Raw genomic sequence first — 71,526 nt, 5'->3', positions numbered from 1 at the left:
GCGACTTCAGAGGGGATTTTTTTTTTACTGGTACTGAGATTTTTTTCACCCCTAACCCCCTCCCTGAACCTGGTTCAGCCTGAGGTTTATTCCTGTTAAAAAGGAGTTCTTTCTTCCCACTTTGGCCAAGCGGGTTGTTTGATTGCTGGATTTTTCTCCATTTTCTGTAGGGTCTACACTTTACAATATAAAGCACCTTGAGGTGACTGTTGTTGTGATTTGGCATTATATAAATTAAATTCATGTGAACTAAATTAAATTACATGCGTACATAAAAGTGGCAAGTGTCTAAGAAGCGTTAACAACAAAACATACTACATTATACATGATCTAAAAAATATGTAATATTTTTGTCAAATTTAAATGTTAAAAAAAAAAAAATTTATATAGCGCTTTACTAGTCCCTAAGGACCCCAAAGCGCTTTACATATCCAGTCATCCACCCATTCATTGGTGATGGCAAGCTACATTGTAGCCACAGCCACCCTGGGGCGCACTGACAGAGGCAAGGCTGCCGGACACTGGCGCCACCGGGCCCTCTGACCACCACCAGTAGGCAACGGGTGAAGTGTCTTGCCCAAGGACACAACGACCGAGACTGTCCAAGCCGGGGCTCGAACCGGCAACTTTCCGATTATAAGGCGAACTCCCAACTCTTGAGCCACGATCGCCCCAATCGATTACTAAATCACATAGATATAGTAAAAAAATTACAACTTCTATTTAAAACATAATTAAAAAACAAAAATAACTAAGAAGACACTAGCATCATCAAATCAGGACAGAATCATAAAAAGAAAAATCAAATTAGATATCAAACTCAAAAGGACAGAAGGACGACATTAAAAAGTTGCAAACATTTAGTCTTGAATGCTCTGCACAAAGTCATATATATATATATATATATATATATATATATATATATATATATATATATATATATATGTGTGTGTGTGTGTGTGTGTGTGTGTAATATCATAGATAGTTGAGTTTGTTGTCTCATTAAAAGCAAGAAAAAAAATTGGCCTTTTGTGTGCAAATTTTGATTTGAGAATGCGTAGAACGTGGCAAGAACCTGCACTACATGAATAATATAAAATGCATAATCAGCAACAACTAGAGAAGAATCAGAGAAAATGTTGTCAACTATATTAACCATTAACATGAAGACAAAAACAAATGAGAAGATGTGTCAGGAGGCTGTCCACAGATAGAGCATTTCACACCTGTCATTCTTTGATCCGTTTAAATGAACCTTCTTCAAGTCAACATCTCAGAAAATGTTGCAGCTCGAATAGTCAGAATTGTCTTTATTCCCTGAAAACATAATGAAGTAAACTTTTCATTTCTCTGTGTTTACTAGTTGTTCAAACTCTTCTCACCAATCACAAAGCCTAAAGAAACTGTTACGTAATGCGTCTTTGCTTTAGCAGCACCGCCCATTTCCTTTGGGAAAAAAGTGGTCAGCGATTTTTTTAGCTGACATCTTTATGTTTTTAGCCTTTTAGCCTTCGGTGCTAAGTACTTTTAGGATTACTTTTTTTGATCAAAGGTCTATACCCAAATCGCAGGAAGTCCACGCTGTGAGCGAGAGCAGCTTCTCTGCATTTGAAAAGGTAAATTTCAGCTGCCTGAGCGGCAATTTTGTGCTCGTGTGGCTGTCTGCTCGGCTGTGGCGGTAATGGCGGCTGCTACTTCGTCAACTCCTCGCCGTTTTACGAAAAGGGAAGGTGTAGTTAGCTTAATGGCTCCCCGTATCGCTGACGTCTGTTGACGCGGTAACTTGCGTGCCAGTGACAGAGTTGCACATACTTGCTCATTCAGACAAAAGCTTGTCCATCCTTTGAATCGGAGGAGAGAAACTTGCCTCGGATGTTGCTATGAAATCGATTTATAAGATTTAAACTGCTCAACATCCGTTTTACTGTACGTTAGCTACCGTTAACTAGCAAGTGTAACCTTAGTGATCTAGATCATTCTAGCAGTGAGGAGCTTTTATTTCACCCGAAAACGTTTGCTTGGGATGGAAGTTGCACATTGTAAAATTAGCAATAAATGAATAAAGAAAAAAAAGTTGAAACTGTTGACTGTCGGGCCTAGGCATGTTTCGTAACTCCTTTGCAACGTTAGTTGCATTTGGGCTAGCGCGACCTAACCAAAGAGGAAGTTGTTTTTTTTAGTTGGCTGTAATTCATGTTTTTTAAACTGCAGAATAATTAAATAAACTGTGATTTGACCGCTCATATATTCTTCACAGTGATTGTATTAATGGTGTTAAGTAGTAGAGGAAAAGAAGCAGAGAAGGCCACAGCGGATTGGTTACAACATGTCACAGGCGTACCACCCCGCCACAGAAAGTTGTTGTTAACACTAGCGCCACTATGAAACGGTAATGACTTATTTCTTCCCAGTTACTATGGAAGAAGTACAGCAGGTCAGCAATGGCATTGAGTCACAGACTGCAACCATTCCCACTACCATCACAACCTCTCAGTTCTCACAGATAGGCCACCAGGTAACTAATAGATTCAAAATGCATTAAGAAGTATCACTGCTATACTACAGCTGCTCTCGCACTGCTGATAATACAAGGCCACTTATGAATGCCAGGCTGAAAGCGCATATCTGACCTTTTGTTACAGCTTCATGTTTAGGTTCATTCATGAAGTTTTTTGTTTTCAACTCTTGCTGTCACACACCTTAAATTTGTTTACTTAAAATGGATTAAAGAAAAATTGAAACGAAAAAACCAAATACATTCTAGGTTGTAGTGTAGTAAGTCTGCTTGGCTTAATCTTGCTTCTTATTTCATAAAGCTGTTTCAATTCATATCTGTAGTACTATTAAGGTCACAATATCTATGAACTATCCACTTAAAGTACATGGTGTCCAAATGAGGATAAATGAAGACTTACATGTGACAAAAAGCAACTATGTGGAATCATATTGTTATCAGCTTGTCGGGTTTATAAATAATAATTTTAAAGATAATTTTTCTTAAGATATCCTTTTATAGTTTGTTATTTTTAGTCATACTAATTGGATATTGCCCTTGCTACTGAATGTCTTTTAAAAAAGGGAGGGGAAAAGCTTTTGTGAACAATTAAAGACGAATTTACCTCTACTAAAACTACACCGGCGTGCCACAGGAAGCTTCGTGGCTAAATATGGCAAAAATAAAAAGTATGTTGTGTGTAAATTTGAGTGAAAATTTCCTTATATCCTTATTAATATTTCTGTTGTTCTCAAAAGTTCGGAGCACACTTGTGTGTATGTATACACACACACACACACACTCACTGACACCAAGCTACTATGTCAAACATACAGTTTTTTGACATTTAGAACTTTTCTGTGTTTTTTTTCCAGATGTCACTGGGTGGTTCTCCTGTAGCTGTTGTGCAGCTGCCTGGTGGTCAGTTTCAGGTTCAGGGTGTGATCCAGTCTGCACAGTCATCAGTCATTCAGTCCCCTCAGGGGCAAAATACACATGTAAGACCGGCTGCTTTTCTCAGCTCTGTATTTATTTTATTTTCAAATGGACCTTTTGCTTAAATTGTTTTTATATCATAATTGACCACCTACTTTCAAGGCCCTGGGTACAGACAGTGAAGACTCACAGGATTCATCAGACAGTGGAGCAGCAACTCAAAAAACCAGAGAAATACTGGCGAGGCGGCCTTCATATCGGTAAGGAAAACAAACAAACAAAAAGAAACTGAAAACCCAGTTCTTGTTTAATAAACAACAATTCAGGAACTGTCATTTTTTCACATTATAGAAAAATCCTGAATGACCTTTCAGCAGAGGAAGTGGCACACATTGAGGGAAAGGACAGCAGTCCCACATCCACAGGAGTTACGGGTGTTACAGTACCAACCACACCAATCTACCAGACCAGCAGCGGCCAGTACAGTAAGAGCTTTTCCCTTCGGTTATACTTGAAAGGAGAACCTACAAAATCTTTCTCGCTGACTTGCGAAATTAAGAATTGCGAAATTAAGAATTGCCTTGAAATGTAAAATATATATATATGGAAAAGAGCTCTATATACATGGAGCGCTATACTGAAAGTTAGAATTTTTGTAGTACTTGAGCTACTCACAAAAAATGTAACTTTTACTTTTGCTTTACCAGCTTCTAATACTCTTTGTGTAATTTTTTTCTAGTTACCATAGCTGCAAATGGCACAATCCAGCTGGCATCTCCAGGGTCCGAAGGCATTCAGGGACTTCAGGCTGTCACCATGGCCAACTCTGGTGGAGCCCAGTCAAGCACCACCATCCTTCAGTATGCCCAGACACCCGATGGACAGCAGATACTGGTGCCTAGCAATCAGGTTGTTGTACAAGGTGAGTCAATAAAATTTGCCAGAGTTTTCAAGCAGTTTTTTCCTGATTACTTTTTTGTGAGCTTAAATGTGTTCAGCTAAATTATGCTCTCTCATAACATGTTCCGGTCAGATGACGGTGCCTTATCAAGGGGCTCTGACTACAAGAACAATGTAGGATTGGCAATCAAAAAAGTAAATCCAGTCACAAGTCTTCCTGGAGCTTACTCCAACATCCTGTAGTACATACCACGGACCAGTAGAATATGGAAAAACACACATACTACACTAAATACTTACCTACCATGCAGCATATTGTGTAGTGGCCTTGTGTCTGAAAATCTTTACATTCTTAGATTTTATCTGCTCAGTGGTATGTGTGTAGTAACTTGCCAAATACAGCTTGTAAGGTTCTTTATAAGAACCATCTTACTTCCAACAAGATGTCTTTTTATTTTTCAGTCTAATTATTGTTTATTTGAAAAACAAACCCAAACTGCTAGTTGAGTCACATAGGTTTGAAATCTTTTGAAATAAGAGGGGTAGAAAAAAGGCCAAAAAACCCGAGCAGTAATAATTCAAATTTCAGGTGAACACAAGAATTCCTCGTGTGTGCCAAGTGAAGTAACATATGTCTTGTTGGACTATACCACTGTACATAGTTCTGGTCAACTGAGAAGTAATTACTGATCAAGCATCTTAACTCATGCCTGCATGCAAAACTCTTGTTTTTCCAGTTGTAATTCTTTGACTATTGTTCCACACAGGTGCAGGAGGAGAAGTGCAGACGTACCAGATCCGCACAGCACCCACATCCACTTCCTTGCCTCAGACTGTAGTTATGACGTCTCCTGTGGGACTGTCCCAGACTAAAACTGATGATCCAACAATGAAAAGAGAAATTAGGCTTGCAAAAAACAGGTAAATCCACAGTGTATTTGTGAGTAAAACAAGGTCTCATATTCCGCCTGGATGGGGAAGCTTTAACAAGTTGTATGAAAAAGCTATAAGTTTACAAAATCATCAACTGATTTGGACCCGAAAAAACAATCTATAGGTGTGAAAATGCCCCAGGTGCTTTTACTTTGTGTACATTCATTTTATGGTTATAGTTATAGTTGGGGAGGTAGGGATTGGACAAAATCCTCTATCACCATATCAATAAGTTTATAGTGCACATTGTGAAACACTTTTTTTTTTCCTGTTTTCAGAGAGGCAGCCCGTGAATGTCGACGGAAGAAAAAGGAATATGTTAAATGCCTGGAAAACCGCGTAGCTGTTCTCGAGAACCAAAACAAGACTCTGATTGAAGAACTCAAAACATTAAAAGATCTTTATTGTGTTAAAACAGGTTAACCTGTGTGAATAATGTTCATGGATTGGGACGTAGTGTGACAGTGGTGCACCTCAGCCATTTGGACGTGATGGGGTTTCTGGGAACACTTCATTTCAGGCTGAGATTCTACAGGGTTTTGTTTTTTGTTTTGTTTTTTTACTCTGTTTGATATATATAAAAAAAAGTGACTTATAGCAGTGACATTTACTCGGGAAAAAAATACAAATTGGCCATTTTTCCACCTGCTGTTTTTAAAAAATGCTAATGCTATAACATTTATAGTTGTGTACATTTTTAATAATGGGAGATGTGAAATTGTGAGCTTTAATGTTGAGTCTCAGTTTCTAAATGTATCCCTTTCCTTTTTTTCTTGTTTTTTTTTTAACTTTGCTGTTGGATTTTTTTTTCTTAAACAACATCTGCAGAAATTTGACTATATAATTACTACACAGACATATTTTGTTTATTTTATGAACCAGCATTTCCCCTCATTTCCCTATACGGAGATGTTACAATTGTCATTCCTTATATTTGTGCAATGCAATATAAAAGGTAAGAGAGAAAGGAAACAAACAAAATTAAGTGTGGTTTGTTTGGGTGTTTTATGGCCGTTCCTTAGACAATCAGGGAAAAAAAGCACAGTGTCCAGGTAATATTTATTATATACATCATGGGAGGGAAGGGAAAGGAGAACAAAACAGTAAATGAAATGTTGCTGATTGTGTAAATAAATATATTTTCACTCAATTTATGTAGTGTGGCTAATGTATTGCAATAAAAATGTAAGCAGATCTGTTATAATTACAGGGATGAATGAAAATAATTTCAGGTTTTTTTCAGAATTTTAAACTTGTGTGCACTCAGATGGGCTGCCTTTCAAAATAAACCTCCAGCCTGAACTTGGACCTCAACTAGTAGTTTGAAATTCATATGTGAACTCTGGACAGGCCATTACAAGTGTTGCTTTAGGATGTATGTCACTGTATAACCTGAATGTTTTAATATAAACTCCACAGTCCACCATGCCGTCATTTAATACAATATCCCATGATGTGTGGCCTGATCATCAAACTGACATCTGGAGCATCAATGTGTCTCAAGTTAAGCTCGGAAAAACCAGCTACCTCTATATCTTTCCATGTTGCTCTGGTAATCATGCATCCATCCCCGAGAAAGCACCAGAGAGGCTCAAACACATACTGCAAAAAGTATGTCCAGGATGAAGAATCTGAGACAACATGTTCCAAAAAGTAGAAGGCGCCACCCTGAAACACAGTCAGCAAAAAAGATTACATTGTGTTCATGTGTGGTTGTGTAATGCTGGTTATACATACACTGGGGCTGACTTTCTGGCTGATACTGGTTCAAACTAGATGAAGTGTGACAAAGAAGGGGTGTGGCGATTCCAGTATAACCATTGGACTCCATTGGAGTCATACATCTATCAGATATTTTAGGATTTGCTAACAGTAAAAAATATTCTTGACAAGCATAAAGGGAAAAAGAAGTCTACTTTAAAAGTGCGGTCTTTTGCATATTTTAACTTAAAATATTTAACAGAGTTGTTCAAATGCCATGCAAGACGTGTGAGGTTCAGGTAAAATATCACCTTCAGTGGGTCAACCACAGATGATGCAAAATCTGCATAAGTAGATACTTCACAGAGAAACCAGTCTAATACTTTGTAGAATGGCTTCATTTCATTTCATCACTTGAGATGCCACTGACTATACTACATGTTGAGTACTTCTGGAAGAAGGGCTTCTAGAGCTACAGATATTTACCCAGTCTCTAGCCCTAGCTTTTCATATTGGCGGAAGTTGGGGCCAAATACTTTTTAAGCAGCCGGTGATATATTTTAACCAGATTCATTGCATAAGATGATTTCTGGGTTAAAATTACCCCAACCCGTTGTGGCAGATGGCTGTTCCTCCCTGAACCTGGTTTTGCCAGAGGTTTCCTCCTGTTAAAAGGGAGTTTTTCCTTCTCACTGTTGCCAAGTGCCTGGGGCTCATCTGATGTAAAGCATGTTGAGAGTAGGTTGTTGTTCTGATGTAACGCGATGTAAATAAGACTCAGTTAAATTGGATATGTTGTCCACTGCTCTACAAGAAGCCGGGAAATGGTGGTAATAACACACCGAGTGTGTTTAATGCCACATAATGAATTTACTAGCCGACCTCATGTAACCGACTACAATGCCATTCATGCGCGTTAGCAGCAAATAAAATAAATCCTACTGAGCCTGAAGGCAGCACCGAGACGTTACTTACTGTTCTGAGAACGCGCCGGGCCTCCTGCAGGACCTGCTGCACATTGCTGACAGAGCACAGGACTAAGGTGCAGACAACAACGTCCGCAGAGCCGTCCCGTACTCCCCGCATGTCCTCCCCGGAGACGCACATAAACTTGTCGTAAGTCAGATGCTGGTTTGCGTCCATGCTCATCCGCAGGTACTTCTCGAAGTGCGGGTTGGGGTCAGTGCAGATCACCGTGCAGCCGTGAGGGTAAAACTTGAAGTTAGCTCCGCTGCCGCACCCGATCTCCAGCAGGCGGAGGGTGCCATCGGTATCTGCAAATTTGGCCATGTTTCGGAAAAGCTCCCTCTTGACTCTGTGCATTTTGTCGTTGTATGAAAATGTCACATTGTAGGCGAGCAAGGGAAAAAGGCGTTTGTACATGCCACGCAGCCCTATGACCTGCATTGCGTGCAAGGGCAGACTCAAGGCTGAACAAAGCAGTCTGCATAATTTCATTAGACAAACCTTCATTTCTCACCGAGCTTACCTGAAACTTTGCTGTGGCACCTGAAGATGAACGATTTAAGAAGCTCAAAAGATTATAATCTTTAACACGTGACCAACGCCTCTCATTGACACCAGGAGGTGCTGGAAATGCAGTGCAGCCTACATGAGAGTGAAAGCAACACCAAGTTCCTCCCAATCTTTGAAAGAAAACAAACTCAGTGGGATAAAGACTTTTAATTGCTGCTGTTTTGACACAGTCACCTAAATAACAGCAAAAAATATAAATTTTATCTGATTTTAATCACAAAAGGTACAAATCAATCCCCATAGCTCACAAACACTAAGACAATTTTTTTCCCGGCAAGCAATTTGGGAATGAGGAATGGAGGATGAAACACCACAATGTATTTGTCACTTTAGCTGGATTCAAAATTAGAGTTGTGTGCTGTCTATGTAAGGTTGTCTTTTTAGTGTTCATCTTTTTTGTACAACACTAATGGCTCACTCTAATAAAAAAAATAGTATTAAGGTGACTGGTGGTTTCTATTACTGGTGGTCACATGATAGGAGAGGAAAAAGGCAGTTAATGCTCAGCGTATTCAGAAGCTGGTTGTGTGTGTCTGTGTGTTTTGGAAGGGGGTGGGGGGCTCCCTAAAAAGACAATCAGACTGAATTTATTTGACAGCATAGCCCGAGATGTGAGGTTTTATTATGAAGAAGAGTGGCGCTTCAATGTGTCTTAGTTTGAGATCAGAGAATCCGGCGTCCTCCACATATTTCCATGTTTCCCGGACGATCCAACATCCGTCACCGAAGTAGTACCACAAAGGCTGGAGAACGTGCTGAAAGAAGTACGTCCAAGTCGAGGTGTCACCAGCTACGTGCTCTAAGAAGAAGAAGGCTCCACCCTGCACGACAAAGATTTAACATGTAAACTATAAAGTGTGTCAATATTGGGTAATGAGTGGTAAATTAATAGTTTAACTGGCAAACACGTAGGCGCTCATTTCGTCTTAAGATCTACTACAGAACACACAAATTGATAAACAGAAAAAATACATCCCCAACAAAAAAACACAACCAACCAAAACAGTGGTGAGCTTTTGTATCTGTGGCCAGCCTACCAAAATCACTCGAAGAAAACATCAATGTCTCATCCAGGAGGACAGAAAAAAAACAAAAAACAGAACATCATCTAAAGACTGAGAAATTTGTTTACTGAAAAAGATCCCTAAGACTGTGCGGCCATCAATTCATGTCCTAAATCTCAAGGTTATTTGGATTATGCAGCAGGACGATAATCCGAAACACTAGCAAGTCCACCTCTGAATGGCTCAAAAAAAAGAAATGATGGTTTTGGCGTGGCCTAGCCAAAGTCTAGAGTGAAATAAGTTTGAGATCCTTTGACATAGCCATAAACAGCCATTCATGCTCAAAAACCCTTCAGTGTAGCTGAATTAAAACACAAGAGTTGCCTAGAATTCCTCCACAGACATGTGAAAGACTGATTCCAGTTATCACAAACACTTGATAACAGTTCTTGTTGTCAAGGGTGGAAAAACCAGTTACCAGGTTTAGGGAGTGATTACTTTTTCATATAGGGCCAGGTAGGTTTGGATAACTTTTTAACCCTTAATAAATGAAATCATCATTTAAAAACTGCATTTTGCATTTACTTGGATGACCTTTGCCCAGTATTACATTTTTGATGAATTGTTCAATGATTTCAAACATGTAAGTGTGAGAAATATGCAAAAACATAAGGATTCAGGCAGGGCAAATACTTTTTCACAGCACCGTACTTACAAGCATTAAACTTATTTTTCCTGTTCAAAAAATTATTAATACAAGCATGAAGTGAAATTTACAGCCTACATTGGACACACAATGCTTTGTAGTAATGTGAAAAATATGGCTGCCAGTATTACCCTTGTGAAATGTTTATGCAGGATTTTAACAATAAGGAGTTTTAGCCTACCATTCAAGAACTTCTAACCAGTGTTGTTTTATATGTTGTAGCATGTCTCAATGGGATGTGTACATTTTTAACCTCCTACAAGTGCCACAAGTGCCTAAATTAACAATACTAGCAACTACCAAAATCACTGGTTTAATCTTTCTGTAATGGTTAATCCACTAGTACAAACTCTTTAATCAAAATGTTATTTTCAATGCTAAATGCAATTATTGTTCTAATCCAGGAACTCTTCAAATTTAGAATCAGAATCAGAATACTTTATTCATCCCGAGGGAAATTAGGGGTTACAGCAGGCAGCACGCTAATGGCGCATGCACACTCACAAAGGAACCTTCTGACCAACTTTACACAAACATCACATTGGGGAGACATGTCAGAAAGGTAGGCTGATAGGAAAAACAACGAAAATACACTACATGAGGTAAGAGGAGGAGAAAAAAAACTGTGTTAAAATAAATAAATACATAGATAAAATGGTCAACAACATCAATTTGTTTTTTAATAAGATGCCAAAATACAGTTATTTACTGTTAAAGTAAAGAACTTTTGTAAAATACATGTAAAAGTCACTTTGCCAGTATTTAAACTGTGTGTAAATGACTTGTTGGCCTGTCAAACATATCTCTAATTAATTACTCCAAGTCATTCTCAGCCTGAAACAACATTCCTGTCATGAGATCAAAGGTGCAATCAGTTTTTGGCATTCGTTTCTTGCAAAATGCAGGAAATCGCTTTTTATGTTAAACAGAATACCTCACTGCATCTGACACATCCATGGAAATTGGGCGTCTTCCTCTTGATCAAGGAAAATTGCTTTTCACACATATCCAATAAATTAAAAATGTAATGTATAAAACAATATTCTTAAGAAATATATGCACTATAATGATCTAATAATTTAATTAATATTGCTTTAAATTAATATGGAATCCCATAAAACAGACCTAAATGCCTTAAACTGGAGACAGATTAAAAAGGTGCATGGTACAAAGTGCTATTACTGTCCATCTAGTGACTTAGTGCCTATTGGACTGATATTGGAAACTAAGAACTGATTTCAGTATTGCTGTTGGATATAACAGGTGGTCTCTAATAAATTTAAGTAATGTTTATGTTGTACAATCAAACAGAAAATGATGATAAACTTTTTAAAGCGTGAACACTGCAGTTGTTTTCTTGATGACTCTTCAACTTTTACTGATTGATGCAGAACCACAGCTGGAAGGCAGTAAAATCCACCAAGAGAAGGTGGCAGTACCCGCTTATCACGATCACGTGTCCTAAAGCTCACAATTGTTAAAGCGATAGAGAACACTTCGACAATTATAACTTTCATGAAAATATATTGACTCTAGACAACGACAGACTCTTAGGATACGAAGCGTCTTCTTCTCCCCCAAGAGAAGCAGCACAAATAATAACATAAACAGCATGGCTGCCAATCAGTGTTTAATATGGACTCGATTCAGTCTGAAGTAATTGCTGCAAAGCCCACTCACTGGTCGCAGTATGCGGTGTGCCTCTCGCAGGGTTTGGCTCACGTCGTCCACAGAGCAGAGCACCAGGGTACAGACTACAACATCTATCGAGTCGTCCTCCACTGCCCTCAGGTCCTCCCCCGACGCCACCACAAATCTCTCATATCTCAGGTGATCGTTCTTGGCCATAGTTTCTGTCAGATATTTCTCAAAGTGCGGGTTGGGGTCGGTACAGATCAATCTGCTACCAGGCGGATAAAACTCAAAATTTGCACCTGTGCCGCAGCCAATCTCCAAAATTGTGAGCTGCCCGCCAGCCTTCTTGAACTCTGGCAAAACGCAAAACAAATCCTTCTTTTTATCGTGCATCTTCTTATTGTACGATTTCGCCATTCGATTTATACAAATTGGGAAAATACGCTTGTATATTCCGGACAGGCCGACGGCGTGAATCAGGTGAAGCGGAATGCATAATATATTTACTATAGAGCTCAGAAATCTCATTACAGAAGTCATTTTTGTGGAGCACGACTGTCGTGCAGCTAAGCCGCGTAAACAGCAGCGAATGATCGCGAGATAGGAGGTCAGACGGGAAGTGTGTCACGCTTTTCTAAATAAAAGTCTACATAAAAAAAGCTATCAGGTTACAAACAGTAGCTGCAAGCATGCAGGAAACAGTCATCAGAACCCAACCCTAATACTGATATGAATCTAAGGCGGGCACTAATAAAATTATGATAAATATATATATCTGTAGGTGGCGGTAGTGCTGAAGTTAACCTGCTCATATTTCAATATTACTGCATATCAGTACAGTGTAATTCACTGGTAACAGGCCAGTCTCAGACAATATATCAGACTACTGATATATCAGTGAAACTTTAATGGACATGGGCATATCCATTATGGTGGAATCATGTTTTTGACCACCCATCCTTTATCACGTTTTTATAAGATCATTTTTTTCCTTCTCAAAAATTGTCGAGTCATGTCAAAAAAAAGAAAGAAAAAGAGTTTATCCCCTTTTCAATAGTCTGTAAAGGTTCTCGCTCATCCAGGTCATTGCAGTCTTTCACCCCTCATCTAAGATGCTTCTTCAGTTAAATTCTGATGTTTTACTATGAAAACTGACCAGGTTATAAAATACAATCTCAGATGAATGAACAGCACATGATGGACTACACTGGGTCATTATTTATTTTAGTAACTTCATAGGCAAGAGTCTCTGAAGATGAGGAACAGAATAACAAACACCAAAATACATTTGTCACTTTAGCTGGATACAAAATCAGTATTATACACCGTTTGTGTCTTTTTAGTGTTTATCTTTTCTTTTTACAACACTAAAGGATCACTCTAAGTTGACCGGCACTTTTTATCTCTGCTGGTCACATGACAAAGGAGAGGAAAGTGAGTTAAAGTTCAATGTATTCTGAGCGGCGCCTCAATGTGTCTTAGTTTGAGATCAGAGACATTGGCTTCCTTCACATAATTCTATGTTTCCCGGCTGATCTCACATCCATCACCAAAGTAGAACAACACAGACTTGAGAATGTGCTGAAAGAAGTATGTCCAAGTCGAGGTGTCACCAGCCACGTGCTCTAAGGAGAAGAGGGCTCCACCCTGCACGACAAAGATTTAACATGTAAATTACAAATTATAATAACTAACAAAGTTTTATGGACCCACATGCAGGAGCAAAATATTTACAGCCTCCAATGCTGATAAATAAAAAAAATAACAGTTCAAAAGCAAAGTGCAGCACCAGGAAACAAACAAACAAATACAGGAAATGCAAGAATACACAACTAAGAGAGACAACATGACAAACCAAAATTAGGTCCCTCTCTCTCTCTGAAAACAGGACAAAGGTATATAACCTAACATGAGACACAGAGTAACCATTACCAAAAGCTAACTAACAAATACAGAGTTAGACACACATATAAATGCAGAACCTTTATACTGAAAGAAACATAGGGGAAGGCTGCAAAACAAGCAAGAAAACAATTACTATAAAAGCTATTAATAATCACAATAAACACAAATTCTACTAGTTAGTAAAACCAGTTCCAAATCAATTATTTTTCTCTCTGGTAAAATCCATATTTTATAACAATCTTTTTTTTTTTAACCATTTAGTACTAAACTACATTTACTACGTAACTTGCAACACAATTACTATGAAGGTTGACATGAAATTGAACTGCATATATTAAATGAAAAACTTAATTTAAATGGCGAGCAGAACTGTATATTGTCTAATCCACTATGTTCACAAAGAGGGAAGATTCAATTGATGTCAAAAGTTAAAAGAAAAAAAAACTTCTGGTGGACTGCTCTAAGATTAAGCAGGAAGTTGATGTGGAAAATCAAGAACATTTTGGCTTAGCCGAAGACTGAAGGGTTAAAGAGCAGAGAGCAGGTCAGATAAGTGACTGCAAAAATGGCTACTGAAGCTGGCTTTGCAGGCTCTATCGCTCTTGTGCCCGGTGTGCCTTTTAGGTGAAACCAGCAGACACTGGAGATGTGGACAGAACTGCACATGTGCACCAGGAAAGCCTCCATGCTAATGTGAAAATTCTGACATATAATGTCAAGGCTGACTGGGAAGCCTTTTATTCGCAGTTTCAATTTTAAGTCCAGGCTAATGGTACTGAAGGAATGCACCTAAGCTCACATGGCCACTTCCAGTCAGAGTGGCTTAGCTTGTGGTCTCTTCATGACATTCTTGCGCACAGTGCATCTTTCAATGGTGCTTTTGAAGCCTTTGGATTTGTACTGGCCAGGATGAAGGCAGGAAGGCAAAAACATCTACATAAATGGTGCTTCATGTGACATAAGGCCATGTTAGTAGGCCACAGGCTAAGGCACTGATGCTGTAAGCTCCGTAGAATGTGGAAGGGATTGGCCCACCCTCAGATGTATTCAGGACTTAAAGAGGGGTTTCTGTACACAAAAACTGTGCTCCTTTCTATAGTAAGTAGATCAAAGAACAACAGTGGAAGAGAAACCCCTTACAAGCTTTCTATAGTTTGAAGGAAGCAAAAAAATCTCTTTAAGGTTTCACTTCACTACAGATGACTTAGTGGAGGTCCCAGTGCTTTACTCACTTGAGCCCTTCTTCCTTTTGGTCTCGATATGGATGTCAGCAGTGTTGGATCAGGAGCTCTTGAACATTGCAGGTTTTTTTTGAAGAGACATCAGCCAAAAGCTTACTGCTATGGATGCAGCAGAGTGGAGGCGGATACATGAAGATGATGTTCACGTCAAACTGGTATTTGTGTGAGATTACCATGGTGTCTCAAGCTCCAAAGGGACTCTGGTTGGTGTTTGATTGTTTATGTTAGTGTAATGCTGGTGAGAGCCACCCACAGGAGAAAAGAAATGGCAGTTGCTCATACCACCGACCTGTGGGAGATGGTGCTCCAGGTGATGTCCATCTTCAATGGTTTCCTGCAGGGTACCCCAATGGAGAGAGTGGTGAAAGACATCCATGGTCTTTTCCCCCAAACTATGAGGGGAAACCACCATGCCCTCCCAGCTATATAGAGTATTTCACCAATTACATCGGGGTCGGCCCTGAGCCCCTTGCGCTCGTAATAGACATGCTGAGAGATGAGGTCAGGCAGGCGTCTCCATAGAGTATGATGTTTGCAGATGATATTGATCTGTAGTGGAAGTAGGGAGTAGGTGGAAGAGAGCCTGGACAGGTTTGAATAACTGGGGTCAATCATCGAAAGAAATGGACAATTCAGGAGACAAGTGAAGAAGAAAGTGTAGGATGGTGTGGATGGAGACAAGTGTTAGGGGTGACTTGTGACAGAAAGACAGATAGTGGCAAGAGCAAAAAGGAAAGTTTGCAAGGTGAGACCTAATATATGGTTTGGAGGAGGAAAAGAGGAAGACCACAGACAAGTTTTATGGATGTAATGAAGGAGAACATGCAGAGGGGAGAGAGGGTGATATGGAGCAGATGATCTGCTATGGTGACCTCTAAATGGACAAGAAGACAAAGATGAAGAAGATTTGTCTGTATTTTCAGTGCTTAGAGTAAAACCATCTATGCATGGTTACAGATTTAATTTCACATTTGCAAATCTGGTTACACACACATTCCAAATTACACATGAACAAATCTCTGTAAAGATTTACAAATATATTTGCACATTTCTGATCACACATACATGAATCAGAATACACACACACACACAAATCCACACAGAGATCAAAATGCACACACACAAATAATTTTGCTAGAATAATAGCCCCATAGTAGAGTCCACCATGTGAAACTAGCAGATTAGCCTAAAATACAACCTCAGATGACCAAAAGCACATGACATATTACATTGTCTCATTATTTATTTAATAATAGCACCCTTTTTGTTTCCAATAAGAGGAATTAAGAAGGTAAATAGCAGCCAGGTGCTGCTAATCAAATGCATTCGATTAACATGTCATCAATAAGTGTGGACACCCATGGAAACAGTTTTGGCAGTTTGTTGGTCTGGAGCAAAGCCTCGACCTCAACCCTAATGAAAATTTGAAGCTTGAACTTAAAAGCCAGGTCTGTACCAGAAACCAACCAAATACTGAAATTGTCAATGGCTACTATAACTGTCAACTACTATATCACAACTGTAGAGCTATAAATGTCTTTATTTTTGTAATTCTTCTTTGTCAAAAAACACAATGGCATGATTTCAATACGCTTCTTTAACCCCTTTGCAAAGGTAAATAAAACTAATAAAGATAATTTGGTTGTGTGTACATCCTTTTTTTCAGATTTCATCAACCAGCTGTCAAGATGGTGGCCCAGGGATGATGATTTGGGCTTGTTTTGCACCTGGGCACCTTATAGTCACTGAAATGAGCATGAACTTCTGTGTGTATCAATGTATTCTAGAGTCAAATGTGAGGGCAAATCAGCTGAACAAGAAAGAACTCAAGGTGACATAATGTCCCAGTTAAATTCCAGACCTCAACCAGATTGAAATGCTGCAGGACATTAAAAGGGCTGTGCCTAAAAAACACCTACACACCTTATTGAACTAAAGCAATACTGTAAAGAGTAGAGGGCCAAAATTCCCCTACAACAATGTGAGAACCTGATAAAGTTATACAGGACAATGATTGTTTCAAGATATTTCCTCTAAAGGTGGTTTTACAAGCTACTGAGTCATGACATGTACCTAGTTTTTCCAAACACTGTTTCTAATAATGACACTGTAAAATAGTTCATGTATTGTTGTTCATCTATTCATTTGATGTGTTTAAACAATTTGAGAACCTGCCATGGACCTGATTCTTCTTCTTTTAAAAAAAAAAATGTCCTAATGTTTAAAACCTTACAGCTGCTTCAGTTTTTTAACAGGTGCATTTTATATGGCAAAATTTTGTCTCTAGGTTTTTCAATCACATAAACTCCCATGTTGTGTGGTTTACACTGAAAAGAGTCATGGTACTGAACCAAACAATACACTTACAGGTTCATAAATGAAAACATCAATCAAAAAGAGCCAGAAGTGAAGAATTTAGTCAATGTTTCATTTTTGGCCTGTTTGTCACTAAAAGCAAAATCTGTCATAGACTAAAATTATTAGGGCCCGAGCATTTATTTATTTATTTTTCATTGAAATGAATTGCCTTTTTGAGGGCTTTAACATGCTCAAAAACTCATGAAATTTTGCACACATGCCAGGTCTGGTGAAAAATTTCGTATTTTAATGGATTTACATATGAGCACTGGGAAATGGCTCTAGAGCGCCACCTGTGCCTTGTTAAATGCAGCCCTACGAACACATCGTTTGAGCTACATACATGAAATCTGGCACACATGTGTATCATACCAAGACGAACAAAAAAGTCAATTGGCCCACTGACGCAAACCCAACAGGAAGTCCGCAATTTAGAAGTGAAGGTGACATTTTGGCACTAATTTTGCTATTTCCATGCCTCGAACTTTTGCGAACTCCTCCTTGGGATTTGGTTGTATAAGCTTCATTTTTGGTCAGTGTCAACTACACACCTGGGCCATGTTAAATTGCGGAGCTTTGGAGTTTTCGGGATACGGTGAGGCCGTGGCGCCACGGCGAATTTCGATGACTCGACATGAAAATCTTATTGCCTCTCATTCTGTCATACATTGTCCGATTTGGACCAAAGAGCACACATATGATAAGGCTCCATATTTGACATCAGGGACAGCGCCACCTAGTGGGAACAGGAAATGTCATGTTTTACACTTTGGGGTACAGTATTGTGATGGGCGACATCTGCAGCCTCAAATTTCTCCAGGAAAGCCTTAAGGAGTTGGTCTTGGGTTACAGAGAAAACGGTGACTTTTCGCCAAAGGGTGTGACCCCGAAAGCATGGCGAACTTTGATGTCTCGCCATGAAGAAACAAATTAGTATAACTCACTGAAATCCAGTTTGATCAGTACCAGACTTCACAGGCATGATGTCAGACCCGCCCTGAACAGATTGATGTGCCCATTGTCAGGAATACGCAGAGCGCCACCTAGTGGCAACAGGAAATATCATGGCTTTCATTTTGTTGTACTGATTTTCACAGGTTCATCATGGCCACCTCAACAGTGGTGAATATCACCATCAGTCCTTCATGATGCTTCAGTGCGAAAATTGTGACTTTAAACTGAACGGCGCACCCTGGTGGTAACGCGGTTCACCATGAAAAATAAAGTTGCTTTTGAGGGGCTTGGAAAGTTTAAAAAGTCTTGAAATTTGGCACACACCTCCAATGTGATGAAGGCTTTCTTGTTATGTGATCATTTTTAAGGAAAATTGTAAAATGGCTCCACAGTTCCCCCTAAAAAATGTCAAAACATCAGCCTCTGCTCTGTGTTTTATCTATGAGTCTGAAACCTGGTAAGCTTATGGAAGATATCAAGATGTACCAAAAAATTCTCTTGGAGCAATATCCCAAATCCAACAGGAAGTCAGCCATTTTAAAATTAATGTGTAATTTTATCAACATTTTCCCCTCTTTTCAGGCCTCATACTTTGACGAACTCCTCCAAGGGATTTCATCAGATTGAACAATTCTCCTGTGTGTGGAATCTAAAGACCTTTTTGATGTTAAATTGCGAAGCTTTTTACGTTTAGGGAAACGGGGTGGTCATGGCGACATGTGGAGTTTCAATCACTCGCCAAAAAGCAGTAATCTGCTGTCACTCAAACAGTGTTGGGAAGGTTACTTTTAAAATGTATTCCATTACAGAATACAGAATACATGCCCCAAAATGTATTCTGTAACGTATTCCGTTACGTTACTCAATGACAGTAACGTATTCTGAATACTTTGGATTACTTAATATATTGTGGCGAGTTCAGACAAGGAGGAGACGGAGGTATCGTTTGGTCTTGCTTCCCGTGAGCTAGCCAGGGAGCACAGCCGTTTATTACATTTGCAGAAGAACACACTGCCACTAGCTAACTGCTCAGCGCGGCAACCACAACACACATAGGGCGCCCTCTGACCCCGGAAGGACACACCGTCGCAGCGAGAGGGCGTCACCCGTCACCATGGCAACATACACAAAACATAACTGTACAAGCAGAACCCCGAACAGCCCTGACCCGCTACAATATTATCATGCTTTTTACAACAACGTGAATGTACTATTGCTGTGTGATTTATTACTATTACTGAAGGTCCGCGACTCCGAACTGTAGTAAAGGGACCTCTGACTAATGCTGGGCTCACACTGTGCGATTTTTGGCCCATTTTGAGCCGATTTTTGAGTCGTGCGATCGTTTTGGCGATCGGCCCGATTTTGGCCTTCATCGTGCGTCGTGCATCGTGTAGTATACGTGGGGTAACGAGAAGCGATTGACACCTCACGACCAGCTCCCGATCATCAATCGCTTGGTCGTGAGGGTGTCACCGCAGTTTGCCACACTGCGCACGCGCAAACACAAATGTCAGCGAAAAAGACGGCGTAGCACGGCAGTGCAGCGTTTGATCTGGACACAAGCGATGGAGGCACAACCTGTAGAACCATCCGAGCCCTTTCGATGTGGCCTCACAAAATTATCACGACCACAACAACCTTGAAAATAGTTGGATCGACACTGCTGCTCAATCACAGCTGCCTGACCAATGTTTTTCATTAGCAATTTAGCAAAGTTGATGGTGGTGGTGTGTCTGTGTGAGTGAAAGACGGAGAGGGAGAGCGAGCGACAGAATTTCTGTTATAACCTTCATTTTTATGGACGCACAGTGTGAGCACTCAGGTCGCATCAGAGCATCGGGCCGTATAGTGTGAGACCCTGCATCGTGACCTATGAACTTCTAACCCCTGCGAGTCAATCGTACAGTTTGAGCAGGAGCTCAATCGCGCGACTGAAAAAATCGCACAGTGTAAGCCCAGCATAATACGGCGGGGTCCCTGTCGGCTGGTAGCCGAAAAATAGCTCTACTTTGTTGTGTGGGTCAACTTTTCTTGCGACAGACAGAGAGAGGCGTTGAAAGGCTGCTCCAACGGAACTTGTTGTTTTCGGAGGAAAACACGAACACAGTGTACAGTCGAGTCTTAATACCTTACTTACAACTGGGCTCGTCAGGAACTCTTCTTGGCTGCAGTGGTTATTATTATATTTACATGCTTCCAGCTCCCGTTTTTGCTCGATGACTGCTCGTACCTTTCCACTCCCCTTTTCTCCCTCCTAGCGCTCACAGACACATAACGTGTATGGCAGTCCATTCTCCCTGCAGCACGGACTACACTGAACATGATGCTACATTCTTTAGAGCTATGCTTGTAGCATTCTGCCTGTTAGCTTAGCATAACAACAACAACAACAAAGAAAAGGCGCTCTCTCACCCAGGAAACACACAGTCGCAGAGAGAGAGAGAGCGTCGCCCTGTAACCATGGCAACCGTAACGCTGCCGCCTGGAACAAAAGAACGTAGCTGTCAAACAAAACCCAAACAGTCCTGACCCGCGACAAAATGAAACAGGAAAGTACCCCAGTGTATTCCATTTATTTCAACAAAGTAACTGTATTCTGAATACCACCTTTTTAAACGGTAACTGTAACGGAATACAGTTACTCATATTTTGTATTCTAAATACGTAACGGCGGTACATGTATTCCGTTACTCCCCAACACTGCACTCAAAAACACAATGTCCAATCTCTCCCAAAGGTCGCAGGTGTGATGAGAGTCGAGCTCGGAAATGTTTGATATGCCATTTGTCAGTAATGGTTAGAGCACCACCTAGTGGGACAACTATAATCATGATTGAATGAGATGAAATGTTAGCTGATTGTTAAATGCATGAATTCCATCAATGTGACATCAGATCGGAGGTGCTGGTTTTAGGTGTTGGGCGTGGCCCGACGCGCCGGGGGTGCGAGGGCCCTCATAACGCTGCTTGCAGCTTTAATTTAATTTGTTATTAATAATGTGATTATTTTGGGGAACAGCACAGATGGTGTATTTGCGGATGTTTTTATTATTCATCCAGTTTTTCAGCAAGTGAAGACATGTATAAAACTCCATGTTTGGAGTTTTATACATTCTGGTAGCAGAATGTGTTGCTGTTCACATGTAACTTGAGAAGAGCTTCTAAGACAATCTGGTGGATGTCTCTGTCTCGTCTACAGTACACTATACAAATAATTTACTCGGGACATCTATATCCCATGCTTAGAGTTTTTTAAATGGCTCACTTATTTCCAATAGACATTAAACTGCAGTTCTTTAATGCTCCACTAGATAGAGACATTGTTAGCTCACGACACTTCCTTCATAAACTCCCCCCATTTGAAGGGTGAGGAATATAGACAACATATTGCAAAACATTTGTGGCTGAAAGCAAGTTAGAGGTAAGAATTTTGTAATCTACAGGGTTGTGTGTTTAAAAAAAAAAAAAAAAAGTCTCATAGGGGAATGACGGCACACTTAACCATGTGAGGTCCATGTGCAGTAAAGACAGTAAGTCTGTTTTCTATATTTAACATAAATTGCACAATTTCCAGTCATTTTTGACAATTTCATAAACAAAACAGTGTATTATTGTGTTTAAGTAAAACCTTAATCATCAAATTTATTTCACAGTGCTGGTGATTTTTGGTTAGCCTGCTATGGGGCTCCAAAAGCTCAAACCCAGTGTTTTAAATTAATCAAGTCTTGAAACAATTCTTAGAACTCTAAACAGCATGGTTTACAGTTAATTTTACTGCTTGTTACAAGGTTTGGGAGCTTCGTTGAGGTTCTCCATCAGATAACTGTGCACATAGAATTTTGAAATGATTACATCCAATAGAAAGTTGAGCTTTAAAGCTGTTAGCTCGGAGGTGGTTGTTCCAGTTTTGTACAGCTGTAACAAGATTGATGCTAGTCTGTTTATGTTGTACACATTACATGTGTGAGAATCACACACACACACACACACACACACACACACACACACACACACACACACACACACACACACACACACACACACATCTCTCTCTCTCTCTCTCTCTCTCTCTCTCTCTCTCTCCATATATATATATATATATATATATGGAGAGAGAGAGAGTTTAAGAATAAACTTGTTGTATAGTTATAACAAGTTGCAGACTTCTTGTTTATTCTCTGCCCAACTCTGCTTGGATCAACTGATCGTTGTGTTTGTGGCATTTCAAACACACATTGCCAACAGGCAAGCTGCCCTCTGGTCAAAGAACTATGCATTATCAGCACTCACTTTACAGAATGTTGTCCAATTCTTATCTGATAAAGGATTTCATCTGCTCAACAGTCCTGGTTCTTCTTTGTTGTATATTCAATTTCATGACACACCAGATGTTTTCAGTTGGTGAAAGGTCTGCGCTGCAGGCAGGCCAATTCATCACCCGGACTCTCCTATTACAAAGCCATGCTGTTGCAATGGCTGCATTATGTGATTTAGCATTGCCTTGCTGAAATATGCAAGATCTTGCATGTAAAACGCAACATCTGGGAGGGAGCATATGTTGCTCTAAAACCTGCATATACCTGTCTGCATTGATGGCACATTTCCACATTTGAAAGATGCCAATTCCAAAGGCACTAAAGCACTTTCATACTATCAGAGATTCAGGCTTTTCGAACTTAATGCTGACAACAAACTGGATAGTCCTCCTCTCTTCTCTCCTCTCTCGTCTTCAGTTTCTCCAAAGGAGATTTTCAAGTTTTGATTTGTCTTACCAAGGAACAGTTTTACACCTCACATCAGTCCTTTTTAAATTAGCTTTGGTCCAGAGAAAATTATGGCATTTCTGTGTCATGTTCACTTATGGTTTCTTCCTTACACGGTGAAGCTTTAGCCTGCATTTGTGGATGAGACAGCAAACTGTGGTCACAGTGATTTCTGGATGTGTTCTTGAGGCTGTGCAGTGATTTCAATGGCAGGATCATGCCTTCTTGTACTGTCTGAGGGCTTGGAGATTATGGGCATCCAATATTGATTTTTGGCCTTGTGTTTTTGTACAAGGAGATTTCTCCAGATTCTTGGAATCTTTTGTCAATATTATGTGTTATAGACGATAGGATATTCAAAATGTTCACAATGTTTGAAGAAGATTATTCTTAAATTGCTCCACAATTTGTAGACAGTTGTGCTCATCTTTAACATGCTAAGATGCTCTTTTATTTACCAAATCATGTTACTGAGCAGTTGCCAGCAGTTGCCACTGCACAGACAAACTTTTTTTTTCACGTGACTGTATTTACAGTGATGCTGTGCTTTTCCAGTTAGAATAATTAGATGCAAATGCTGCCATCAAATTCCAAGCTAATATTGAGCTGAGGTAATATTTCTCATGAAATGTTAAAATGTTTCAGTTTAAACACGTGGTGTATTTTCTCTGTTCTGATGTGAACAAAATGTGGATTTATGAGATTTTCAGAGCACTGCATTCTATCTTTACTTACATATTACAACATATTACAAAACAACCCAACATTTTGGAGCAGGGCTATTATATACCACTGCTGGTATATACCTTATATTTTGTCTTCTTTCAACTGTATTGCATGCTTCATCCTGTCACCCCAATGTTACAAGCTCCTTAATCATGGGATGTACTTAGTTCTTCACAGGACTGCACAGACTCAAACTTTCTTTCTCACATGACTGTATTTACAGTGATGCTGTGCTTTTCCAGAAAGGAACTTATAAAAAAAATAGCAATTCTGGTTTTGTATCTGCTTATTTATGACACAAGGTGTGACAAATTTCGTGTTAAACTTAATTCTACAAATCAGTTGTATTGAATGCAAATTCTATGCAATCTAAGCATTAAAGTAATATTAAACAAATTATTTGTTTTTTGGTTTGGTTTATTAATTTGCAAAAATTAAAGATTAAGGTATTTTGCTAACTGCTTACAAATCCCAACCAGAACACGAACGAGTTATCTTACACGAGTAGCGTACACTGTCCTTTTTTTTTTAAATAAAAAAAATAAATAAAAAATAAATAAAAAATACATTTCCTTACGACGCTGCGGTCTCTCGTCCGTTATTGAAACCAGAGGCATTTACCGACACTCCCCAACAATTTGCTGAGAGTCATCAATTATGCAGGGTAGCCGCACGCACTGGGAAGGAAGATAGCAGCAACAATATGGCGACAGCCGCATTTACTCCCGGCTCTTTCTCACATCTGCAGTTCGGTGACAGCTGTCTGGATTTCTGTTAATGCGAGAAAAAGTAAGTAGACCTTATTTTTTCTGCTTTGTCTTTTATTTCACGTCACGGGATGGATCTCGGTCTTACTTTGTCGACTGACTGCATCCCAGTGCCGCAGAGCGGTCCCTCTCTCAGCATCTTTTCCCAGCGTCTGTGGAGGGCTCCTTGCCAGTACATGGACTAATATGTAAGCGGGGCGGCAGGCAGAAGTAGCAGAGATGTGATTTATGGAATGAAAAACAGCCATCGAAATGCGACGTGGTAGAAAAAGGGGAGACGGGAGGTTGTTAAGGGAGTTGGCCCGCCGCTGGATAATAGGCTATGACATTTCAGTGTGTCGGGATGTAAAACACAGCCTACGCATATAAGTGAGATCATGTCAAACTTCTGTCAGTGGCTACAGCAACTATGGTGTGTGCTCTCAATGGCTACGCGAATAATGCGCCCCTGGCAAAAAATCATCCTCCCAGCATTTCCAGCTTTGTGCCATTATTTTCTAGGCTAACTGATAGTTTTACCCCCTCCTCTGCCACCCCCACACTCCACCTCTGTGCCCCCCTCCCTCTTTCAGTCTCTTTGGAGACTGTATTGCAGGAAGAGGTAGGTGCGTCTGTAGTTTGGCAGTCCTCAAAGGGGACCACGACACCCCTTTCTAGTCTTTTCGTGCAGTATTTCCCGCGGTGGTGGTACTCTGTAAACCTGCATCACAAGGAGTCTATAGATCTCCGAGGTCTATAGATACGGGTGCGGTGGCTAAGCTGTAACATTAAGGCCATTTTAGTTTCGTTTATTTTCTGCAAAAAGCCCAATTTCACTTTCTGTTGGGCGAACTGGGTTGTGCTGACTTCGTGTGTGTTTTTGTCGGTCCAGAAATGAGTATTCGGGATGTAGCTTGTGCATTTAACTGACCTACTAGAGTCAGAGCCCATATAGCAGCAGTAAACCACACTGCAGTATTTTAGGCTATGGCCCTATAGAACAACGGCGCGCCTCAGTAACAGTGGACTTTACCCTGGACTGCACAGGCTACATATCAGCATCACCAGGCCACTTTCATGGCAAGACGTAGAATATTAAAGAGGGAGTGGGTGGTCTTAATCCCACAAAGGGTAGAAGTTCTCTAAGAAATAGGAAGATGTGTGCTTGATTTGTGTTCAGTTTTACCGCACAGCTCCCTGAAGGGAAGAGCTCTGTAATAGTTGTTTCTCTTTCCTCGTCTGTTCTCTGAGGACAAACGGGTTCAGATGAATAATCAACTCATCAAATTCCCACTCAGGCCATCAAAACTTCGGGCCTACCTGAAATAGAGTCAGCTCTGTCATCCCCGTATATGATATGAGGGGGTTACTTGAGCCCCCTTTCATATTTGGCAAGCAGCTTATTTTCTCAGCAACGCTTTCGTTTTGATGGCATTTAGAGGCTGGCAACGTTTAGACTTCGCTGCAGGAAATGAAGGATGAAGTTCTGTCCGATCCATGTGACTCTGATGCAAGAGCCCCGTACGCCTCCTACTCTGGAGCACAGTTGTCTCCGCGGTGTCCTGATAGCTTCATCACATGTCAGGTCATCATCAGAGAGAGAGAGAGAGCCGAATCAAAAGCTTCTCTTTCCTTCACCGGGAGTGCGGCCGCTGTGCGCCTGGATGCCTTTCCTATGCGCAGAGGGCGCAGCGTCACGGCTCTTTTTCAATGGGAGGCAACTGAGGCTCTCGGAGTTTTGGGGCTTTTCTATCATCCATTCCTTATTTTCACTTTGAGCGGATTTTAATCAAACCGAGACCGGGTTGGCTCTGCGGAATTTAGCTCCGGCTGTGTGCGGTAGCATTCACTGCAAATTATGTAAGAGTGACCCGAGCGGCGCTTTTAATTCGAGAAAAAGTCCTATTTTTGCACTTTTTAAAAATGTTTTTCATGTTATCCTTTAAGTTTTGCTGGAAATCATAAAAACGACATCTGCAAAATTTCGAGCAGTTTTACTGCCTGTTTTGTTTTTGTTTTTTTTTGTTTTTTTTAGATTTGTCCCAGCTTTACCTGTGAGTGCACACGAACTGCTGGTCATGCTATTGCATCCTGGTTTGAATCACCTTGACGGATCAATTGATGTAGCGTTGGTGGAAGGAGACTTGGAGGTTGTGCCGTGGTTGGGTTACTTAAATCGGACTTCGTTCCCCTTCTTTTTTTTCCAACATATACTCAGATACCGGGTTGCCGGATCTCTCTCTGCCTGTGGATTGCTTTTGAGTTCGTTTTTGATTTATACCCAGGTCTGTAACCTTGCCATTGTTCCCCTAAATGTTTTGCACACACTCATGTTTGAATTTTTGACTTGACTGTTTAATACAGTGTATTATAGAGCATGCACAGCCATCTGGGGACTGAAATCTATCTATTCAGGGTGCATGAAGACAGTATTATAACCTTACTTTTAAGCAATGAGTCAGAGTATGAGAGGCTAAATAACAGTGACCAATTCATAAAATCATTTATGCATTACTGTGTGAAACGGTTCTGTGCCTAAGAATGTTAAACGATTATAAATCAGTAATTAATAAAGTTAATCAATCATTTAACTGTTGTTACAGGATGTCGGATACCAGGAATGTGGCATTTGTAAAGTGTATCACAGTAGGGGTCAGGTGGATGAATTTGTCACACTGAATCACAAAAACTGTGATTTATGGGCAAGCTAAATGTATTTTAAAGCCAGCTCATCATGCACAGTGAATATTTACATTATCATCATGGATGAAACCCCACCCTGACTCGCATTAAGTTTATTAAGTTCTTTTGGTGACAGTGTTCTCATGTCTGACTTTACTGAAATGAGAAATGTCTGGTGCTTTCTGGCTTGTGTGTTTGTTTTGCACTGAAGAGGGCTGAATTTGCCTGTGTGCACTTAACATTTCTACTAGCAGCAAGAGCTGTTTGAACTCCACCATAGCTTAGTTTTTCCATATCTGGGTATATCATTTCCATAGCTGAAAGCTGCACATACGCTGCTGCAGAGTTGGATATCTCTTCTAGTGAGAGCTACCACTTTCACATTATGGTTTTTCATTTTATTCTTCACTACTTTAGGCGCTGTGTAGCTGCAAATAAAATGTAAAGTAAATGCAGAATTTAATGTCAGATATATTTTGAAGGAGAGGCTATCAGACGTACAGTGCATAAACTCAAGAAGAGAAAACTTGACACGTCTCCTTGTTATGTAAAGTTGGGGTCACAGAGGTGAGAACAAAAGGGAATTCAATGCTGTCTGTGTGCCTCAGTCATTAAGGCTGATGGTTAGATGCTTGCACTTTTTATGTCTTTTAACCCTCTTTTTCTCTTTGTTGAGTATCTGTTCTCACTCTTCCACCCTTTATCGTTGTCTTCCTATCAGAGCTGGATGTCTGGGATGGAAAACAAATAAAGAGGAAATAGCTGCAGGATGAAAACATGGCCGCACCCCTTCTTGCACCCCCAGGACCTGACAGCTTCAAGAAATTCACCCCGGAGTCACTCGCTAATATCGAGAAACGCATCAAAGAAGAGAAGAACAAGAAACCGCCCAAGCCAAGATCAGACAGCAGTCACCGCGACACATCCGACGAAAATGAGCCCAAGCCCAACAGTGACCTGGAGGCTGGGAAGAGCCTGCCGTTCATCTACGGCGATATCCCTGATGGAATGGTGGCCACACCACTGGAGGATTTGGACCCGTTCTACCTGAATCAGAAAGTAAGTTGTTATACAGCCTTACTCCACTAAACAAATGTCCTCTTCTTACCAGACAAACACTACATATATTAAATCAAGTTTTAAGGATTCCAACTCTCTTGAATTCTCTGAATAGTATTAAACCATTGTCCTGAACCCCCTGATGGGCAACTGCCATCACTGTAAACTTAACACATTAGGTGATTTGAAATGAACAACAAATTTAGATCTCATATCACTTCAAGCAGAAAAATCAAATTATTGTTACCACAGAGCTAGAGATAACAAAGATGACCTTGAGGCAATCAAGTGCTTTTCAAAACTATTTTTTAGTCATGGTACTGGGGCTTCGAGGCAGTCATTAGAGTGTGCTTTGATAATATAAAATATCTGTGAGTTTACATATATGTTTTTTTTTACTACACTTGTACAATGAAAGCAAAGCTGAGGAAGAAGGACATTTGGCTCGTGCAACACTGCAGGGCTGCTGTGGAATGCAGTTCTTGGGCAGCGGTTAGTCTCGGGTTTCTGCAGGGTTGATTAATAATATGTGTTAATGCATAATAAAGATGATGTAACAGCTGGAGGGGACGACAAATTTGCCTTCATGTTTCAGTGCTATTGTGAACTGAATTCTGTTACGACAAAGCAAACTCCCACATAACAAGTGCTCTGTCAGGATGGCGGAGGAGAAAAAACGATCTAACTGGATTGTGTTTATCAGCGCAGCATATGTGTGTGATTTCTTTTTTGAGTTTTAGTGTTAAACAGTACATTTCTTTAATTTTAAAATAGATAAACCAGAAAAAATCAAAGGTTTTCTCAGTGTTCTCTCAAAATCATTGTTACGCAGCGTTTGTACCAAACTCCAAACTCATATTTCCCCCCCAAATCATGTATTTCTTATTAATGAGACCCACGGCGCTGAGATTCCTGTCACTCCATACTAGGAAAAGAGGAATGAGTAGTGGAAGGCAGAAGATGGCAGAAGAGGACAGGGAGTGGAGAGAAAAAGGCTGGAGTGTGCAATAGTACTTTCAGCTGTGTATAGGTGGGGAGTAGCCAGTCTCCAGTGTGGTAGCAGGGATAATGTGTAAGAGAATCTGTGGGCTCTGTAGACGCCAGAAGCCCAGTCAGCAAGACTCGTGATCTCAACGAGAAGCACTTCCTCGTAGCCTGGATGGAACTATTAAGTACATGTGCCTTTTCTTATCTATTGAGCCAAAGCCCTGATTCAGTAGTGTGTATATATATATATATATATATATATATATATATATATATATATATATATATATATATATATATATATATATATATATATATATATATATATATATATATATATATATATATATATATACACACACTACTGAATCAGGGATATTCAGTTGGAATATTCAGCATTCTTAAAAAAAAAAAGTCAAAAAGTGTAAAAATGTCATTTTGTTACATGAAACATTAAATTTAATGAAATCTGGTCAAATGAAATTTACTTGATTCAGTTTATGTTAAGCTGTTCGTTAGCTGTTATGTTTTCTGATAATGATTTATTATTTGAATAAATAAACATTTGTCTTTATATATTTCATTTGCTATTTTCTTAAAATAATTGCTTCATGTTTACAAAGGCCAAGAATAATTTTTCAGATTGATCTAAATCTTCCTGCAGAGTTTTCTTTTAAACAGTAGTGTAATGATAATCAACCCCCTGTGTATTTATATGCTCTTACTGTCCAGATGATTTGCGGTACATGGCGGAAGTATTCTTTAAAATGGTTATGATGACATGATAACATCTACATTATCAGTATACAGGGTTCTGCTTCAAACGAAGTAGCATAGCATAGTATTTCCACATGGTCTTTGACCAGAATATCATGCGAGAGGTCTTTTAGACTTATATTTCTTCTGTTGGTACAAAAGTTAATATAATACCGTATAATTGCTGCAGGTACACTTATGTGCTGTGTCAACATGCATAAGCTAAATAAGATCACTCAGAAATATAAAAATGCCTCACTGGCGACTTACAGCCACAGTCCTTAGTTTGTTTGTTTTTAAATCCTCTGAGCAGCTCTGTTGGTGCAGCTGTGACTATGCTGCATGGCTGAAGAACACATTTACACTAAATTAGGTAAATAAGGTATGGGTGCTAAACTTTTACACTTCCATCCATCTTCGGCTTCACTGATTCCTGCATACCGTATGTGTTTCTGAACATATCAATACAGGTTTTGATTTCTCTTTATTCTGCTCAGTCACGATTTGCTTCCCTTATCGCAGCTAATTATGTGGTGAATTAGCAACATCATACCATCTTTCGTACCAGTGAACTGCCTAATCCACTCATGTATTTAACTTTGATCATAACCATGGAATTTACTCTAGTTAGTTAGTTCCTCTTACTCCCCCCCCCCCCCCCCCCCCCCCCCCCCCTGTTTCTGCAATCACCTTTTCGGGCTGCTCGTCTCCTCTGCTCAACCCACCATCGCTCACCGCTGCGCTGTGTGTCAATGAGTGTGTCTGAGCGCGTTCATGTGTGTTTGCGTGTGTGTTACCATCAGCTGCAGCTGCAGGAAACCTGATCACAGCACTTTAATGCAGTGTTAAAGTGGTACTGTGTGGAGAAAAAGAAGCTCTGGTTTTGTTAGTTTGAAAGCTTGATGTGCTTTCTGTATGTGGCATTTCTGTAACTGTCGTATTCTAGCAGCACCCAGTCTACCAGTCTGCACAGGCTTGTGCAGGGCAGCAACTGCTAGTGGGTGCACAAGGGGAGCTCACAGCGAAAAGAGCGGTTGCTTCTGAAGCTCAGCATGTAGCACTGCACACACCATTACATTATGTCCCTATCCCATCATCTCTGTCAGTGTGTTTGTCTATCTCCTTTACTCCCCTTTCTCCTCTCCTTTCCGCTGCCTCCTCTCTAGCATGTTCTTTTCTTTCGCGGTGTAGTAAATTAGAATGAAGCCCAGGCTTTAGTGCTCTGTCTGAGTCCTCAGTCTCTGATGACACAGCATCCTCCTGTTCTGAGCTGAGTGAGGAACGGATAGAGGGAGGGGAGGGGGGTTGAATGTGCTTTCACTGCTAGCCAGGTTGGTATTAAGAGGGAAGGTAGGGTAAGGGGTGGAAAGTGTTTGGTTTTTGTTTGCAGCACAGCATATGGGTAAGGAAGTGGGATGACGCAGTTTTTCTGATACAGGTGAATTAGCTTTGAGTCATTCATATTTAGATGCGACCGTCTGTCCACTGAGTTTCGACGGCAGCGAATGAGCTATATTTGCTGACACTTAGTAATTAATTAACATGTCTCGTGATGCTGGTTTGCCATAAAGGAAGTGCTATGGAAATAATACTTTGTCAAGTCTAACAATACTTTTACTTTTCCATAAATGTATTCTAGATTGACTTTGTCCATACCAGGTACACTTTACAGATTGGGTTTTTGACCGTTCTCGCTTGCAAAAGTGTACCAGATCACGACAGAAATAATATCTACTTTGCCACTTTATTGTTTGGTCAGCATCTTAAAAGGGTAAAAAACTGCATGTTTGTCTGGTTTGGGTTATAAATGATTCTAATGTAATCGTTTGTGCATTTTTGTTTGATCTGCTTTATACATTTTTTATGTCCATCTTCTAATACATGTGCTGATCACAAAGACTTAATTGTTGTCAGTTTCATAAAGAAGTAATTAAGAGAAATAAACCACCTCTTCCCTGCGACTTACTTACTATAATCTCCCCTTTAAGATTTCATTGAGCTTTCTTTGTTTCTCTTTCGTCCTCTTCACATCTCTAAGTTTCTCTCTCTGCTGCATGCCTACCAATTCCTCCTACTCCTCCTCCTCCCTCCATCTACCCATCCATCTCAGGTTTGGCTCTCTCATCTCTGCAGCTCTTTGGCTTTCTGTTCTGCATCACTCCCCCTCCATCCTCTTATCTGTCTCTCTTTGGCTCTCTTTGCTTGTGTCCCGTACCTCCATGTGTCCGCTCCATGCAAACACAAGCACATCTGCAAGTAGACTGCCATTGTAGCTGCATTCTGTCTCCTGATTCTTGCATGTGCTTTGTTGAGAGTTATTATCATTTCCACAGCTTTGCAGCAAAGGTGGCTTGGTAGAATGAAGCCCGACCTGCTGAGTCGTGCATTTAAAGGTGTGCATATTCATTTGTTTATAGCAATATAGATCAGTGCTATTGTGATAAGCGTATGCACTGTACCTTCATGCACTTTGTGTGAATGACTGCAGTAATCATTATGTGCCGCACAGTCATTTGTTTGGTACTTATCTACTATAGCCACTCTATTTGATTGTATGTTTATCCATTTGAAGAGATGCAATTGAACCACTCGTTCACTACATGTTAAATATTTTCATCCCGCTGGAATGCTTTGTGAAGGCTAAAACCTTAATTTCATATTGATGAACTGATTCACTGTCTGTGATCCTACTTTACAGAGTTTGTTCAAGAAATTAATTAAACCAGGGAAAATTGTTCTGTCAGTTAGGCGCTTTGAAGAATTTAAACAGTCAAAGTTATCCTTCACACATTCACTCAGCTGCTGATTTCATTGGTTGGACTCAGGATGGTGGCTGCTAACGATGGCATGCTTCACGTGTGTGCCTGTTTTCTTGTGCAGGTCCTTCCATCTAGTTTTATTCTTTAAAAACTGTGAAAAGTGAATTCCAGTTTACAAAATACTCTTATAATTTATATCTGACCACAAAGATTTGCTCCCATTTTTGGGATCAGGAACAAAAGTTGGACTGTCCTTTTTTTTTACTCATATGTTTTTACTCATACGTTAGTTCGACTTTTTTTTTTTTAAGAATATGACTTAGGATGTGCAAAAATAGCCTGTAAAAATGACACGTTTACTAAAAGAATTCATTCATTCACTATATATAAGGTTCAGCGATTCATTGATTATATGATCAATTAAGGAAACTGCCTGACATTTGCGAACCTTGTAGTAATCATGCCAAGTTTGCGTCAACAGTAGATTTTTCTGTCTCCAGGCTGAGACAATTCATAAAGTAGTTAGAAAGCCTTTACAATTGAGTCTACGGAAGTTTCTGCATTCCCAATGCAGCAGAGGGTGACCTGGAGTACTGTGAAAAAATCTTGATCCACTCCTCTTTTCTGTGCTGCTAAGGAGCCAGACGTTCTTGTAGTTTTGGTTTTTTTTGTGGATACCATCTGCCTTTTCTGTCATTTTCAGTCCAGTCCTTTGAAAATAATCACAGACACACTGCTAGTGCATTAAAAACATGAATAGATAATGAGACACACACAGTAGAAAACTATCACTCATGGATTGACCTCCCCAGAGCTCGGACCTCAAAATTACTGAAGGAGTGTGGGATCATCTTGACAAAGAACATAATAAGACAGTCAACATCCACAGACGAGCATTGAATGTCCTCGAGGAAGCCTGGAGAACTATTCCTGAAGACTGCTTAAATTACAAAAAAGGCTTGGCAAATTGTACAAGCTCTGTTTTTGCCTTATAGACTATATTTCGATGTTTGCTTGTTCATGCTTCAATAAATTGCAGCACCTTTCCACCCTGTATTCTTAGCAAACGGGATGGGTAAAGATATACCATACTACAATATGGATTACTATACAATAGAGACTCAGGTTTTATGATGACTCAGGTTTTTAAAAGCATCAGTAAACCCATATGACTTATCTATCGCAATATCCTTGACATTGATTAGCCTATCATAGTCTTGCACAGTGGGCATATGCTGCTAATGAGATATTCCTGTTCTTCCATCCCAATGCTGTATTGGTGAGCGAAAACCTTCACTTGACCTCTGGGAGAGATTTACCCTTTGGACAAGACTTGGACAAGTCTGTGATTTCCTCTTTTTTCTGTGGTCATTAAGTAGATAATCCTTTTTATTTTTCAAAAAAAAAAAGAAAGTAAGAGGATATTTTGAGTAGTGGTTATGATCTATGGACAAAAAGCAGCAGGGAAGGGAAAAGGAGGGGAAGAGTAAGGAGTTGTCTGATCTAGAGGATACATTTTGTCTTTAGCCAGACTAAGGGAACTATTTTTGATTTAATTAGTTTTCTGGACACCACTTGATTCAGGACACTTTGAGTCGCCTCCTCGTTTCTTTTCCCCTGGTGGATATCCCAAACTCACGGTGTGTGTATTTGTGATGTGGTTACTAAAGACCAAATGCATCTATCATATGGGTTATCACTACAGAAGTACAAGGATTCCTCGTCCTTTTCGTCTTCTTCTTCTTATCATTACTGTTACTATTATTATTTCCATATCGATTAGCTCAATGAACTGAGCTAACTGATAATTGATATCCATCCATAACATTTTATGAATGCAAGCTCACTGCGATATAAATGATTAGCTTTTGAACTAAGAGGATAGAATTGCTGTTCTTCAGTGAGGGCATAACAAAGAACATGATCAGTTTTCTCCATATAGTGGCAGCTGATATTGTCAGTGATGTCATAAAGACGCAGAAGAGGCTGTTGTGAACAAAGACAAATATCCAGGCAGCGTCCACATTCATAACTCACTTACATTTACATCCAAACAACACATTTATAAATTGTCAGTGAACCATCTCTAAACTGTATTGCATGTAGATACAGAAAAAAAGAACAAGTGCTTGCAGCAGCTGCAGCTATGAATGCACAGTATCCCTGTGTTTGTTTGCAAATAATTCCTCTTACTGTCACCTCCCATAGTTTTGTCCAACACTGGGCTCAAACATCCACAAACGTCCACAAACAAACACACAATGCTGTCTCACCCCAGTGCCCAGCCCCACTTGGCCCGGTGCTGTTTATGGGTGGGGACCGGAGCAGTCGTTGAGAGCCTAGAGTCAGCAGATCTGCCCTGATCGATGACAGCATTTGCCATCTCCTTCCAGTAAGAGCTTTAAACTTGGGATGAAGAGAGACATTTGGCCACGAAAAGGAGAGTTTCCCATGTGCCTGTCTGCTGATCCTGAAGCTGCTCAAAGCTTTTATCAGGGGGAAAGCTGGCCAGGGCAAAGTCCCAGTCTGATGTAAGAAGGACAGAACTGTAACCCTGATTCCTGGGTGAATGATCACCCATGTCAGTAGAGACTCTTACTGCTGCTTTCTATGTACCTTTATCTCTTTATTACCGTTTTTAACCTGTATACTTAGATCATTGCAGGGTAATTATTTCCAAATACGTATAGTCACAAACCAATAAGCAGGAAGCACAGTATAAACTCCAGTATTACAATCAGCCTTGTAGATACAGAAGAAACCAGTGTATTCAGAGGTCAGCTCAGTAAGCTCTATCATCATACTTTCAATAAGATAATATGAAGGTCTTCAGACTGTTTACTGAATATTTGACATAGAAGTGTTTGTAGGGTTTGTCTGTCTCACTATCTCTGTCTCTCTCTCTTTTTCAGACGTTTATAGTCTTAAACAAGGGGAAAACACTCTTCCGCTTCAGTGCCACGCCCTCCTTGTACATCATAAGTCCTTTTAATCTATTTAGGCGAATAGCTATTAAAATTTTGATACATTCATATCCTTTCAAGTTATTTGATTTGTTTGCCTTATAGTGAATGAAAACATTTTTTCTGTTTGCTGTTGAAGTGGCCAGCTCATTGTAAGTTATTTTAATGAACTATAAGGACTAAATGTCCCTGCTGACTGCTCTTCTTTAAGTTTGTCTTTAATGTTAAAGCCATATTTCAGTTATTATGGACGCAACTGTTCAGTCTTTCCTTAACTGTGTTCTCACGCTATTCAGCATGATCATCATGTGTACGATTTTGACCAACTGCATATTCATGACATTCAGCGATCCCCCGGAGTGGTCCAAGCAAGTAGAGTAAGTCCACCTCCATACTTCTCCTCAGCAGTCATATCCTCATTTGATGTTCTCCTCACCTTTTTTGTCCTCTTCTTTTTTTTGTCCTTGAAAGGTATACCTTTACAGGTATCTATACGTTTGAGTCACTCACAAAAATTGTTGCCCGAGGTTTTGCCATCGACGGGTTCACCTTTCTCAGAGACCCTTGGAACTGGCTGGACTTCATGGTCATTTCAATGGCGTAAGTACTTCAGAACACATTGATTTGTAATCAACAAAAATACGACTTCTCCCATATGAAAGATAAAACTCGCAGCTTGAAAACGGCACAGATAAATATGCACTGTCTGAGTCTTCTTTTGCAATCTTGACTCAGATTATATTTGTATTTAAAGTTTATATTTTATTGATCATAGAACAGCCAACAACTGCGACTTTGAGAAGTTGAAAGATTGGAATCAGATCAGGGTGTTTGTGCATCCTTCAAAAGTCTCGAAACTTCTTAAAAACAAATTTTCTGTTATAAGGCGTTTAAAATGATTGAATTGACTTAACTTCAGTTGGGATGGGTCCTAAAAGTTTTCAGTCTGCCATACGTATTGATAATAAACACATAAGGACAGTCTCTTTTCCTTAGTTTTCTTTAGTTTTATCTTATTCTCTTTTTCCTGAGCTAACATAATAACGTATTTAAAGTGGTATGGGAAAGGTCCTAAACTTAAATTTAACTGCTGATGCCAGCAATACTTTTCTAAAAAGTTGAAACATTAACATGTTTACCATATGAAAGTTTCTGGCATATTGTACTCATACTTCATAGCACAGTACCTGCATTCATTTTAGAAATAAGCTCCTTATTTGATCATTTTCTATTCAGCCGTCATACTTCTTTAGTTTCTGAGCTATTTTGTTCTGGCCCATCTTAAATGAGCTCAGTGAGTTTCTGGATGCATTTTGCTGTTGATAATATGGTATTAAAATGCATTTGTTTATGCACTGATAAATTTTAGGTTTTGTTAAGGTTTTCAGAAGTGCTCCTGAGCCCATTTAATGATTTCCACTGCAGAATTATTAGTCTGATCTTGATGCATTCCCACCTGCTGGCAAGAAGCTTGGGGCCATTCAGTACTGGTTTTCAGCCTCGTCCCTCGCATAGAAACTCTAAATTATACCATACACTTCTCAATTTAGGGTTCAAAAATTCTTAAAGCTCCCCTCACTGTGACGTCTGAAAGACCCCACCTACCTGGGATGCTTTTAACCCCCCTGGCAAATTAAAAAAAAAAATCAAACATCAGTTTGCTTATATGAGTTTTAATCTGACACTTTTGTGCAATTTATCAGTCATAGTAACAAAGTACAGTACGCACATTTTATGTTAAATACTCATATAAGCTCAGAATGATTTGAACATTGTTAAACTGGGGTTTTATTTGTGATTCTACACACTGGCATGTTTCTTATCAACACTTTTTTCATTGCCAGTTTGCTCTTGCCTGGGTATAGATTATGAATTTCTTTCCTTTTTCCTGTTTGCCAAGTCGTGCATGTGTGAAGGCAACAGGGGTTAGTTAATTTGAGAGAATGAAACCATTTATCGCTTTATTCACAGTTAAAGTGATTGTAAGTTGTAAGTAAAGTTGATTGTAATGCACTCAAAATAATATTCATGCCCAAAAACGCTTTAGTGTAATTTAATTACATATAAATTTTACAGTACAAGGTAAAACAAAATTTTCTTGATTTGCATACATCCAGTTTATACCAAGCAAATTTTCCTTACCAGTTAATTATTTGGATAAATAAATCATGGATTTTATATTTTTCTGTTGCATTTTGCATTTTTGGGTGTGATTTGTGTTGATATTTTTAAAATGAAACACTTCAACACAATGACTAATCCACATGACTCCATCACAGTTGCTGATGATGCTTATTCACATAGTCTGTATTAACCTCTTTCTTTCTTTCCCCTGGTCAGCATGGCTGCTGAGTAACTGTATCTGATCCACCTTGCAGGTATATAACAGAGTTTGTAAACCTAGGCAATGTGTCAGCTCTGCGTACGTTCAGGGTTCTGAGGGCTTTGAAAACAATTTCAGTTATCCCAGGTAAGAGAGTCCAGGTGTTTGTGTTTGCGGGTGGGCGAGCCACGGGGTTGATGTTAGGTGTGGTTTTGTTCCACTCCCTCTCCTCTCCTCTTCTCTCTGCGTTCTCTTCCCACTGGTTGAACAGGTGTTCTTGCTCTCACCGTGGTGTCCCTCCTGGTCTTCGATGGTGGTGCTGGTGTCGTGTTCTTGCGCATACGTGCGTGTAGTTATCGTGTGTGTGTGTTGTGTGTCATGGGGCTCTGTTCTGTGTGTCATCCTACCTTGTTACAGATATATAACAGAGTTTGTGGACCTTGGGAATGTCTCGGCGCTGAGAACGTTCAGGGTTCTCCGAGCACTGAAAACTATTTCTGTCATTCCAGGTGAGACTCCCATTTAAACACTAAGGCTGAGCTTACATTACCTCTTAGCTCTATTTGATTCTTTCATTTTAGTCTTTCTTTTACTTTTAAAGAAGGTATTGATTTTGAATTATTTCCTTTGTTGTTTAACTTTTTATTTTTTATTATAATCAAAAATGGTAGCAATACATTTTTGATAGGCTTAGCAGTCTACTTGCACCTCACATTAAATTAGAAATGTCCAGAGCTGGCATAAATTAAAGGGAAAAGTTTACTCTAAAAGCCATTCTGCATGTTGTTAAAAGTGATTAAATGAACAAACTAATTATTGTGAATTTTTTCACCAACTGTCAGATCAACTGTGTTCAGTTTTACTACGTTCTTTGATCCAAATTATCACTGCAGGGATTTGTTTTTAACACTATTTCATTCCCTAAGACTGCCAAGCCTAATCTGACAACTGCATGAAGCTTTGAAGTACATGCTATTACACGTTTGGCTTTAAGAGGCTATTCTTTTTATTTTATTTTATTTTATTTTATTTCATTTTATTTTATTTTATTTTATTTTATTTTAATCAGGATGTAAATAAACTTTTTTTTTCTCTTTTGAAGATCTTTATCCATCCTGGGAGTGAAAGAGAAAATATAAAGAAATATTATAATGTGTTACATTTCTTTGCACTCATTTCCTATTCTTTGGTGTGATAAGAAACTTAAGTCCTGATTTCCAAATTGACATAAGTTAGCGAGACAGCCTAAATCCACAGAGTTGTTACAAGTATTCCAAGGTAACCTTCCAAGTACCTTGAAAAACTGTACATGAGTGTAGTGTACTACTGTAATCTAAATATTTCATATGCTCTAATTTTCTTTTTATGTTGGCAACAAACAATAGGTCTCATTTCTGTATTTTTATATACATCACATTCACCCGTTGTATTTTTATGACAACTCTGTAAGCACCATCGCAGCACATTACATGCTTCACACATACAGCATACACAGACAGGGTACAATAATGTTAATTCCAAGCGTACAACACTTAGTGTGGTAAAACCAGCTTGAAGTTTCAACACCATGAGAGAGAAAAACAGATGCCCGGGATGGAAATGGTTCTTCGGTTAATGCAAGGTCATCACCACGTTTTAGACGAGTGATGCTGACATAGTCACTTCCTTCAGCCTTAGCGTTTAAATGACCTGCATGACACCTCTCATTGCCCCCTTACCCCCTACCTACAGGCACGTACTCTTCCTCACCTGTCCTCTCTTTCTCCTCTTCACTTCCTGCTTCCTCGATTGAGCCTGATTATGTCCACTGTTATCTGTTTGTTGTGCTGTTGTGTGCAGTTCATTTGTTGGATGCAGTGTAATTATAAAAGAAAGCTACTCAGGGATGTTCCCATAGATGAACACACAGATTTAAAGGAAATTAGGTCTTTTTCACATGGATCCTAAGTTACACAGTTGTACAGTTCCGATAAATCAGCTTCGTATTTCTTTAGCTCTCACTGTGTACATTGTGTACAGTTGTTATGTTTTTTTAAAAAGAAAGTAAACCAAGTTTCAAGTCTAAGGTTTTACATATTGGGACATAAGAAAAAGGGTTAGGGTACTCTTCAGATCTTAAAATGATTTAAATACAACCTAAAATCAACAACAACACGTGACATTTTGTCCATTCTTTATTTAACAAAAAACTAAGACAAAGTGCAGAAGCAGTGTGTCAACAATATATCTTATGATTCATCAGCTTATAGAACCACTTTGAGCAACAATAACTTGACGTCATCATTTCCTGTTTGACATTATCAGTCTCTTACATTGTTGTGATGAAACCACTCTTGGACCGCCCTTCTTTACAGCGTTGCTTCAGTTCCTTAAAGTTCACTGATATTTGTTTGTCCACATTTTTTTTATCATTGTCCTGTTCAGTGACTCAATGTCAGCCAAGCCATAGCTATAGAAATGGCCTCACGTTTGAGAATATTTTGGTACACAGAAGAGTTTACGCTTTGCTTGTGCTGCTGCAAAACCAGCCCAAATCATCACCCCTCCACCACCGTGCTTCACAGTTGGTGTGAGGTGTTTGTTGTGATATGCTGTTTGGGTTTCACCCAGTGTGATGCTGTGCATTATGACCAAACATCTCCACCTTGGTCTCATTGTTCCAGACATCTTGTAGTTTCTTCAGATGGAAATTGGTGAACCTAAGTTGTGTTGTCATGTTCTTTTTAGAGAGGAAGCTTTCTCTTGGCTTTCCTCCTAAACATACTTGTTCAGTGTTTTTCTGACTATACCAATATGAACTTAACATTTTACATGCTAACTGAGATCTGTAGTTTGAAATGTAGCTCTTGGGTTATTTGCAGTTTCTCTGAACATTGCATTCAATTCTTCAGAATACCGTAATTCCAAAACATCTGCTTTTATAGAGGTGGTGCATTTGATAATCAGCACCTGGCTGTTTTTCACACACTGCTTCTGCATTTATTTATGTTAAAAAATGATGACACAGTATAATATGTCATGTCAGTTGTTCATCCATCTGAAGTTTTAATTTGGAGAATAGCTAAGGACCAGATGATTTTTATCATATGCATAACATCAGAATTAAAATTGTTCAGCTTCTTTTTATATAAATATAAATACAAAAGTGTGCCTTTCTAATGGAAACATCCCCTACAGTGGTAGTATTCGTCGTAGTGCCATATGCTCTCTGTAGAAATTGAGTGTGATTTCTTTTTAATAGTCTATGACAGAAAAATCAGTGCTGTACACTTCAGTATTGGTACGGTAAACTTTAACTAGAACAGGCCAGAGGTGATACAGTGGCCAAAGCTAAGCTTATCAATGACTAAATATTCAAAATGCAAAAACCTGCATAAATGTTAGATTTTCTCTTAATATAAACACTCATTATATTAGGTCAGCTGAGCAGCCTGCAGTCTTAATCTAAATTAATACAAGGAACGCTGGAAGTCAACAGGCAGAAAATTAGTATGTAGGCAGGGGAGACGTGGAGAAGCAGGACAGCATGTTCTTCTACGTCTAAGGTGCATAAATGTATCTGCAAACAATGGCTGTCTACACTTTTTTGTTACTTTATGGGACTACCTGTACCTGTTTATTTTTTGGATAGCAGACTATTACAGATTCTGGATGAAATATCTCACAAACTGACTGGTTTTCTGTTAAGGATGAATTAGGGCTTTAACAAAAAAAATGAAGGAATTTAATTGCATATTATTTTGAAAATGCGCCACTTTATTCTACTAAATAATAAAATAAAATTAACTTTGGTTAAAACGTAGTTAAGTGATAGTTCAATTACAAACACACAGCATACAGTAGCTAGTGCTGAATAATTAATCAGAGTTTGGGCTTACACTTGCATCGAGGCAGAAATGACAATGAAAAGCAATGCCTATGCACTGGTTTTATTCTGTAAGGGACTGCACAACACACTCTGAATGTCAATTTCTGGTATTGAGACTTGGCAGAGCCGGGTGCAGATTCTTAAGAAATCACTCCGATGCCTGCCAAGTTTAGCTTTATATAAGAATCTGCACAGCACAGGGTTAAAGACAGAATTAGTTTATACATTACCTAATTTACCCTTTTCATGCATGATTCGAGTCAGCTTAGAAGTGCAGCTATAACACTGAACCCAACACATCTAGTGCGAAAACATTTTATTTGTGTCTTATTTTGTGTATGTGTCTATGTGTGTGTGTATTTGAATGTGTATCTCGGTGTGCATGTGTGTGTGAGTTGTGCCTGTTTCCATGTGTGTGAATTTGTGCACATTTGTGTGTGTGTGTGTGTTATTCATATGTTAATCGACAGGCCTGAAGACCATTGTGGGCGCTCTAATCCAGTCTGTGAAGAAGCTGTCGGACGTGATGATCCTGACCGTCTTCTGTCTCAGTGTCTTCGCTCTGATTGGACTGCAGCTGTTCATGGGGAACCTGCGGAATAAATGCGTGATCTGGCCGATCAACATGACGGCTCTGTACCCGAATGGCAGCCGGGCTTTTGACTGGGGTGAATACATCATGAACACCTGTAAGTGTTGACTTTAAAACTTGATTAAACTTTGGGACGCGTATGCAGCATTAGAGATTCTTTGACTTAGTCATGATGTCTGAGGGATGAAATATTAACAGAAACGCTGACTCATTCGGGTAACACAGACTCTTTGCCCAGTGGCCAATGCAAGTGACTGCTCTCTCTCTCTTTTTTAAATAGCTAATTTCTACTTCCTCCCTGGTCAGCTTGATGCTCTGCTATGTGGAAATAGTTCTGACTCAGGGTAAGCCAGTACTTCGCTCAGTAAATCCTCACAATTATATTTATGCTATGTTTACAGGAGCTGTCTGCCATATTCCTGTTGTTCCACCACACATCTTAAAACATTATCAGAAATTTAACAGGGGGGCAGTCGGTGTTTGGGGTATTTCAGCATCAGATCCTTTTCCTGGGATGACCCAGCTAATTTCTCCAGTCACAGCCATTACGAGGCCTTGTTGACGCTTTCTTCCAGTGCAGTTACTCCTTGTGACATCAATGTATTCTTGTTTTCTTCTAGTTTGTGCTAGTGCTCCACATTCCTCCTAAATACTGCTACCTGTCATATGTTGGGCTGTGGTTTTATGCCTGTAAGATTCTGTTGAGCTCCAGCCAGTTAAACTTTTGATGCTTAGATATGGCTTATTGCTGTATTTGGAGGTGTAACAACGGCCCTGTCTTGCATATCTCCAGGGGATATTTGATCGTATTTTGATCTGATGGATTCACAGGGTGTGTAGATTAAAGAAAATCAAAAAGCACACGAGATATTTTTCATCTCGTTGCATCCAGGGCAGGGATGTAGATCAGGATGCATGTTATCTTACCTGTGTCGATGTCAAAGTGGTGCTTTTCATTCACTTTTTAAATGATGGTTTTCGGTATTGCTCTGTTATCCTCTATCAGACGATGTCCAGAGGGTTTTACATGTATGAAAGCTGGAAGGAACCCCAACTACGGTTATACCAGCTTTGATAGCTTTGGATGGGCTTTCCTCACCCTCTTTCGTCTCATGACCCAAGACTTCTGGGAAAATCTCTACATGCTGGTAAAGACTTGTTTTATTAAAGCCTCTCAGTGCCCAGTAGCTACCTCTCCCTCAAGCAGCACACTTCATCATAAAAAATATATATGAATCATCAGATTAGCATGGATGTCTGAATGATTCAGCACTTTTTGATGCTTTTAGGGACACAAATGCATGTGCAAATTCAGTATGTGCACCAAAATCTGTTAAGGTAGCTGCACTACCATGACTGTGAGCTGGAATATTTCCTGCTTCTGTAGACCATCACCATCACAAGCATAATAGCTTCTCCTTTTTTGGCAAAATAGGTTTGTGTTGTAGTGTGTGTACGTGTATGTGTGCGCAGACTATAAGGCATCGTTTCAGTATGGACGTTTTCCCGGAGAAGGTCTTCGGATTGTCGAAACATCAGAAATGCTGACATAGCACACAATATAGAGTGCATACTAAAATCCAGCAGAAAAAATCCATAAACATTAAAATAACTGTGCACCAAGGAGGATTTCAGTTATATTTTATCATTACTTGTTTCATTTTAGTCTTAATCTTGCATGATAAATTACTGATTCATTCACTTTTATGCTATGTCTGTGTTTTCTGTGAGACTCTTCGAGCTGCAGGGAAGACGTACATGATCTTCTTTGTGCTGGTCATCTTTGTGGGCTCCTTCTACCTGGTGAATCTGATCTTGGCTGTGGTGGCCATGGCCTATGAGGAGCAGAACCAAGCCACGATTGAAGAGGCACAGCAGAAAGAGGCAGAATTCAAAGCCATGCTCGAACAGCTCAAGAAGCAACAGGAAGAGACTCAGGTCTGTCATACTCTCTAATATACATACACCAATATGCATTTTTCATAGTTTTAGGTTATCATGTCTTTTTTTTCTCTCAGGCTGCTGCCATGGCGACATCTGCTGGTACTGTGTCAGAGGCTGCGTTAGAAGATGAAGGTGGGGGGCACTTGTCCCGCAGCTCCTCGGAGGTCTCCAAGCTGAGCTCCAAGAGTGCAAAAGAGCGTCGCAATCGCAAAAAGAAATGGCGACAAAAAGAGCAGGAGAAAGAGAAAGGAGACAGTGAGAAGGTGGTTAAGTCCGAGTCAGATGATGGCAGCAAGAAAAGCACCATTCGATTCCCAGGGAGTCGACTGGGAAGGAAGACGTCCATTATGAACCAGGTAAAGTTAGCGAGAAAAGCTGTAAACTCGAGAGTTTCAGCAATGGCCCCATAGACTGTATATAAAAGATGGCTGTGGATGCTGTGATGTCACTAGTGGTGTTGTGGCCTTCTAAATCGAAGTAAAAACATTAATGCTCATCCTCCAGCTTCACTGTGCTAATGTGTTAACATTATTCTAACCATAGCTCTGTTTTTAGCCACCAGGTAGCAAATCTTTATATGACAGTTAGCCCAACTTCAATAATCCTACAGACATTACTGCTGTTTAGTTTTCTGTCTTCATGTGTGTCTGAACTGATAGGAGAGCAGTACGTTTTTGTTTTTTAGAACATGGTATATCATCTTTAGAAGGAAACTTGCGAGTTAACTACCTGCTTATCTGTTAAACTTTGTAATCCTTTTTATTGTTTCCTGGATGAGCAGCCCAAAAATCTGGGCTGTCACACACACACACACACACACACACACACACACACACACACACACACACACACACACACACACACACACACACAACCATGGCTACATCACTTTAACATACAGACCGAAGGAGCTGGGATCTGTTGGATGAGTCACTGTACCTGTTCGTACTCTTGAATCACAGCTACCCAGATGCAAAAGGCACCAACAGAGCCCCCACATGTTAAGTTTATTGACTACAATTACTTGCACTTACACCTAGTAAAATCTATCTGTCATTCAAAACAGCCATTCCTATAATAATGTATAACTTTAAGCCTTAAAATTAAAATGGGTGAGTTGTGTAAAATTTTTTTTATTTTTGCTATAAAGTTGGACATTTTAACATGTGGGTATAGGGGGATTGAGTTACTTTTGTGGCCATTTAAGGAATTGCAGTGGCCAGGATTTGTATGGGGATCCAAGAAGAGCATGTGTGCTCATCCAGAGCTTGGGTGGATGTGATGATTCAGCTTCTTCCTGCACTTGGTGGTTTAAGCAGTGACCTCGTTGTGGTATCAGCTGTATCAGCCTCTCTTGAGCCACAGCCCTCTTGGGACTCTTCCTGCCACTTCAGTTGTCATACAGGCAGTTTTCCTACTCTTCTTTCACTCATTGCAGGACCTTTTGAGACTTTGGTTTCTTACTACTTTGTCTACATTTGTTGGCCAGTCCTCTGTACTTTATTTGTGCTTGTACGTATTTGTATTACTTTATCTTTCCCTGCATTGCAGTTGCAGACAGGATAGAACAAAATAATAATCAAAATAACCCAAAAGCTTGCAGTGAGCTTTTCTTTCGTTAAACATTGTTACGTAGTTTTTTCTCAATGAACACCACAATGCTGAAGATTTTCAACATTAATACTTCACTTATTAAGATCTAATGTGTCATTTAAGTGTGACTTTTAAGATACAGATAATCGTTTTTTTTAAATGTATTTTTTTAGTAGGAAAAAAATGGACCGAGATGAACATCACTGTTTTGCCTATTTGCCACATATGTGGCGTGGTGCAGAAAAATTTAATATGTGTCTACAGCCTCAAGATATGAAGGATCATTTCTATGTTTATCATCTGAGAAGTGATCCCCTTCACCAAAGAGGCGGAAATGTGATGCAGGGTTTACTTTACAATAGAAGGCGTCTTGAGGCTACTGTCGTTGTGATTTGGTGCACTATAAATAAAATTGAACTGAATAGAAAAAAATGGGACCAGCATCTAGGTAAAATGTTATCGTCTTATTCTTATTGTCAGCAGATTAAACATATAACCCTCCAAGTTCCATACAGCTGACGAGATGGCTAAATAACAAGAGCAGCTAGTTCTGAGCTAACATTATGCCTGCTAATGTTAGACTCAAGGGTCCTAAAAATCACACTTTCTCATTGATAAACAATTCAATTACATTCTCACGTTTTACTAGTTTATTCGATAAGTGTCTGAATCTAACAAGGATTCCACTTCAAGGAAAGTTACAATAACAGTGGCTAACAGAGGCTAACGACAGCTAACAGCGGCAAAAACAGCAGAGCTTAACAACTTGCACTGTGCCGCAGTCATCAATCTCCTGCTACTGAGTGGTGAGATTTTACACACTGTAATGTTATTTTTTTGGAGCAATGCAGTTCTTCTTGAAAAGCAATATAACATGTTTTAAATATATTATGGTTATATTTTGTGCCTACTGCCTGTTTCTCATTTCTTTTTAGTTCCCTTCCTCTGATTTATTCTTGTTTTATATACCCCACCTGTACACATCAACTAACTCCTGCTGTTTTAAATAACTCCTTAATTCTCCCTGTCCTCATTTATCTCTCCTCTTTCAGTCACTACTCAGCATCCCAGGCTCACCCTTCATGTCGCGCCACAACAGCCGCAGCAGCATCTTCAGCTTCAAAGGCCGTTCCAAGGACATGGGCTCAGAGAATGAATTTGCAGACGACGAGCACAGTACAGTAGAGGAGAGCGAAGACCGTAGAGGATCCCTGTTTATACCTTACCGTCGCAACAGCTACAGTGGCAACAGCCAGGGCTCATCACGCATCCATCCGCTGGCACCCCACCCTGGAGGGAAGAGGAACAGCACAGTGGACTGCAATGGCGTGGTGTCTCTCATCGGCCCTGGGCCCGGCAGACGGCTTCTGCCTGAGGTGAAAATAGATAAGGCAGCCACTGATGACAGTGTAAGGACGTCCATGGGACACCTAATACAGTTTAGGCATGATGTTGGTGGCCCGGGTTTCTGCAGCTTCTCCTTCACAACCTCTTCCCCTGCCTCTTGTTCCTCTTTTCCCTAAACCCAGTATCTCCTTTTTTCCACTCCCTGAGTACACAGAATCTGTTTTATTTTTTCACCATACACTGACTCTTAGACTTCCAGCCTGATCTAATGCCTTTTCACTTCTTTTTTTAGCAGCACTAGAAGTCACTAACCAGTTGAAAGAACATCCGCAAACTCACTCCCTTGCCAGAATCATCACCATTACTTCACTAACAGTAATGCGTAATGAGATCAGCCCTTTCGAGTTGCCCTAACAGTTCAATCACTGAGAAAAAAATCATTATTATATGAAATTCTTTTCATTCTTTACTTCTACTTCCTCATTCTTGAGGGCTTTGTACATCTGGACACATACTATTTTCTATCACTGTTCTTATCTGGAGTTCTTTTTTCTTCTTCTTCCTTTCAGCCTCACTTTCCCTCTGCTGCCTTCTCTTTCCTCCTTGCCCTCATTTATCCTCTGCTTCTGAGAAATGGATGATGCAACGACAAATATGAAAACTTTTTTTTCCTATAATAAATGTCTCTTGTCATTCTAGCTAGCATGGTTGAACCCTCTTTTATTGTCAACCAATCTACCTGCTTTTTACCTTCTCTAAAGTTTAGCATGATGTGTCACTAAATGATGTCTTGATGTCTTCCACTCTCTTGTTGACATGCATGCCACTGCATGCATTTTACTGTTTCTTAGGGATTGTATTTTTGTCATGCACATTAAATGATGGCAAAATTAGAATGTGCTACCTTAAATTCTCAAAAGTAAAAATACCTCAAATCAGATTAAATCATAATGGAAAAAAGAGGAATTGAAATTGAGCCCTCTTTCAAAAAAAAGTTTTAAATAAACCCTGGTTCTTTACCTGGTTGTGCTAATTTAAGGCACCTATTTGAGAATTTACAGTAAGAACTTGAAATGTATTTGATTATATTTTCTGGAAAATGTAGAATATCAGTACATTATTTGATACTAAAGCGACAGTTCTTTTGCCTTGTGAGCAGACCTCAGATCTCTTTCATGATTTAGATGGATCAAGTTGCATCTTGTGGCAACTGCTGTTGTAATTTGGCGCTATATAAATAAAATTGAATTGAATTGAATTTAGATAGCTGTGGAGCACAAGGTTGAATGTCTGTTTAGATTCATGTAATGACCGTGACATCATGTCTTTCTCTGAGTACAGACTACAGACGTTGAGATTAAGAAGAAGCACTCTGGCTCTCTCATGGTGTCTGTGGATCAGCTCAACTCCTCCTTCAAAGGGAAGGACCGTGCCAACAGTCAAATGAGTGTAGTCACCAACACTCTGATAGAGGGTACAGAGAGTTTATATGTTTCTCTTGTTCTTTCTAATCCTGTGCCGTTAATTGTCAGATTAGCTCTTAGTGCTAAAATACGTTGAGGACATGAAAATGCACAAGTAAAAACAACATCAGTTTTCCTCGGTATCAACTAAGTGACAGCTGTTGTTGCAACTTGTTAGTATATGCCCATAAGTTGCATGTAATTATCACATAAGTGAGGTGTTCAGGAGTCTAGATGTTACAGCACATAATGTCACTTAAATAACTAAATGTTAAACATTTCACGTCCCCCCTTTTCTTCCATCTCTTTGTGCAGAATTGGAGGAGTCTCAAAGAAAGTGTCCTCCCTGCTGGTACAAGTTTGCTAACGTCTTTCTCATCTGGGAATGCTGTCCCATGTGGCTAAAACTCAAGCACATAGTCTACTTGATTGTCATGGACCCCTTTGTTGACCTGGCCATCACCATCTGTATTGTTCTCAACACCCTTTTCATGGCCATGGAGCACTACCCAATGACTCCACATTTTGAAGAAGTCCTGTCTGTTGGAAACCTGGTAAGAAGCTGCAGTCAGTCTTTATTTAGTCTTTTTTCTTACTGTTTCCATTCCTTTTTGTTGTTGTTTTATGACTGCATGCTCAGTATGTCTCTCAGAAGGTACAGAAATGTCGTAGGTGTATTGTGTGCCTCAATTACCTCAAGCCAACTCATCAAAGCTTCATTTGATATGTGCACTTAAGAATATATACACATACCGTATACAGGAATCTGATGGGGTCTCATTAAAGATTTAGTACCATTTTAATGTAGCCAACTAGGCTTGCCTGCCAAACTTTTATTACGTCCACTCACTCTTCATCCGTTGCATCTTGCTTCCTTCAAGTCTGCTGAACCCTTAACTTGCTCTCAGCTGCTTCCATACAGACATAAGCCTGTTCAACACTGATTTGACCAAGTATATAACAAGATCTGTCGCAGGCATTCTGGTTTGTCTGTACTCTGTCTGTGCTACCAGATATCACTGTCGCACAGCTGTCTGAGGGCAGAAATACTGGCACAGTGTCAGATATTAAGACAGGAAATGAGGTCATAGGCATTGGCATGCAGTCCAGGAACTGAACTCAGAGGAATCTGCGCAGTATGATGGATGGTGCAGTGTGAATCACTGGGTGTTCTCTGCAGCACTAACAGGACATAGCAGAAGGACAATACAAAGCAACGAGTAATATAGTTAATTACGAATTCTGCTGAAACATATCCTTGTTAATTTTTTAACAAGAAATGCTTCAAATGCAATCTAAGCATGCCTCTTTTTCCCGAGGAAACATATTAACATATTCTTCATGTTTTTCTCTGTGTGGGTCTTTAGGTTTTCACTGGCATCTTTGCTGGGGAGATGTTTGCCAAGCTAATTGCCATGGATCCCTACTATTACTTCCAGGAAGGCTGGAACTGCTTCGATGGCTTCATTGTGACTCTGAGTTTAGTCGAGCTGGGACTGGCTGATGTGGAAGGCCTGTCAGTGCTCAGGTCTTTCCGATTGGTACGTGGAAAATAAGAGACATTTGATTTGACCTTTTGTGGCCTTAATATACAAGCTAGTATCAGGTAAAATTTGTGCAGCTCTCTTTCTTACTGATCATCAGATCAAGGCTGACGTTAAGCCTGGCTTCTGTAGATATTACATCAGGTTGTGTTTTGTAGATATGAAAAACTATAATTAACCCTGTTTGTTTGTTTTGTGCTTCTCTTGTAGTTGAGAGTGTTTAAATTGGCCAAATCATGGCCAACACTCAACATGCTGATCAAGATCATTGGCAACTCAGTGGGAGCTCTGGGTAATCTAACCCTGGTGTTGGCCATCATTGTCTTCATCTTTGCCGTGGTGGGAATGCAGCTATTTGGCAAAAGCTACAAGGACTGTGTGTGTAAGATTGCAGAAAGCTGCGAGCTGCCACGCTGGCACATGCACGACTTCTTCCACTCCTTCCTAATTGTGTTCAGAGTGTTGTGTGGGGAATGGATTGAGACCATGTGGGACTGTATGGAGGTGGCAGGACAGACAATGTGTCTAACGGTCTTCATGATGGTCATGGTGATTGGTAACCTAGTGGTAAGCAAAGACAGACATTACATAGTGTACAGGCTCCTGAATTATAGTAATCCATTGAAGTTTAATAGATACATTGCTGTGAAAAAGTATTTGCAGTTTTCATGATTTCTTTGTTTTTTGCATATTTGTCACACTTACAATTTTCAGATTATCTAACAATATTAGACAAAGATAGTATATACAAAATGGTGTTTTTATCATGATTTCATTTATTAAAGAAAATAATATCCAAACCTACCTGCCCCTTGTCTAAAAAAGTAATTACTCTCCTTGTCAAAACACAGTTTTTGGAAAGCTGAGTTACAGCCAACCCAGACCAGTTAAATCAAGAAATCACTTAAATAGAAGTTGTCTGACAAAGTGAAGTAGGCTAAAAGATCTCAGAAAGCAACACATCATGCCGCAGTCTAAAGAAATAGCTGAGAAACAAAGTCACTGACATCTATCAGTCAGGAAAGTGTTACAAAGCCATTTCTAAGGCTTTGGGAACTCCAGTTGACCACAGCGAGAGACATTATCCATAAACAGAGACAACTTGGAACAGTGGTGAACTTTCCCAGGAGTCATCCAGGACGTCACAGAAGAACCCAGAACAATATCTAAAGAACTGCAGACCTCAGTTGTCTCAGTTAAGGTCAGAGTTCATGATCAACAATAAGAAACACACTGGGCAAAAATTGCATTGACACAGTTCCAAGGAGAAAACCACTGCTGACCAAAATGAACCTCAAATTCTCGTCTCAAATTTGCCTAAAAACATCTTGATGATCCCAAAGACTTTTGGAAAAATATTCTGCGGCCGATGAGACAAAACCTGAACTTTTCGGAAGGTTCAAGTGCTGTTCAATCTGATGTAAAACTGACACAATATTTCATAAAAAGAACATCATACCAACAGTCAAACATGGTGGCGGTAGTGTGATGGTTTGGGACTGTTTTGCTGCTTCATGGTGATTTTCCGTAAGTGATGGAACCATGAATTCTGTTTTCTTCGAGAAAATCCTGACGGAGAATGTCTGCCTATCAGCTTGTGCCATCAAGTACAAGTACACTTAAGAAGCAAGACAATTATCCAAAGCACACCAGAAAGTCCACCTCATTTTGGAGTGCCTAGTCAAAGTCAGGAGTTAAATCTCATTGTGATGCCTTAGCACGATCTTAAACAGGCTGGTTTAACAGGATTTTCAGAAACCCTCCAGTCTGGCTAAATTTAAAGAAAAGATGTGAAATGTGAAAGCCTCATTGTCAGTCACAAATGCTCCATTGCAGTTCTTACCACCAACTACGGTACAATCAGTTGTTAGCCTTAGGTGGCAATAGCTTTTTCACATCAACTTTTTCCTTAAATAAAATCAGTTTTTATTTAAAAAATGCATTTTGTGTTTACTCTGGGGTTTTTTTAAATTGAAATTTCTATGATGATCAGAAACACGTGTGAAAAATATGCAAAAAAAAAGAGAAATCCAAAGGTGGCAAATGTTTTTTTCCAGCGCTGTATATTGTGAGTGCTAAAATGAGAGCTTCTGTCTATTTTCCCTTTGAGGTGCTGAACCTGTTTCTGGCCCTGCTGCTGAGCTCATTCAGTGCAGACAACCTTGCTGCCACCGATGATGATGGTGAGCCCAACAACCTCCAGCTCGCGGTTGCTCGCATTAAGCTGGGGATTGCCTGGTTCAAGGCAAACATGCGGGTTTTTGTAGCCACAATGCTAAAGAAGGTACCATATAATTTAACATTTATACACCTCCTTGTTTAAATAACATTGTTTTGTGTCAGACTCCTATTTGATGGCAGTTTGTTTTGTAATAGCGATTTTTCATTGGTTGTTTTATCACTATGACAAGCAGCCTGTCGAAGACGAACAGAAGCCTTTGGATGAAATGTATGAGAAGAAGCTCAACTGCATTGCAAATCACACAGTGGATATCAATCGAGGACTGGACTATGCTAAAAATGGCAATGGGACCACCAGCGGAATTGGGAGCAGCGTGGGAAAGTACATGATTGATGACGACTACATGTCCTTCATCCACAACCCAAACCTCACTGTCTGCGTTCCAATCGCTGTTGGCGAGTCTGACTTTGAAAACCTTAATACTGAAGATTTCAGCAGTGAATCCGATGTGGAAAACAGCAAAGATGTGAGTATCATCTGCCCTTGCTTTGCAGGTAGTTTTAGTAAATTATTGTTTTGATGTCAGAGGTGATGAGGTTGCTAAATATAACATGGTAGGAAGCAATGCAATAGTGCAGTAAACAGAATAAAGTTGAGTATATCGTGCAATATGCAGTAAGTGGAACTCATCTGAGTTGCCACACTGGAGAGACTTAGTTTAACTGACATTTAAGAACATCCATTTAGACAGGAGCGCTGTAACACTGAGCCTGAGTGCTGACCCTGCAGACAGCCAAGAACAGCAGGCAGACAACAGACTGCCCTGGTGAGATGACAGAGAAGCAGAGTCACAGTCTACTGTACAGTATAAATGGAGGAGAAGGATAGCCAGACCCAAAGTGTGTGGAGAAGTCTGATGGGTGGGTCACCTTGACCTAGTTTGTTGTAGGAAGAAAGGAGATAATGCAGCTGAATCACTACTGTACCTGCATCAGGTTTATATTCTACTGAGCTTCCTCAACCACAAAAATCTACCCAGCGCTGCAGCTGGCCAGAGGGCACGCTGCAGCGCGAAAGCCAGTCAGAAAAGCATGATGGCTATTTTGTAAAAAGAATTTTAAAAAAATGGTGGAAACAGGGGAAGAAGGGGTGAATGTTGATGTGCATTCACTCTTCAGTGAACTGAACTGTCCTGAGTGTTTGTGAGTGTTTTTGTCGAGTTAACAGTAAACGACTAATATCAAACGTGTATCTAAAGTATTAAATGAATCGTGCGATTAAAACACACATTACCTTACATCCTCTTTTCCCTCACAACACAGATAAATCCCCCGATTCTTTCAAATGTGTGCCAGTGCAATCCCTCCATTGTGTTTTGTGAGGTTTTGTTTTTTTTCTACTTAGGTTCTGTTTTGAGTGTTTGCTGTTTGCTGGTGTTTTCAATGCATTTGACCTCTCAGGGCCACCGTATAATGACTATTATTAACAATTCAAAGAATTACTGATTATCTCTAGTGACTAACATGACTTTTAATAACTGCGCTACATGGCTGTAACGTGTATACCTCCATTTATAAATCATGTCATGCATATAAACCCAAAGGATGCATTAATGTAATGGCTTCACTGGCACTGTGCCTTATACATATTGTACGCTTTCAGCATCTCACTGCTGAACCTATAACATTCAGAGAGAAACTAAGAGGTTGAACTGATCTCTTTGTCCTAGCTGGATGACACCAGCTCGTCTGAGGGCAGCACAATAGACATCAAGCCTGATGTGGAGGAGGTGGCAGTGGTGGAGGTTGTGGAGGAGTATCTTGACCCAGAAGCCTGCTGGACAGATGGTAAGTGGTGATTAATTTTTAACTTTTTGGTTAGTAATAACAACAAGCCCACACAATATGTTATCGGTGTACTGTGTTAATGACAGCTTATTCACAGTTCAATCCATGATGTATATCAACAGTCGTGTTTTCATTTGGCATGCAGAGTGTGTGGCCAAATATAAGTGCTGTGATGTTCCCATTACTCACGGGTGGGGGAAATACTGGTGGTTCCTGAGGAAGACCTGCTACCTGATAGTGGAACACAACTGGTTTGAAACCCTGATCATCTTCATGATCCTGCTCAGCAGTGGGGCCCTGGTAAGAACACACACACACACACACACACACACACACACACACACACACACACACACACACACACACACACACACACACACACACACACACACACACACACACACTTAGTTCTGAGGATGTGAGCAAGCATCATCTTCTGCTTTTCTTCTGCAACTGCTCTTGATATTATTGCCGATAATGGACAGCAAAGTGCTGTAATGCACCAAGCTTTCAACCAGGAGTTTCTAGCTTAGGCTTGCAGCTTTATCCAGGTGGGAGGTAAAGACAAACACTTATATGTGGAATAATGGAAACAGGGAATGAAGGGAACCATGACCCTAGTCTGATAGGGTTATGTTTATCAGTTATTTTTCTGCATGGTGTAAACAACTTATTGTCAACAACAAATGAACACAGCATGTCATCCAGCAAATTCTAACCCAGGTGATTTAGAAGAGTGAAAAGACCTTCATACTGATAATAACACTGGTTGTTTCATGCCATGCATATTGTCTGTGTGATGTTTCTGTTCTGCTCTTCAGGCCTTTGAGGACGTGTACATAGAACAGAGGAAGACAGTCCGTATCATCCTGGAGTATGCGGATCGTGTTTTCACCTACATCTTCATCCTGGAGATGTTGCTGAAATGGGTGGCTTATGGCTTTGTCAAGTACTTTACAAATGCCTGGTGCTGGTTGGACTTCTTCATTGTTGATGTAAGTACATTTGTATGTGGCTTGGTTACATACTGGCCACATGATGATAGTTTAAGATTGCAACATCTACAGATTTGAGAGTTTAAAGTCAGTGAGTCATTTGTCACACAGAAAAGATGCTCTATTGGGGAAACACGTATGTTTGTTTTTTGTTTCTACCAAATGGGCGAATGTCTCAAAAAACATGGTTTTATTGCTTCAGCCAAAAACTAGAGAGATAACAGTTCCTGCACTGCTGAGTCACAGACCTCTTTATCTAGTCAGCAGTGTCTACAAACACCAGGGACCACAGAAACGCATCTGCACATTGCTCCATGCTTCTGTCATGAAGCCTGGAGATTTTGCTTAGTTTCAGTAGCACAATGGCCTCTCTGTCCTGAATGTTCAATCTGGCCTGCTGAGGCATTCAGTGTTTCCCTCTCTTGACAGCTACTGTAATTCATATGTGGTTTATCCTTTTCTCTCATTTGTGTGTGATCTGTTTCTCATGTGAATTCTTTCCTGCATCTATATTTTAAAAAATGATGTCATAGCTAGTGGGCAGCACGGTGGCACGGTGGTTAGCACTGTTGCCTCACAGCAAGAAGGTCCTGAGTTCAATTCCACCATCAGGCCGGGGTCGTTCTGTGTGGAGTTTGCATGTTCTCCCCGTGTTTGCGTGGGTTCTCTCCGGGTACTCCGGCTTCCTCCCACCATCCAAAGACATGCAGCTTGTGGGGATAGGTTAATTGGATAATCCAAATTGCCACTAGGTGTGAATGTGAGTGTGAATGGTTGTCTGTCCCTATGTGTTAGCCCTGCGACAGACTGGCGACCTGTCCAGGGTGTACCCCGCCTTTCGCCCCATGACAGCTGGGATAGGCTCCAGCGCCCCCCGCGACCCTGAAAAGGATAAGCAGAAGCGAATGGATGGATGTCATAGCTAGTGAAATATCTGGTGCTTCTCAGGAAGTGACACTTTTTATAGCACTTTACTTCGTTATTTTACGGTTTTGAGGAAAAGAATAATTTGGAAATTTGAGAATTAAAGTGATTGATCACTGAATGTGATGGCATACATTCAATGATATTTTATGGACAGTTTATTTAATTAGTTGATCATTTCAGTCCCTGACATTGACCTTTCCAAATCCAAATGATTTTTTCCTCAAAATGTGTAATTTAATTCAATTTTATATATTTAGCAATAAATTTATATTTTTTGTCTTGTCGTAATATTGATTTCTATATATATATATATGTATATATGTGTGTTTTTTGTGTTTTTTTTATTATGTCCTATGTTGTGCTAAGTCATTCATTTATTTTATTTGTCCTTTGACCACCAATTTATCTTCACCCTTAATTGTGAAGTGCCAGTCTGTCTATGTTAACCTCGACATATACATATAAACAAGCATTTAGTTATGTTTAATAGGAATGTAGTATTGTATGTTGTATTCCTGATGGGGGTCAGAAATTGTAAGTATGTTTACCCTGCACACATACCATATGTGTGCATTTTTTTATGATTATTTGTGTATATCATGTATTTTCAGTTACTGTCTGATTGTCTTTTACAATATGTAACGTCACAATAGTTTGTTGAGAACAAAGAACATAGGAGTAGTCAGGTTGCTTCACAAACATCTGCCTTTGTTTTTAACAAACATCCTCAGTTATCAAGATTACGATTGGAATCTGGCCACTAACTTTCAGTGATCATGTTGAAAAGATCAGGTGGTCAAAGAATCATTTGAATATAGCAGTAGAAGATGTTAAAGTTTGGAGAAACTGACCAAATGACACTGCTGCCCACAAGAAGGACAAAAGAAGGACAAAGAATAAGTGTGTGAGTCTTCACACGGCCACTTCAATAGTTATTCTTAATTAGCATTATGTTCAATCCCCTTTTATCTTCAGATCTCCTTTAATTCTTTGTGGCACAGATGCAACAAGGTGCCAGAAACATTCCTCTGAGATTTTGGTTCATGCCGAGTCGACATGACTGCATCACACAGTTGCTGCAGGTTTACTGGAATCTCCACATCACCTTCTAGAAAGGTGTGAAGGTGCTCTGGACTGAATCTGCTAACTGTGAAGGTCATTTGATTTCAGTGACCTCATCGTTAAGATACCAGAAACCAGTGGTATGTTCTCCTACTGGAAGGAGCCATCAGCAGATGGTCACTGTGGTCATAAAGAAATAAACATGGTCAACAAGACCCCAGAGGAAAATGTCTCCCACACATTATACCAGCAACACCGTGAACCATTGATGAGACAGGATGAACCCATGTTGTTTATGCCAAAATCTGACCCTACCATCCAAATGTTGCAGCAGAAATCAAGACTCATCAGAACACACAGCATTTTTCTTCTGTTGTCCAGTTTTGGTGAGCCTGTGCAAATTGTAGCCTCAGATTCTTGTTCTTAGTTAAAAGGAGTGCAGAAGACCACACCCAGTGCTGCTGAAGCACATCTGCTTCAGAGGTAGATGTGTTGTGCATTCAGAGATGCTCTTCTGCGTGTCCTTTGTTGTAAAGAGTGTTTATTTGAGTCAATATGCTTTCCTGTCAGCTTAAAGCAGACTGGCCATTCTCCCCTGACCTCTGGCATCAACAAGGCATTTTTAGCCAGAGAACTGCTCAGTGGATATTTTTTTTCTTTTTCAGACCATCCTCTGTCAACCCTGGAGATGGTCATGTGGGAAAATTCCAGTAGCTCAGCAGTTTTTGAAACACACAGACCAACTGTTCTGGCATCAACAATCACACTGCGTTCAAAGTAATTTAAATCAGTTTGAAATCGAGCAGGTCATCTTGGCCATGTTTACATGTGCTGAGCTGCTGTCGTGTGGTTGGCTGATTAGTTAATGAGCAGTTGAACAGGTGAACCAAATGAAGTGGTCAGTGAGTGCATACACAACATTTGTGAGACTTATAATACAATGTTATGCAGAAGATGTTAATATCACTACAGGACTGAGATATAAATTCACTTCCATAGAAAGCCCTTTAAATGTAAATCAAAACAATATGCAGTTACTTGGCTGTATATAACAACAATCAATATAAAACAACCAAATGTTAAAACTGAGAAATGATATTGTCGCTTTAAATGATATGTCAGCAAATCATTTAAAAAGGGTTTAGATATCTATATTACAAATGTGTAGCATCTTTCTTTTATTTGTCTCTGTAGGTGCTTAGAAACGTCACAGTTAGAGCCTCCTTTGTTAAATATTGGCATTTATAGTGCTTCAAATAGTATCAGTTGTTTTCAGATCTGGACTTTTAAGCAGTTTTGCATTGTCTGGTTAAGTAAGGTCTTCTCTATGAAAGATATAAATAAGGACAATTTTTGTCAAACATTTCCCATTAATGAGCAAGTGATTTTTATGTGCATTAACTTTGTAATGAAGCTTGCAAAATCAAGGGTTATCTTCCAATTTACACACAGTGTAAAAACTTCAGCAAAGGTTTGAGCTATAACTTTAGAAAGTGTTGTGCCAAAAGCAAAAGAAATCAGTTTAGACTTGAGAAAAAGAATTGCTTCTGCTCACGAAGCAGGAAGTTTATCACAGAGTTCCTGAGTGTCAAGAACTGGAGCAAGAAGTGTGATCGAGAAATTCAAATAGAGCAACACAGTACAGAACAAGCCTGGCAGAGGCAGAAAGCGAAAGATTTCAAAGAGCGTGGAAAGAAAACTAGTGAGAGATGTGTCTGCAGAGCCCAGGACAACTGCAGAGGGGTAGGGTAACCCTACACCTGCAAACCAGACTGAAACAAGCTAAGGTGAAGATCAGAAGAAAGTAGAGATTTTTAGCCACAGATATGCTGCTTATAGTTGGAGAAAGAAGGGGAAGGCATACAAGCCAAAATGACACCATCCCTACAGCGAAACATGGTGGTGGGAGCATTAAGCTATGGGGATGCTTCAGTCCATCTGGAACTGGAAATCTCATCAAGGTGGAAGGAATGAAGAAGAAAGAAGGATATGTGACGATTTTAAATGAAAACCTCAAGCAGTCGGTAGCAAAACTGTCCTTACTTTTTTACAATTTTCATGTAGGCTAAGTACAGATTTTCTAAATGTGTGAGTTGGATCCTCTCTTCCCAACAATTATAGTAAGGGGTCTGTCCTATGGGTCATGATGGACGACAAAAGTGTTCAATTATTCAAGTTACATGGTGGATTTTTTTTTTTTTTTGCGTAACCCTGAAATATGAAGACATCGCAATATAGTCTGATAACTTAATCCAGATTTTTTTAATGCAGCCCTCTGTCCTAACACTGACCTGTCCTCTCTCTCACAGCAGGTTCCTATAACTGTGTCTCTCTTTAAGTTAAGAGAGACGTTGTGCAGCTATCGAGAGGGACTGAGGGGTCGGTGTTTGGGGGTCCAGGGTAAGGTTGATGTGCTGTGGTGGGACTCCTACTTTCACAGGCTTTTCCTCTCTTCTAACCCTGAAAGTTGTCGTCAGCTTCTGCGTTTTCTCTCCCTTCTTTAAGTACAATGCCCTCTGATGTGGAAACTGTACTGTTTTGTATCGTGTACTGTGTGTATATTATTGTGTCACATTGATTTAGTGTTTGTGAACTCATTTCTCCTCTAATTTTTCCCTTTGTTTGACTCTCTTCTCTTCCTCTCACTGTGTCAACCACAAGTTTCTTTCCAGGTGTGCTCACTGTGCTGTTAAGCTGGTTATCACGCTAGACTGGCTTGCCAAACTAAACCAAACTCAAACATAAGCAAACACATTTTTTTTAAAAAGAAAAGGAAAAAAAGAAGTCCGGCTACGCTTTATTGACCGTTGTTTATTGTAATAACTCCTGTTTAACCGTTATGCTATATAGATACATATACTTACACATATATAACCTATATATGTACTTATATATATCTGTATATAACCATTCAGCCATCCTTACACTTTAGAGTCCACCTTTCTCTCTATTTCCCCTCTAACTTTGTGGGTCCTCTCTTCCTTTGCCTCTGTCTTTCCCTCTTCTGTCCCTATCTGTGTAGGTGTCTATAGTCACCCTTATAGCTAATGCGTTGGGCTACTCCGATCTAGGCCCGATTAAATCACTCAGGACACTGAGGGCCTTGAGACCCCTCAGGGCCCTGTCACGTTTTGAAGGGATGAGGGTAAGACCCAAGATACCAGGCAGCTGGTCCTTTTGCATGCCGAATAAATAAGAAGTATCAGCGCATGCTAGAGATGGCAGAATAGATTTTAAATATCTCTGAGGGGACTTTTCTTTTTTTAAAGATGACTCCTTGGATTAGTGAGAAGCTTTTTGCATGGACGCAGATCATCTCAGATGGTCATCATACATCTGATTTGATTAATCATGTTTCATTTCATATATAATAAATTTAGCATTATTTTAAAGCATTTAGCAGTGACTCCAAATATTAACAAAATTAAACTCTGTCCAATGCTTTATTTAAAAAAGTAGACTGCACTCCAATTTTTTGTTTGAGTGATTCAGCACGCTACAATAAAAGCTCTGTTTAGTACCAGCTGAAGGAACAACTAGAGGTTGGTTTGAACTGTCAGGCAAAACAAATTCAAGCTGAGCCATGCAATAGGGTTATGACACAGACCCAAAATGCAGTCTGTTAAGTGCTACAGAGCCCCCAGCTCAAATGAACAGATATCCAAATTAGTAGTCAATCTTTGTGCATACTTCATTTACAAGGTGCACACAGTTAAGTCTGTCCTTAAGTGTGTGCACAGTTTCTACATCTATAGTTGTGATGTAACTCCAGAGTTTTAACTAATAAACAAACAAAACAGAATCTGGTTTAATCTGGTTATTTCATGTGATGGATTGCGTCAGCCTCTGGTTGTTGCTGGGCAAAAAAAAAACAACAAAATTTTTTATCGTGCCTAGGCTCAGCATCTTCTGGCTTTTGCTCTGGCTCAAGTGTCCTGTTATCTGATATTATCACAGTTTGGCTTTGGCATTGTCACACTGGAAGATCAACAAACTTCTGGTTGCATAACCCCTCCCCTGACATCCTTGCTCATCACTCCTCAGTGAATTTCATCACCATGATTTTCACGATCACCGTTTTGCAGTTATATTAAGTTATCGCATAGCTGCATTGTCTCTATATTACAACATTAGACAGAACACAAAATAACGCAAATAATTTTGACATTTGATGTTTGCCTATAGTTTTGGTTTATTTGGCTTTCTGTTTTCATGGCTTGGTGTTTGGAAATGCACATTCCTGTGTTTTCCTCCTAATTCTAACAGCTGTATATCATTCAGGACGGTAAAGTTATCTTTTATATTAACAGTTCATGCAATCATTACTTAATTGATTGAATTAATTTGTTGCATTGAGCAGCCACAGCTAACACAAATGTTCTCTTGACATACTGGAACACAAATAGTATACGAGTGTGTATGAATGCAATATACTTTTGATGGGAATAACAATATGCTGGGGCACAATACAAAAAAATCTGATAATGTGGATTAGAAGCTACAAAAGGATAACTTTATAATGATTTAGAACTAGTTGTAATGAGTTTTAGTTTAATATACCAAGCTGTCATAAAACAGTACTACGTCATTTAAATGCTGACAGTCAAAAGTGATGATTTATAAAATTTGTAATATCCCCTTTATTACCAAAACCTATAACACAAACTATTTTAAGCATGGCTCTCTGTTCAAAGTTGAAATAATCAGAGTTCTACACTGTTTTGACTTGTTGTGCATTGTATTGTGCCCTGTTGTTATACTCGCTTGTAGGTTATTGTGATTGGCATGAATTTTTACGAAGCAATCACATAACGCAACTTGAGTCTCTAAGGGAGGGAAAGAATGTGCATTTCTATGTAAGTGTGTGTTTCTGTGCAAAATGTTATAACATCTACAAGCAGGTGGTGTTTGATTGCTAACATACACTCTTGTCTGCTCTCCACCCCCCTGTTCTTTTTAGGTTGTAGTGAATGCCTTGGTGGGTGCAATTCCCTCAATCATGAATGTGTTGCTGGTGTGTCTCATCTTCTGGCTCATCTTCAGCATCATGGGTGTCAATCTGTTTGCTGGAAAGTATTACTATTGTTTCAATGAGACAGCTGAGGAGTATTTTCTACCGCATGAGGTGAACAACAAAACAGAGTGCCTCGCACTCATCAATGACAACTATACTGAAGTCAGATGGAAGAATGTCAAGATCAATTTTGACAACGTGGGCGCGGGATACCTGGCACTCCTACAAGTGGTGAGAAACTTTTTTTTTTGCTACTTCGCATTTGTACAATTTTTTTGTTTTCTCACACTGTGACTGCCACCATCGCAGGCAACATTCAAAGGCTGGATGGACATCATGTATGCGGCAATAGATTCTAGAAAGGTAAGCTTTTTCAGTTTACAAATAGTCTGACTTTCACATCAGCAGGACCTACAGTTTTTTTAATATGTTTTTTTGTTTATGGCAATTTGTAGGTGGAGGATCAGCCCATTTATGAGGACAACTTGTACATGTACATCTACTTTGTCATATTCATCATCTTTGGCTCATTCTTTACCCTAAACCTCTTCATTGGTGTCATCATTGATAACTTCAATCAACAAAAGAAAAAGATAAGATTGCTTTTCTTCATTTATCTCTCAAATATACACATTTTTACTTTCTCACCAGAGTTAGATGAAACAGTCAATTACACTATAATCAAGAAGACAGATGTATGTCCCAAAATGTCATTAAAATCTACACCGCTGACTTTGACTTTTTTTTAAAAGTAGATCCTGCACTGGAAAATGTGGTCTTGCAGATTGTAACCAAATTGTTTTTTGTCCCTTTACTTTGGAGGTCAGGATATCTTCATGACAGAAGAGCAGAAGAAGTATTACAATGCAATGAAGAAACTAGGGTCCAAGAAACCACAGAAACCAATCCCCAGGCCCCAGGTAAATATTCTCCTCCCTTCTCCTCCACGCAAGTTACATTTCTAAAAATCATTAAGAAAATCACTCCAACATCCCTCTTCTGTCTTCTCGCTTTCTCCTCAGAACAAAATCCAGGGCATGGTGTTTGACTTTGTGACGCAGCAGGTGTTTGACATCTCCATCATGATACTCATCTGCCTCAACATGGTCACTATGATGGTGGAGACAGACAATCAGTCGGAGGAGACAGAGAACGTGCTTTACTGGGTCAACTTTGTCTTCATTGTTGTCTTCACTGGCGAGTTTTTACTGAAGCTCTTCGCACTACGTCACTATTACTTCACCAATGGCTGGAACATTTTCGATGTGGTTGTGGTCATCCTTTCAATTGTGGGCAAGTATTTAAAAAGGCTGTTTATGCATGAGGGGAAAAGTCAAAGCAGCTTTACTGGAAATGGCTCAAATAAGCCAATTTCATTCACGTACTGCAGATGCACACAGCTCAAACATGAGCCAGACTTTAAGCTAACCTGTGTGTGGTCTCCTGCAAACTCTGTTCAGGCAGCTCTCTTGCCTAAACCAAACTTTGTGTTTCTACCAGTTGTAATATATATGAATTAAAATATATGTAGCACTAATGTGCGCAACCTGTCAGAAGGTGAAATTTAAAATCTTTCTTTATATTTTGCTTTCAAGCAGCCAGACTTTCTTGGAATTTTTAAAGTGGTGTTGAGCAATAGCACTTTCTTGCTAGTAGCCTGTCACAAAAATCCATAATTTGGTTCCATTTCTTTAATCGAATCTATGAAAATATAACATAGTTTGACAGGGATAAAATTTTATTTTTGCACCAACAAAATAGCTAAAAGCTTGGCTTATCTCAGCATGGTGGGCAACTGTGCCGTTAAAAGATTTAAAGCCAATCTTATGGAAGGGAAACATTGAGAAAGGGCTGAGGTATGCCAAATTACTCAAGAACTGGACTGAAAATAAGCCTCAGGAAAGCTGCATAAGAGAGTTCAGGCTCAGTTAAAGAACACAGCTGGTGTAAAGAAATATTTCCCATTTTCCAAGTAAATATAAAGAAATATAAAGAAATCAGGGATTGCTGGACTTTTGCCCAGTATACATAAAATCAAATATAAAAAAAACTTCAATTTCTTTCTTTCAAATGTCTTCAGTTCAAACGTTGCCATACAGTTTTTCCTGGCTTTTTGTTGTGATCCTCGTGCTGTATAAAAACAGATGGATTACTAACTAAGACCAACAAGTAATGAAGAATCAATGTTTCTTTTCCTGCTGTGTGGAATGGGGTAAAGCATTCAGTCGGCTTTTGTCTCAGCCTTAACTAACATGTGTTTGTTTTTCCTTCCTTTGAATTTCAGGAATGTTTCTGGCTGACCTGATTGAGAAATACTTTGTCTCACCAACACTGTTCAGGGTGATCCGTCTGGCTCGTATCGGCAGGATCCTGCGTCTCATCAAGGGGGCCAAAGGAATCAGAACTCTTCTGTTTGCCCTTATGATGTCACTTCCTGCCTTGTTCAATATTGGCCTCCTTCTTTTCCTGGTTATGTTCATTTTCTCCATCTTTGGAATGTCTAACTTTGGCTATGTGAAATACGGGGCTGGAATTGATGACATGTACAATTTTGAAACCTTTGGCAACAGCATGATCATCCTGTTTATGATCACCACGTCTGCGGGATGGGATGGCCTTCTGCTGCCTATTCTGAACTACCCTCCGGACTGTGACCCCTACTTGGAGAACTCTGGGACCCCTGTTACGGGAGACTGCGGCAACCCATCGGTGGGCATCTTCTTCTTTGTTATGTACATCATCATTTCTTTCCTGATTGTAGTCAACATGTATATTGCCATCATCCTGGAGAATTTCAGCGTGGCCACAGAGGAGAGTGCAGACCCACTCAGTGAGGATGACTTTGAGACCTTTTATGAAATTTGGGAGAAGTTTGACCCAGATGCCTCCCAGTTCATCACCTATGCCAAGCTTTCTGACTTTGCAGATGCACTCGAACACCCACTCCGCGTGCCCAAGCCTAATACCATTGAACTGATTGCAATGGACATGCCTATGGTGAGTGGAGACCGCATACACTGTCTGGACATCCTCTTTGCCTTCACCAAGCGTGTGCTGGGTGACAGCGGCGAGTTGGACATGTTGAGGCAACAAATGGAGGAGCGTTTCGTGGCTGCCAATCCTTCCAAGGTCTCTTATGAGCCTATCACCACCACTCTGAGACGCAAGCAGGAGGATGTGTCTGCCAGAATCATTCAAAGGGCCTACCGCTCCCATTTGGCCAGTCGGGGTTTTGTTTGTAAGCGCAAACCAGCCAATAACAAAGACGAGAATGGTGGTAACAATCAGGAACAAGAAAAGAAAGAGGGCACTCCCTCAACTGCCTCCCTGCCTTCTTATGACAGTGTAACCAAACCTGAGAAGGAGAAACAGGACGACAACAATGAGGGCAAAGGGGGAAGGAAAGAGAAAGGAAGAAACCAAAAAGACATCAGGGAATCCAAATGTTAGGCCACTGGATGTATATTCACAGTAATAACAAAAAGATGATACTAATGCGAGCGGAAACTCACCAACACAGTTGTACAGATTATTTCATTTGCAAGTCAGAAAAAAAAAGTCTTCAGTAATTTTGTTTACAGACTTCATTCTTATATTGATGCAGAGAGAAGCATCTTGGTCTGTTACAGCTTGAAGACTTGAACTTTAGTCAAACCAAACATAATCAGCATACTGTGCGACTCTGTATCTGGACTACTTAACAAAAAGTCAATCAAAACAGACTGCGTCCCATACCGCTCACGTATGACTGGTCTTACAGATAAGTTGAGCAAACTCTACACCAAGAGGTGAAATGGAAAAAACAACAACAAAAAAATCACGCGTCTGGATGCAAGGAATGGTTTTCTTATGGAAGACAGTACTGTGAAAGACAACAAGGATGCTGCTCGCTGCTGAAGAAACGCCTTCTTGCAGCAGCCACAGAGTGTTTCTGTGTCGTTTAATACAGAAATGTTTAAAGGAACAAATGGCACACTCACTCTATGAGCAAACAGAAGGTGAGTGAAAGACACAAATAACAGTGTGAACTACTTTTTTGTTTTATTGAGCTAGAAATTGTTTTCGTTTTGTTTTTTGAGCAGCGAAAATGCAAACAGAAGAAAAAAAAAGAACAATATCCAACAAGTTTGCCCATGTCAATCAACTCTTCTACTCATTTTATCTTTGTTATAATCCACATCGAAATCCTTTTTTTAACATGGGCTTTCACACCAAATTGAGTAAGTGTCTGTTTATTATGGAGTCAACTCGGGCCAAGGGCTTAACATTTACTCAGAAAGATTTCCAAACAAATAATAAGTGTGCTTGTTCAATGCATAGAAATGACTTGCATGATGGCATGTTTTGATCAGAAATCTTTGCATGAATTATCATAGTCCACAAGACACTAATACTCAGACCACGACGGTGGCTCGACTGTACGATCAAGACATGTTCGAAATTTGAAAGTTCAGAGTAATTTGTTCCACGAAGATAAGCGATGTGGGGAGGGGGGGGTTGATCAGCTTAAAATGGATCCAAATTTTAATCTCATTACTCAGCACATTTCAAATTACTGTTTAAACCTGTTGTCTCTATAGATGGAAGAATGATATATGTCGGGAAATGATAGCACCGTCAGTCCATCAGTGGGTGAAATAAAAAATAAATAAATAAGTAAATAGTTGCTGCTTTGGAGATTTTGAGTGTGTAAGATTTAGAGAGAGATATTTGTGTGTGTCATGGGACTGAAACGTTTGTTAATTTGGACAGAAATACAGTATTTTCAAGGGCACAGCACTTTGAAATGAAAAAAAAGAAGCTTATATTTATAATTTGTATGCACCTATGTAATGCTCCATACCATCTGCCTTTATTTTTGTGTAATCGGGCATTGTGGGTATCCTGGTTTGTGGGGATTTCACAGGTTTGGCAAACTCCTTTCTATTTCTAATGTTTCTCTGTGGGTGGTTAGACCTTTTCTGATAGGGCTGACAAGAGTTTTGATCCTTGTTAGGTTAATTTATTTACACAAAATGTAAATGTATGTATCTTTTGTTGTTGTTGTTGTTGTTATTTTCTTTCAGGATATAATTTCCATGTCTTATTTTGTGCTTTTACTTTTAGAGAAACGATCTTGTGATGAGACATATTAGTAGTATCTTATTTTGTTGAGAAATGGGAAATAATGAATGGGTGATGAGAACATTGTGCGTGGAGAAGCCAAAGAGACCTGCCTTGTTATCCCTTGTTGCCCTTTGTCCATGGAGTGGGATTGGGTTAAGTATGCCCTGCCCAGTCTGTTTTCTCGCTGTCGTTATTAGACAGAGACCCTAGAAATGTATGCAATGCTTGAAAAATTCATCCCTTTTTCTCAGGAGATATTATAAATGTACTATTATGAGCTCTGCAACAAAATGCAAGTGAATGTGATGGGAGTATTTATGAAATCATGTTTTACTCTTTTGTTTTATGCCATGTTGATGGACGATGATCTCGGCTGGTTGTCGCGTTGCTGACAGCCGCCCGGTCAGGGGCCACTTTAGTGCTTCCTGCTTACGATGCTTAGAACTATAGGGCTAGAAGCATCTCGATGAAACGGCGTCATTGCGCTCGCTTGTAATGGTGACGTTTATATGAATAGTCATTATGGACTGCAGTCTGGTCTCAGTTAATTTCAGTAAACAAACTAATGTTCACCCTGATAGCAGCCAGATATAGGAAACACTGTGAGGAGATGTCATGAAAGTGAATTGGGACACGTTGGTTTGAGCAGCACTCTTAATTCCTTCTGAAGCAGAAGGGGATCAGTGGATCGGCCCAGATTTCAGTATTCACCAACAACAAGTGCTCCGAGCATCTCATTTGCCATGTTTTTCTCCCTATTGCTCTACTGCATAACAAATACCAAATAATCAGGCAGAGCACTGGATGCATCTTTACGGTGCTGTGAGCCTAGGCACCACACCAGAGCTTATGCACTTCCTGTCGTCCAGTGATGTCACTACCCGTTTATAAGCCGCTCCCAACCCCTCCTCATCCGTTTTCAAGTTCCATGGTCCAGTTGCTGCATGAAATCTCCAAAATCAGTGTGGGTGTTACCTTGAACCAAATAAAAAACGCTGAATGACAAACGTAAAAGCTACTGCCGTCCATTTTCTCCGAGACCTCCACGAATACGAGATTGACAGGAAGAAAGAGGGAAAATAAAAAATCAATACACATACATCCATTTGGGGAAAAAAAGAAATAAAATTCAGGCTTCGTTCTATAGGGCACAAACTGCAAAAGCTAAGACTGAACTTTTTAAGAGGCTATAAATAATGTATTATATTATTTTAACAGCATGTGTAGTTTTTTTGTAAATACAGGATTACTTAAAAAAAGAAAAACTACAGCTATTAATCTAACACTAAATATTAATAACCATAAATAGAATGGCTTCCAGCTGACACCCCTTGTCACACTTGTTAGGCTGTGACGCATTTGTTAGATGGAATAGGTTTTTTCTTTCTTTCGTTCTTTTTTGATTCACATTTCACAAAAAAGAGGGAAGTAAGCTAATCTATATTTAAAAAAAACTGATTGTAATAAAAACTGTATAAATTCATATGTGCATATACAGAGCTATATTACATATATATTATATATATATTCTACCATTATATATATATATAGTATATATACATTAGAACAGTGTCTGTAACTCAACTCTCCTGTCCACTCCTTGCATTGAGGTGAAACCAGAGCCCCAGAGTGTAACTGATCATGCTTCTTTCTTTGTGTGGTATGTTCAGAGAAATAACCAAAACTCTGGCCTGCCCAGGACTTGTGCATACTGGGTACCAGCGTACAATGCATGGTGTTGTACTGGCTGCTTGCTGAGAAATGTGGAGCCTGCCTTGGTTAGAGGATTGCACTACCAGCATACCCTTTTGTATATGTGACGATGTCTTGCCCCTACTTTCCTATATTGTAGACACAAGGTTAAACGGATTCACACACACGCACACTAACACCCTCGCACATGCGCACACAAACACGCACACTCACACACACACACACACTCACAGCCTTTTTGCAGGCGACTGCTGGTTAACCCGTGTGCCCCGACTACGAGCCACAGCTCACTCTGTGTGACGATTTCTTTTGCTTGTTGCAGCTCTAACCCTCCATGTTTCCCGTTAACACACTGCTGTAGTTTTGGAGCTCACCTTTAATTTCGCTGTCACTTTCAATATGATATAATAATAATGATTTTAAGGGTTAGTTGTCTTAACTGTCTGTGTGTTTGTTTATGGTGCAATATCTCTTAACGGCACGTGCCTTTTTAGCTTTCTATTTAGTCATAAATCAGCAATGAGAATCTCAACACCCATCGAAGTGAATCAAAATGGAGCACGATAGACGCAATGTATTGAGTTCGTAAATAACCTGAACTGAAAAACTCACCACCTAGATTAGACTGTCTGGACTAACATCTTGTAGAGTCATGTAGTAGAAGTGCTCTCTGTGTGTTCTGTTTACTGGCTCTCGGGCTAGCAAAAGAACAGCTTGCCTTTTGTTTTACACTACAGCTCATTTCCTAATGTTGGTTTACCAAATGGTATATGAGGCCATTCTTTTGTAGCATGACTGAGATACATTTCTTTTCTTTGAAACTACTTTAACTGAAAAAACCCTTTTGACTGTCATTGTCTCTTGCCACTAATACAGTCAGAAAGATAACACGTGTCGCACAACCACATTGGAAGTTAAATGAGAATCAGTGAAAGAATGTCTTCATTTGAGCACGAATCTATTTCCAAACAATAAAGCAGCCTTCCAGTTATTCCTCTGGCTGGTGTCATTTTTGGTTCTACAATGCATGGTTCTCATACAAAGTCGGACGATGTATCGCTGCATCATAATCTGTGTTACCTATTTAAGAAAATTACTGACACTTTAAAGAAGGTAATTTTGTTTGTTGCTGATGATCACAAAAATTGCAAGGCAGGGAATGTGTGCAGGTTGCAGTATACAGGGAGGGACAGAGACTACATTAAAGAACTCTGTAGTTTGTGTAGTTGTGAGAACGAGAACACAGCCTTCCTGCAGGAGTACGCATATGACATCGTTTCTGTTTGTGTTACCTGAATGCGACTCTTTGATCTGCCGTGTTTTGGGTGTGTCACGGTGAAACTGTAGTAAGATGGCAGGTGTGTGCTTGCATGTGCCCCCCCCGCGCCCTCCTCCTCCGTGTGTGTAAGGTGGTGCACTGAGTGAGGCAGGCGGGTGGTGGGGCGGGGAGGAGAGAGACAGCACTGCAGTGCAGATAGATGAATGCAGTGGCCTGGGCTGAGTCAGCAGCATGTTCCCAGCAGGCTCAGACTGTACAACTCGCTGCGTAGCGCCTCCTTGCCCACAGCAAGCAAAGCAGAGGGATCTACTTCAAGAAGACGAGGAGCACATGAGAACAGTGAACATATGCACACGCGAGTGAAAAGCAAGTCGGCCGCCGAGGATGGAAGCGTCACCTTCTGCCACACATGCTGCAACTGTCTGAATCGTGCATCTTGCAGACCACTGCTACTGCCATTTTAATAACAGAGTGTGCGAAGCTTATTTCCACACTGTTTCTCTAAATGTGTTGCTTCCCTCTGTAGATGTTGTAAAATAACCCAGGCGCATTATAATACTGTACCGTGCAGAGATTTTGTTTCATTTCTTCTCTTTAGGTTTCTGTCCTTGCATCCTAATGTATAGAAGTGCATCGCTGCAGAGGTAGGACGTGGATTAAGTAGAACATTGGTCTGATCTGTCAGGTTGTGTGTTGTGGGAACAGATTTATGAAGGAGAGAGGGAGGCTGTGAGTGTCTGTAAGGGGTTGCACGGAAAGGGATTCAGCTGTAATCTGCAATATCTCCTTCACCAAATGTGGGCGAGGACTTCTTTTTCATATAAGAGATTTGTTTGTCAGCTCTGTCAACTTCCAGCTTTCCTTGCCCTTCTTGCCTGACTGAAAAAAGACTGATTGTAAAACTGATATTTAAAGCTCAATTTGGCCGTTTTTACTCCCACTCACTGATTTATTAATAGAGTGCAGCACCCTCTCTCCCTT

At 39.9% G+C, this 71,526-nt stretch overlaps 4 protein-coding genes across 5 annotated transcripts; 2 read left to right on the top strand and 2 right to left on the bottom strand.

The window, feature by feature from the left end:
* The first annotated feature begins 1,436 nt into the window (after positions 1-1,436).
* Positions 1,437-6,413, top strand: atf1 (activating transcription factor 1). Of its 2 annotated transcripts, none has more exons than XM_085406437.1 (7): positions 1,437-1,616; positions 3,370-3,492; positions 3,593-3,690; positions 3,782-3,915; positions 4,170-4,352; positions 5,098-5,251; positions 5,542-6,413. In XM_085406437.1, the coding sequence occupies exons 2-7, from the start codon at positions 3,370-3,372 to the stop codon at positions 5,684-5,686; spliced, it is 837 nt and encodes a 278-aa protein (XP_085262563.1). In that variant the 5' UTR covers positions 1,437-1,616; the 3' UTR covers positions 5,687-6,413. The 2 variants fall into 2 exon arrangements, with proteins under 2 accessions (XP_085262563.1, XP_085262562.1); XM_085406436.1 differs by lacking the exon at positions 1,437-1,616 and adding an exon at positions 2,399-2,515.
* Positions 6,414-6,416: 3 nt separating this feature from the next.
* On the bottom strand, positions 6,417-8,727 carry LOC146669816 (thiol S-methyltransferase TMT1A-like). Its single transcript, XM_085406438.1, has 2 exons — positions 7,940-8,727; positions 6,417-6,931 (listed from the first exon to the last, which is right to left on the bottom strand). Exons 1-2 carry the CDS (start codon positions 8,435-8,437, stop codon positions 6,695-6,697), a joined length of 735 nt encoding a protein of 244 aa, XP_085262564.1. The 5' UTR covers positions 8,438-8,727; the 3' UTR covers positions 6,417-6,694.
* A 143-nt stretch (positions 8,728-8,870) lies between these two features.
* Positions 8,871-12,433, bottom strand: LOC146669815 (thiol S-methyltransferase TMT1A-like). Its single transcript, XM_085406440.1, has 2 exons — positions 11,891-12,433; positions 8,871-9,321 (listed from the first exon to the last, which is right to left on the bottom strand). The coding sequence occupies exons 1-2, from the start codon at positions 12,383-12,385 to the stop codon at positions 9,088-9,090; spliced, it is 729 nt and encodes a 242-aa protein (XP_085262566.1). The 5' UTR covers positions 12,386-12,433; the 3' UTR covers positions 8,871-9,087.
* Positions 12,434-24,483: 12,050 nt separating this feature from the next.
* Positions 24,484-69,463, top strand: scn8ab (sodium channel, voltage gated, type VIII, alpha subunit b). Its single transcript, XM_085406435.1, has 29 exons — positions 24,484-24,583; positions 27,944-28,281; positions 35,696-35,814; positions 36,034-36,123; positions 36,218-36,346; positions 38,487-38,578; positions 42,408-42,626; positions 42,810-42,873; positions 43,536-43,677; positions 44,261-44,467; positions 44,548-44,829; positions 47,119-47,475; positions 48,755-48,887; positions 49,192-49,430; positions 50,244-50,417; positions 50,631-50,987; positions 52,531-52,704; positions 52,835-53,128; positions 54,332-54,449; positions 54,595-54,749; positions 55,271-55,460; positions 59,000-59,010; positions 60,456-60,578; positions 62,394-62,678; positions 62,757-62,810; positions 62,903-63,040; positions 63,263-63,367; positions 63,470-63,740; positions 64,732-69,463. The coding sequence occupies exons 2-29, from the start codon at positions 28,000-28,002 to the stop codon at positions 65,895-65,897; spliced, it is 5,970 nt and encodes a 1,989-aa protein (XP_085262561.1). The 5' UTR covers positions 24,484-24,583; positions 27,944-27,999; the 3' UTR covers positions 65,898-69,463.
* Positions 69,464-71,526: the final 2,063 nt, after the last annotated feature.

Source organism: Rhamphochromis longiceps, linkage group LG5, assembly GCF_057381845.1.
Source record: "Rhamphochromis longiceps isolate RC_006_pf linkage group LG5, R_longiceps_female_GT1.1, whole genome shotgun sequence".
NCBI lineage: Eukaryota > Metazoa > Chordata > Actinopteri > Cichliformes > Cichlidae > Rhamphochromis > Rhamphochromis longiceps.
This window is presented reverse-complemented; position numbering and strand designations above follow the sequence as displayed.

What these genes read in the sequence shown, in the direction of transcription:
- LOC146669816 (XM_085406438.1), bottom strand. Translation starts at nt 8,437, where the DNA reads ATGAAGGTTTGTCTAATGAAATTATGCAGACTGCTTTGTTCAGCCTTG. An exon ending in CCCGGCGCGTTCTCAGAACA is followed by an intron (nt 6,932 to 7,939) that starts GTAAGTAACGTC and finishes ACTGTGTTTCAG; the next exon opens with GGTGGCGCCTTCTACTTTTT.
- scn8ab (XM_085406435.1), top strand. Translation starts at nt 28,000, where the DNA reads ATGGCCGCACCCCTTCTTGCACCCCCAGGACCTGACAGCTTCAAGAAA. An exon ending in TGCTCAGGTCTTTCCGATTG is followed by an intron (nt 50,418 to 50,630) that starts GTACGTGGAAAA and finishes CTTCTCTTGTAG; the next exon opens with TTGAGAGTGTTTAAATTGGC. An exon ending in ATGTGGAAAACAGCAAAGAT is followed by an intron (nt 53,129 to 54,331) that starts GTGAGTATCATC and finishes TCTTTGTCCTAG; the next exon opens with CTGGATGACACCAGCTCGTC.
- atf1 (XM_085406436.1), top strand. Translation starts at nt 2,417, where the DNA reads ATGGAAGAAGTACAGCAGGTCAGCAATGGCATTGAGTCACAGACTGCA. An exon ending in TCTCACAGATAGGCCACCAG is followed by an intron (nt 2,516 to 3,369) that starts GTAACTAATAGA and finishes TTTTTTTTCCAG; the next exon opens with ATGTCACTGGGTGGTTCTCC. An exon ending in GCGAGGCGGCCTTCATATCG is followed by an intron (nt 3,691 to 3,781) that starts GTAAGGAAAACA and finishes TTCACATTATAG; the next exon opens with AAAAATCCTGAATGACCTTT.
- LOC146669815 (XM_085406440.1), bottom strand. Translation starts at nt 12,385, where the DNA reads ATGACTTCTGTAATGAGATTTCTGAGCTCTATAGTAAATATATTATGC. An exon ending in CACACCGCATACTGCGACCA is followed by an intron (nt 9,322 to 11,890) that starts GTGAGTGGGCTT and finishes TTTGTCGTGCAG; the next exon opens with GGTGGAGCCTTCTTCTTCTT.